The following is a 72,089-nucleotide window of genomic DNA, read 5'->3' on the forward strand; positions in this document are numbered from 1 at the left end:
CTCATTTGGTTCCAGCAGTAGCAGCAACACAGCAATTCTCCGGCATCTTGGACGCAGTTCAGAGAGAGGCCATTCCTTTACTATTCTAAGTGTATTTCTTCACTTGTCCTATGCAAGTCGAGGTGCTATCTTCCTGATCACCTCCTGTACTCTTTCCATTACTTAGTATAATAAAATGGCTTTGCATTTCTTGAGTATCTGCTTGTATTTCGGGTTTATATTATTGTATGTTGCATTATTGTTATTTATATCACTTTGAGTTTCCCGGTTACTATATCACTTACACGTATTTGGTTGGAGTTTACTAGGGTTTTGGGGAATATCCCTGAAACGGGATATTACAAAATGTTGGACAAACGATACATTAGAACGAGTGTATCACCTTGGGGTGCACCAGTGTTTTTCGTAAAGAAGAAATATGGTACTCTTAGATTATGCATTGATTACAGGCAGTTGAACAAGGTAACGATCAAGAACAAGTAATCTTTTCTGAGGATTGATGATTTGTTTGATTAGCTAAAGGGAGTAGCAGTGTTCTCTAAGATCGACTTGAGATCGGGATACCATGAGGTACTCATCAAATAAGAGGATATCTTCAAGACTAAGTTTAAGACTAGGTATGGGAATTATGAGTTTGTTGTTGTTCCATTCGGTTTGACTAATGCTCTAGCTACATTCATGTGTTTGATGAATAGTGTGTTGTGTCCTTATTTTGACAAGTTTTTTATTGTGTTCATTGATTACATACTGGTATATTCTAATAATGAGGAAGAACATGTCGAACATTTAGCAGTATTGTTGATATTGCTAAGACAACATCAGTTGTATGCTAAGCTTAGAAAGTGCAACTTCTTTCAGACTGAGGTACACTACTTGGGACATGTTGTCTCCAAGGAAGGCATAGTATTAGATCCATAAAAGATAAGGGCCATCATGGAATGGGCAGCTCCTAAGAATGTATATGAGGTGAGGTCATTCACGGGATTGGCAAGTTATTATAGGAGGTTCATCAAGAACTTCTCACGCATTGCATATCCTATCACATCATTGCAGAAGAAGGGTAAGAAATTTGAATGGACAACGGAATGTGAAGATAGTTTTGAGCAGTGATTATACATGCATTGAACATGTGGAGACATTATCTTCTGGGAAAGAGTTTTAAATTGATGTGCGATCACAGTGGGTTGAGGCATTTGTTTGACCAACTGAATCTAAATGCCAGGAAAGCTAGATGGTTTCCTACCCTTAGTGATTTTGACTTCAAGATTAGATACATCAAATGGAAGGAGAACCAAGTTCAAGATACTCTTAGCAGGAAGGTACATGTAAATCATATAGCAGCTATAAGCTCCTATGGGACAGAGTTAAAGGACAATATCTCGCAGGCATGATAACAAGATGATAAATACATGGAGATTATGCACATGTTACAACAGAGTACAGTTACAGGTATAAGTGATCAAGATGCAGACTATCATCTCACGGAAGATGGCTTGGTGAGGTTTCGAGACAGGATCTATGTGTCGAATTGTAGTGAGCTCAAGAAGCTTATCTTGAGGGAGTTTCATGTGAAACTGTATTCAGGTCATCCAGGATATCAGAAGACATTGACGGTGGTGAAGAATTTTTACTATTGGTCAAATCTAAAAAAGGAAGGGCCTGAGTTCGTGGCTAGATCTTTAGACTACCAATGAGTAAAGGTGAAATGTGAGCATCCAGGTGGTCTACTACTGCCTAGTGTGATTCTAAAATGGAAATGGGAGGTCATTTCCATGGATTTCAACATAGGTCTTCCAAAGACAGTGAAGCAACATGATTCTATTATGGCCATGGTTGACAGTTTGAGCAAGGTACCTCACTTCATTCCGGTGAAGACTACATATTAAGCCAGTGAGGTAGCACATGTGTTCATCAGAGAGATAATGAGGCTACATGGTGTTCCACATAATATTGTCTCGGACATGGATGCAAATTTCACTTCCAAGTTTTGGAAGGAGCTATTTGTAGGCTTGGGTACAGAGTTGGCCTTCAACACAACTTATCATCCATAGACAAATGGTCAAACAGAGAGGGTCAACAGGATCTTGGAGGATATGTTGAGAATGTACGTAAGGCACCAACATAGGAAATGGGAGGAGTATCTTCCATTGGTTGAGTTCACATATAATAATGGTTATCAAGAGTCCTTGAGTATGAGTCCTTTCAAGGCATTGTATGGAAGGAGTTGTATCACTCCCATCAGCTGGAGTGATCTAGTGAATGATAAAAATTTGGATTAGGGGAAAAAAAATCTCAAAAATCAAAGTGCTCATAATTTCTCAAAACCTGAACGACCGCGTCTGTCTCGGCCATACAATCCCAACACAACTCATTTCACTCAAAATAGAGTTCGTATGAGAAAGATAGAGACTTTTATCCACTTTTCTAAATAGAAGAATTTTGAAAAAAAGTACAGTCACTGCGCAGTCAACAATCCATACTACTGACGTGGCAGGTGACTATGTAGGTGAAAGGTTTGGTCAACGGCCAGTGAGGTCACGCCTAGTGACGCTTTTTGAATGGTCAACAGTTTCATGCGTCGATTGTTTCTTATTGGACAGGGGAGGACCAATGAGAAGGAGACATGTGGCAAGCCCAGAGGCCACCACATTTCCCTCCCCAAGGGCCTACTAGCATTATCGCGTAGTGACAAAAGTTGTTGGTAGGTCGGCGGAGTCGAACTCATGACCTCGCCCGCACAAGCCCCATGCATTACCGTTATGTCACGCCATTGTTACATAACATACAATGGTTACAATATGTATTTCATGTGATATGCGTGGTGGGTTGGGGGAGGAGAGGGCTAGCCCCCTCCACATATGACCGACAATGCAAAACCAGGAGCCAGCGCTAACGCTAATAGCACGTTTAATCCGCTAAGTGGAGATTAACATTAATTAAACCTTGCATATCCATTAATTAAAGCATGGTTTAAGTTGGCGGAAGTTTGGCAGGTCTGATAAATTGGAAATTTGCTCCAAATTTGGCGGGGTTAACTCGAGTTTCTCTAGATTTGGTGGAGTTTTCCTACGGAAAACTAAAGAGACCATAACTTCTTCTAAATTAGACCAATTTTGGCTCAAAAAGGGTCATTCCTAGATGATTTAGATGCTTTGAACACGATGGAATAAGTTGTAGAGGCAAAAAGGCACTTCTCTATGTGATTTTACTACGTTGAAGTTTAAGGAAGCCTAGGGCCACCAGAGAGGACGTCAAGCCTAGATCAGTTGAAGTCCAATTGCAGAGCTTGGATAGTCATTTTTTGGGTTTTTGGGTCTTCTGAATCCAATGGAGTAGGTTTCAAATCCATTGGAGCACTGCAAGTGCATGTAATCATAGAATTAACCATTAATCCAAAGAGGGACTGTCTAGTCTATTTAACATCTTAAATTTCTCTACATAAATTATCAATCCGGGTATCGTAAACTGATGAAGTGTGGTGCACCATATGTACTTAGTTAACCTTTCTCTTACTTCGTTGTTTTATAGTTTATGTTGTTTTTGGGGTTTTGTTCTTGTTGGTTTCCTAAAGTGTCTAATGCAAATGGAAATCCTATTCTAAGGTCTTAAGAATACTTTTAAAGGACAAGTATGGATAAAGATTTCAAGACAAGGCCTATGTCCCTAATGGTAACTTCCAAAACTTAGCACTTCAAAAGAACTTAAAACATGTTATTGATAGAGTTAGTATTTAAACAAAAGTGTAAATATACAACTAGTTCAATCAAAATAAAATGCAATAACCAAATAATGAGCTAATGACTATGAGACCCAGTATCCTTGCTGCTTCAGCAAAAGGACAAGATGATTCTATCACGTCATTAGTTCATTAAAAGGCTATGTGCATCACTAATCAACTTGAAAGCAATTTATGTACAGATAATATACATGAGAAAAATGTAAAACAACAGTAATCAAAACAACTTGTTATGTACAGCTAATATACATGAGAAAAATGTAAAACAACAGTAATCAAAAAGCTTTGTTATGTACAGCTAATATACATGGTGAAATAAAATGCAAAATTAAATGACAACTATACAAGGTAGGGGCCCTCTACCACCTATGAAATCAAAGCAAAATTAAACACACTTGCATGAATTAAAATTGCATGAATGAAAAATCTAAGCTACCTTACATTCTACAAAGCAATATTTACAAAATGAAATCTACTCTACCTTACATCCTAATATGCTCCATGACATCTACTTCACATCTCCTTCCATGTTGAGAACATCAAAGCTTTATTCAATTTCTTCAAAAGTACAAAGTACAAAAAAGTTCTCCAAAGCTTTCAAAAGCCATCAAGGAAGAACTACAAATTTAAGAACTAGGGACTAAAAGACTAACAAATGAAGGAGAGAGATCTCCTATTTATACAAAAAGATGAGAGCCATCTCATTAATGATAGTCCATGAATCTCTCCCTCTACCTCTAGAGTCCTAATCAAAATAGGAACTGATAAGACACATGTCTTTTTAGAGTTACAATACAATTAAGAGATGTGACATATATCCTCATGATCCCATGATTCTTTCCAACCAAATTCGAATTTGGCCTTAGAGTGCCACATAATGGTCTTCTAGAAGTCTCCTTTCAACCTACACATGTCAACAACCTCAACCCATTTGTTAGGTATAAGCATATGCACATTATTTTCTAATGTTTAACCACAAATTCACTTAAAAGGCTTAGAAATAATAAAGATTGGAAAAACATAAAGGTGGCCCAATGATAATGAAAGTGGGATGAATGTGGTGACATAGTAGTGAAATGGAGGTGATATAATGGACATAATAGTGAAAGTGTAATGGAAATGAATGACATTTTCAAGACTCAACATATCCCCCAACTGAAGCTATTGCATGTCCTCATGCAATATATATTACATTAACTCTTTTGATCCTTGAGCTTTAGCTTAACTTTGCATGATATCATTTGATAACTTCATATTTCTGCAAAGTGTTTCACTTAAATTGCAACATGGTTGGTTCTTGTGTTACAACCATTTTTTTTCTTCTATTTTGATCTTTGAACTTTGCATAATAATATTTTGATTATTGTTGCAAAGTATATCTTTATTGGATTGCATGATGGTTGGTTCTTGTGTGACAACCATGATTTTGTTTGTATCCAATTTATCCTTTAAGCACTTTTTCAAAAGCCATTGTATGCTCATAATAGCAATGTAATAATTAATATATGTTGGAAGTATGTGAGCTCCTGAATATGATATGGACATGGCAAGATATGAATATGAATGTATTCCCCCCCCCCAACTGATGGTATTGGCAATTTTATGAAATGAGGAAGAGAAATGTTTTTCCAACAATTATCATTCTAGCTTTTTATGGAATTCTATGGTCAAAAGTTAGAAAATGACGTACCTTCACTTACCCTTTGGAATGGATGAGTTGTATGTGTGGTGGCTGAAAACTTCTGATCATATTCTTCTTCAAGTGGCTGAACAAGAGGAGTCATGGATAGAGAGATAAGATGACTTTTTGTTGCTTCTACTAAAACTTGCTGAATCTGCTCCAAAATGATGAAAATAATAGTCTTCATGTCTTCAAAATTCATTGGCACAATTCCTACTATGTGAAAAGATGTTCTGATGTCGAACATAGTAGGAAATTGTTGGCTTAGTGGCCATTAATGGATGCCACTAGTCAACACGAGAACTCTCACTATTGATGACAATGAGAGTCAAGATGCCCAAACACATCTTGCTAGGTACGAATGAATTTGCTGATGTCGAGTCACCTAGAAGATCTAACAAACAAGGTACATTAATGTATTCCCATTGTTTGTCAGCATGAGGACTTGCCATTAAGGCATGCAAGCCTCAAGGTGTTTTTACAAAGAACTTAGACTCAAAGGACTATGGACTCAATAATTTGCATTGTAGCAGGGCTTATTTGCTGAATGAAAATGACAGGAAATGGAAGATGAAAATGGAAAATGGCAATGGAGAACAGAAATGGCAATGGAAATAAGCATGTGAATGAGCCTCTTGCTTTTATTTGTGGGTTATGAATGGACAAAAAGAGATGGAAAGTGTATGTGAATGTAAGTGGAAAGTATGGAGTGGAATGAGGTGAATGGTTTATTATGAAGTATGGATGTGATGGATGAATGTGATGGAGATAATAGTATCTGAAAGTTTTTCAAGTGTTTGGATCTGATTTTGCATCAGCATATTTCCTCTTTGTTGTTGATCATCCTCTTATGAAACAAATTGGTCTCTTAGAGAGACACCATTCTCTTGTAGTCATTTGTCCTTCCTCCTAGAACTTGCAAAAAAAACTAATACTTCTTCTACAATGGAATGTAAGATTACCAAAGGAAAGAGGTGATCAATCTCTCTAGTATGATATTTACACACAAAACTAAGAATTTGTATTAATGAAACAAGTTCTCAAAGGAAAAATCAAAAGAATTTATACCTGCTTTGAAATTGGTGCCCAAGTTGAATGTTGCTTCTTTTCAGCAATTTATTTCATTGTTTGCCATTTCAAACTCTAACGATGGATTTCTCATTGTGTAGATCTTGTTTAGATCTTTCCAACGATACTTAAATCATCAAAATCTGATTTTGTATAAGAAAGATAAGCTGATTTGAACAATGAGGTTTTTCTGGCTGCGGAATCAGAGAACAGCTGCGGAATGTGCATGGTGCTGTAGCTAAAAATCTTGGATACAAAGTTAGCCATTCATCTTTCATTATCAGTCCAAAATTAATCAATACCTTCAGAAAAGTGAGCAAATAACTTATTCATTTCATTGATTCAAAATTATTATTTTTTCTTGACATGCAGTGACTCAGTGTGGCGACTTAGTGATAACACACAATTTGACTTCCCTTTGACCGGGGTCTTTTTCATCAAATTTGATCGAATGAATAGGACACCATCCATGTACCAACATTCCCCCAGCTACCCATGTGACTTGTTTTGCTTGATGACACCTGCAACCTAGAGTTTAACAAAATAGCTGCGGAAAGTTGGGCTAGTTGCGAAAAGTTGGGCTGGCTGCGGAAAGTGGCTAAAACAGTCGATCATCAATTTTGAATTTTTTTTTTTTCATTGTCTGCATGTAGGAACTCTGTGAATGGAGCAAAACAATTTTATTGATGAATTTATAGTTGATGAATAGCCTATAACCATGATCATAATTATTTGGCCCTTTCATAGACTTAAGCCCTTCCGGTTCTGCCTTTAGTAATCGACCCATCATTTACTCTGTTTAAAATTTGTCTGCCTGTGAGGGTTTAACAGAGGTAAGACAGCTGGGTTATGTTGTAAGGTTTATGGAAGAATAGTGGCTGAAAATGGTAGATGGATACGGGGGTGTTCAAGAACTGTAAGTGGAAACAGAGGATGAGCAGCCAAGATGAATTCACAAGAAGATACAAATGCATGCGAATATGGTATGAGTAGAGTAACGGCTGAGTCTTGTTGGATCGGATGACTTGCGCACATCTCAGCAGATGGATGGTGAAGGAGAGCCGTATTTGATTGGGTTACTGTTAAATGGGCAGACGGGTGGCGGAAAACGTATGACTTCAAACACCCAAAACGTGCCGTGTTTGAATTGTCCTCTGTTCAATTAATAAAAATCTTTTTTTTCCCTCATATTCAGTGACACGGTGGATGATCTGGCCGCCAAGGAGATAGGACCTGAGCGGATTTCTCTTCCTCAGGCACGCGGAATTGAATCACGCATTCAAACTACCAGTTAATTAACTCAATTTATGTTTTTCTTCACGCGGCGACAAAAAAGAGGCTCCAAAGAACCGAAGATTTCTCCCTGACCGCCACAAATTTCTTCAAACGGTTTCTGGGTTATCTAATTAACCCACCTGGAAAAAAACCCCATGTTTTAGTTTTTTTAAATTCATCTCCATTTCGGCAAATAGAACGTTTGAAGTCAGACGTTTTTTAGCTGTTTACGCATTTTTCCTAAGTTAATTTTTCTTTCTATACTGTTCTGCGTTCGGCCTATGAAATTTTGGAATTATCATGGTGATGCAGGATACTTTGATGTAAGAGATAGTAATGACAGATCGATTCGAGTTTGGTTAAAGAAAGGGGACTTGATTGTTTCTATCATCGTTTCACCCTGGATACATCCAACTACATCAAGGTCTACTGTGCAGATTCACCCTAGTGTCATATATGTTGCATATTTTTAGGACAGTGGTTTTTAACTGCAGAAAATGAAGTGCTTATCTATTCCATTGTTGCAATGGTTATGAGCACATTTTAGTGAAACCTCTTCTCTTATTTGCTGAAGGTGAATTATTTGATTAATCTGACGCTAAATATCATCTTCCTCACTGTCGGCTTCCTACAATAATCTCATGACCAGGACTACAAGGGATGTGTTAAACACTATATCAATACCATAAGTAAGACAGTACGCCATTGTTTGATGGTGGTAGTTTCACACTGTTGATCCTTATCAGAGATCTATGTGGGAGACAAGAAATTCCAATCCAACCACAGGAAAGACACACCAATAAAGAGCACACTATTTGAAGAGTCACGAAGCCACAGCGAAAACTAGGAATGGAGATAGCCATAGATTGTTTTTCTTCTCTTTTTTTCTCTGAATTTTTGAATTTTTATATTGCTTAGTCATACCTGCATTTTCATTTTATTGCACTAACATCTTTGACTGTAAATTTGAAAAACAGAGTGGTGGCTGCGGAAACTGATTACAGCTGCGGAAACTTGGCACAGCAACCACTTAGCTAAATAGAGATAGTTAGGCAATCCTAATGGAAATGATCATGGGGAAATAACTTTTATTGATGAAATGAAATGGATGGCATGGTGTGAAAATGGAAATGAAGTTTATTTTTTCTCTTCTTCTTTTTTTTTTTTCTTGAATCAATTGAAGTGATGAAGTTTATTTTGTCTCCTATTTTTTCTTAACAATTCTTTTTTTGATCCTCCAGATCACACAGAGTGCAGGAGGAGAGCATACTCAAGAATTTTTTTGTTTTTTTTTTTAGATGTAAGAAATAAGGTTTCCTAATTACACTTCCCCGACAACGGCGCCAAAATGTCTAGTCAATTTAACGTCTTAAATTGCTCTACATAAATTATCAATCCGGGTATCGTAAACTGATGAAGTGTGGTGCACTATATGTGCTTAGTTAACCTTTCTCTTACTTCGTTGTTTTATAGTTTATGTTGTTTTTGGGGTTTTGTTCTTGTTGGTTTCCTAAAGTGTCTAATGCAAATGGAAATCCTATTCTAAGGTCTTAAGAATACTTTTAAAGGACAAGTATGGATAAAGATTTCAAGATAAGGCGTATGTCCCTAATGGTAACTTCCAAAACTTAGCACTTCAAAAGAACTTAAAACATGTTATTGATAGAGTTAGTATTTAAACAAGTGTAAATATACAACTAGTTCAATCAAAATAAAATACAATAACCAAATAATGAGCTAATGACTATGAGACCCAGTATCCTTGCTACTTCAGCAAAAGGACAAGATGATTCTATCACGTCATTAGTTCATTAAAAGGCTATGTGCATCACTAATCAACTTGAAAGCAATTTATGTACAGCTAATATACATGAGAAAAATGTAAAACAACAGTAATCAAAACAACTTGTTATGTACAGCTAATATACATGAGAAAAATGTAAAACAACAGTAATCAAAAAGCTTTGTTATGTACAGCTAATATACATGGTGAAATAAAATGCAAAATTAAATGACAACTATACAAGGCAGGGGCCCTCTACCACCTATGAAATCAAAGCAAAATTAAACACACTTGCATGAATTAAAATTGCATGAATTAAAATTGCATGAATGAAAAATCCAATCTACCTTACATTCTACAAAGCAATATTTACAAAATGAAATCTACTATACCTTACATCCTAATATGCTCCATGACATCTACTTCACATCTCCTTCCATGTTGAGAACATCAAAGCTTTATTCAATTTCTTCAAAAGTACAAAGTACAAAAAAGTTCTCCAAAGCTTTCAAAAGCCATCAAGGAAGAACTACAAACTTAAGAACTATGGACTAAAAGACTAACAAATGAAGGAGAGAGATCTCCTATCTATACAAAAAGATGAGAGCCATCTCATTAATGATAGTCCATGAATCTCTCCCTCTACCTCTAGAGTCCTAATCAAAATAGGAACTGATAAGACACATGTCTTTTTAGAGTTACAATACAATTAGGAGATGTGACACATATCCTCCCATGATTCTTTCCAACCAAATTCGAATTTGGCCTTAGAGTGCCACATAAGGGTCTTCTAGAAGTCTCCTTTCAACCTACACATGTCAACAACCTCAACCCATTTGTTAGGTATAAGCATATGCACATTATTTTCTAATGTTTAACCACAAATTCACTTAAAAGGCTTAGAAATAATAAAGATTGGAAAAACATAAAGGTGGCCCAATGATAATGAAAGTGGGATGAATGTGGTGACATAGTAGTGAAATGGAGGTGATATAATGGACATAATAGTGAAACTGTAATGGAAATGAATGACATTTTCAAGACTCAACAGGGCCTAGCCATTGAAGCAAGTCAAAGGAGATGTAGCCCAGGAGGGGTGAACTCGTTTATCATCTTTGTGTTATGATTTTGTTGTGTTTTAATTCTCTGCATTTTACTTGTTGTATATGTGTTTTAAACAACTAATTAACCTCATAAATTTCTCATAAAAGACACTCAACACTTGACATATAATTTCTCACAATTTGGTTAATATGAGATGATCATAAACACATTTGCTTTTAATACTGATGAGGGAGATTGCATAGCATTAACAAGTTTTCCCAACATTCAGATCAAGTTGGTATCATAGCACTGTTAGCTCATTTTAACCCTGAGATGGTTTTCCAAGGTTAGCTAGAAAATTAGCTATTGGTTTTGTATTTGTGAAAGGAGAATTTAGTTGTGTGAAATTTTATGTGTGTAAGTTGAAGAAGGGAGATGCTTCTTTGTTGAGAAGCTTTTTAAGGCTTTGTGAAGCTTTTTTATGCATTACAAGTGTGATGGAAGCTTCAACAAGTGATGTTTCTAATCCATATTCCTTAGCAAGACTCTTTGATTTAGAGATGTTGCAAGAGCTTATCATCATGAGAGATATGGTGCAAGAGATGAATGAAGATAGGAAGGAGAACACTATACTTCAAGACGAGTTTATGGCCATGGAGGAGAAGGAAGAGCTTCTTGAAAAGATGCATGAGATGGAGATTCAACTCGATGATGTCAAGGAAACCCTAGCCAAGTATGTGCATTAAAATGAGGTATGCAATTCAATTTTTTCTTCAATTTCCTCTCAAAATGGATGTTTTGGTTCTTTTGAAAGACACACTAGAGGAATAGGATCCAAATTATTGATGGAGATGGGTTATGAAGGTAAAGGGTTAGGCAAACATGCACAAGGAATAGTTGATCCAATTGTTGTTGAGGAAAGGCCTAGGTATTTGGGTCTTGGTTATGGACAACATGATGGAGAATGCTCCAAAGCCAAGGAGGCACATGAAGGTGTTCCAAGAAGGACTTTCATTACATGTTCATTACCTCAAGCTTTTGAATTTTGTGTTCATGAGGAATGCAAAAGTTTTATACCCACTTTGTGAGAAGATGCTCATAAGCATGCAACAAGTGGAAATGGCAAACAAGAGGATGTTGAAATCTCTAAGGTCATTGAAACCATTGTTGGTATTCCGAAGAGAGCCAGCACCTCATCAAATTCACCTCCTCAAGAAGGTGACAAAGGTGAATGTGCAAGGTATAAATATGCCTTTAATCAAGTTTCTTTTGATTATGATAAACATGGTAAATCTTCACATAAGATTTGGAGAAAATTTACATGTTCCTTTTGTGGTTTGAATAACCATACTATTTCGAGGTGTTGCAGGAGGATATCCATACATAAGAAACTTTCAAAACAAAAGAGATAGAAATCCAAAGGTCCATTGGATAATGGAAACCATGTTGAAAATAAGATGCAATTATTTTGCACTCATTGCCATAAGCAGGGTCATCTTATAGACAAGTGTTGGACTTTACATCCAACAAGTCATCCACAACATTTGAATAAGGTGGAGAGATATTTTGGAAATGAGTATTCCATAATTGATGTGGGTCAGGATGATACACATGATGAAGTGCATTGAAATGGTTTGGAAAGAGATGGTTAGATTTCTTAACCAATTAAGGCCTTGCATTTCTTTTGATAATTGATGCAAATCTTGCCTTATTGATGTACTTCCTTGTTATTTGGATGCATTTCTTTCTCCTTAAATTATGTTGCATATTGCATGAAGCAAGATGTTGGAAAAGTAGAGTTATGATGAAAACTCGGCCAACCTCTGTTTTGGATTCGCGCGCCCCAGTGGCCAGTTTTCTAATCTTTACTTCTAGTTGTGCATCCTCCGGGATGTGAAGTTCAGGAACTGACTTGCATGCCGTCACTACTACTAACTCCAATCATTAATTGTATGCCTATAGCATCTCCTCCTCCTTCAGAACCTGTGTATTTTCAGCGAATAGTTGTTGATTATTGACTTTGATTTCACTGACAGCACTGAGTGCTCATTGTTCAGTGATTCAAAGCTCTTCCATGATTCCTTATAGTAATGCATGAAGTGACTCAAGTGATATCGCAGCAAGGTTCACTCCCATTTTTGTTACCTTGTCAAGGAGGGCGCATTTTTCCTCAGTTTCGGCGAGGACTAAACCTTCAGGCAAGGGGAAGACTCTCACATCCTACAGCTAGGCCATCTCCGTGATTGTACTTTTACCCTGTGCCAAACTGCCTTGTGCACTGCTTGTTTTCCTGACATCTTCTTGGATCTTGGTTGCTTGGAGTTGCAACTCTCGGAGATCCTTCTCAACTCCTCCCAAATTCTCCATCTATTGTTATTAAAACTGCTGCAACACTTCTGTTGTGATGTCCGTGACTTTATCATCGATCTCATCTAGATCATTTTCTGTTAACACCATAGGATCAACCTGTGTTTTCTGGGCTTTCTTCTTTTTCCGCGATCCACCTTACTACTCCAGGTCATGCCTTTTCAAGATGAAGGGGGTGTGATTCCCTTCCTCACCTCCGCCACCTTGCCTTGTAAGCTCTTTTGTCTCTGTTTCCAGTGAAGGTGACTTGTAACTATTCTGGGACTCACATCGGTCTTTGTCTGCCTACTCCTTATTAGCATGTTCCTTCTCAACATGAGGCTTATCTGCAGCGTCCTTTTTCTGTGTGTCCAGGTTATGTGCATCTTGTTGGGTTGTGTTATATTGTTTCCACGTAGTTAATAGGGGGTTTGAAGGGCACCCATAACCCCACTTTATGGGGTCTGGGGCAGCGCCCCGGAAAATTTTGGTTTTGGACCATACGTTAGGTTGGGCGGACCCACCTATGGTTTTGTGCATGTTTTTCACACACGTTTTTTGGACGCGATGGTTTTCGGTCCATGGTACTGGATGCTTCAGCATGTATAAATATGTATTGTAACATTGAAAGGAACATAATGAAAAATCAAGTTGGTAGTCCCGGTTTTGGGATCCAGGGAAAAATCTCTATGCATATGTGTTTTATGGGTTATGCTCTCGCATTGATTATTTTCTTTGCTTAAGAATTCGTATGCAGGTAATTTCTGTACAGGGTTAAAACCTACATTTGGTATCAGAGATGTTTTGGCTTCAAGGGGACGCCTTTGTTGCTGAGGGGTTTCGCTCGGACCTGTGGTAGACCCTGTTGAGTGGGAGATCTGCGAGATTGATTCTGGTGGTGAAAGAAGGTGGCGAGCAGTGGAAAGATAGAGATTGAGAAGTTCAATGGTTAGAGTTTTGAGTTGTGGAAACTCAAGATGGAGGATCTGTTGGTGGATAAAGATCAGTGGATCGCGGTAGATCCGGGTAGTAAACCATCAGGAGTGACCGATGAAGAATGGAAGAAGTTGGATCGGAAGGCAAAGAGCAAAATACGATTGTGTGTCTCATATTCAGTATTGTTGAATGTATCAGGGGAAGCTACGGAAAAGACTTTGTGGGTCAAGTTAGGGACTTTGTAGCAATCTAAGTTTCTAGTGAATAAATTGTTCCTGCGGAAAAAGCTATATAACCTAAGGATGAAAGATGGATACTCGGTGACAGAGCATCTGAATGCGTTTAATATTGTGGTAAGTCAGTTATTATCTATTGATATTAAAATTTCAGATGAAGATAAGTGCATCAGTCTATTGTGTTCTCTACCAGATTCGTGGGATAGTCTGGTTATTGTAATAGGTAGCAATGCAACTGCTTTGCAGTTTGATGAAATAGTCTCAGCCTTGCTGACGGAGGAGATGAGACGGAAAAATATGGACAACCAGAATGGTGATGCCTTGCCTGTAAAAGGACGGTCCCAGAACAGAAACAAAAATAAGTCATCGAGTGGGAGATCTAAATCTAGAGGGAGATCTAAATCTCCAGGAAAACCTACAAAGGTGGTGTGCTAGAAATGCGGAAAGGAAGGGCACTTCAGAAGGGATTGTAAATCTAAAGCTCCTGATAAAGGAAAGGGATCTGATGATGCTCCTTTTGCAGAGGTGAAAACTACCTCAGATGAAGGTGGGGATGTGTACTTGGCTTCTTCAAGTACACATGTAGATCATGAGGCATGGTTGATTGACTCAGGTGCATCCTTTCACTTCACTCCCCATAGAGAGTGGTTCTGCGAGTATGAGAAATACGATGGTGGTGATGTCTTCTTAGGAGATGATAGGAAGGCTAGAATCATTGGTCGGGGAAAAGTAAAGTTGAAGTTGCAAGGTGGAAGGGTTAGAACACTTCCAGGTGTTTTACATATTCCTGCATTGGCCAGAAATCTGATTTCTGTAAGCAAGTTGGATGATGCAGGTGTAAAGACGGTGTTTGAGAAAGATACCTGCAAGATGGTTCGAGGAGCACTGATATTAATGCGGGGAGTTCGGATTGGAACTCTGTACAAGCTGCAAGGTAGCACTGTTGTTGATGGGTGCAATAGTTCTATGGTTCCTGAAAATGGAGTAGAGAATCTAGTGGCCTCTGGAGAGAAGACCATGTTGTGGCATCAAAGTCTTGGACATATTGGAGAGAAGGGCCTTCGAATACTTCATGGTAAAGGTATGGTAGAAGGTATGAATAATAGCTCTCTGGATTTTGATTTCTGTGAAAATTGTGTATATGGGAAGCAGAATCGGGTGAGTTTCCCCTCTGGTGGTAAGAGGACGAAACATATATTAGAGCTTGTGCACAGTGATGTGTTTGGACATGTGAAGGTTCCATCACTGGGTAAGTCTGTGTACTATGTATCATTCATAGATGACTTCTCAAGGAATACATGGATATATTTTCTTAAGAAGAAATCTGAAGTCTTTGACAGGTTTAAAGAATTTAAGGCTCTGGTGGAAAATCAGACAGAGAAGAAGATAAAGGTGTTGTGGACAGATAATGGTGGAGAATTTTGCAGCAAGGAATTTGAAGAATTTTGTAAGAAGTGTGGTATAGCACGACAGAAGACTACTCCATATACACCTCAGCAAAATGGAGTCACAGAAAGAATGAACAAGACGTTGATGGAAAGGAAAAGAAGCATGCTCAGTGGTGCCGGGTTAGGACAGGAATTCTGGGCAGAGGCGGTGGATATTGCATGTTACCTGATCAACAGATAACCTTCATCAGCGTTGGAGGATAAGACTCCACAAGAAGTATGGACTGGTAAGAAACCCTCTCTTTCACATCTAAGGGTATTTGGATGTGATGCATATGTACATGTTCCAAAGGAGAAACGAACCAAGTTGGATAGTAAATCTGAAAAGTGCATCTTTATTGGGTATAAGGATGGTTTAAAGGGTTATAAGCTTTGTAACCCAGTCACACGGAAGGTTGTGTACAGCCAAGATGTGTTGTTCAGAGAGGTAAAAGATGTTATTCAACATGAAGTCCAACCAAAGGAACCTGAGAAGATAGAGTTTGAGCCAAAGGAGGAAGAATCAGACTCTGCAGCAGAGGAGGAATCAGAAGATGAAGAGCCACAAACTCCGGCTGTGAGAAGATCAGTTCGAGAAAGAAGGCAGCCAGAAAGGTATAGTCCATCTACTTTCAGTTCAAATTTCGCTTTGTCTGTTACTGATAATGATCCCAGAACTGTGAAGGAAGCAGTTGATTCAGAGGATGGAAAACTCTGGAAAGAGGCCATGGTCGATGAAATGGCATCTTTGCACAAAAATGAGGCTTGGGATCTGGTGGAGTTGCCGGCTAGAAGGAAACCCATTGGCAGCAAATGGGTGTTCAAGAAGAAGACAAATGCAGAAGGAAAGGTGGAGAAATACAAAGCTCGGTTGGTAGCAAAAGGTTATTCCCAGGTGCCGGGAATTGATTTTGGTGATATTTTTTCTCCTGTTGCCAAGGTAAATTCTATTAGATTACTTTTATCTGTTGCTGCTGCTTTTGATTTTGAGGTAGAATAGATGGATGTGAAGACAACATTTCTTCATGGGGATTTGGAAGAGGAAATCTACATGAAGCAACCTGAAGGCTTTGCGGTGAAGGGTAAGAAAGAACTAGTATGCAAGTTAAAGAATTCTCTGTATGGGTTAAAACAGTCACCAAGGATGTGGTATCAGAAATTTGATACATTTATACGGGGACTTGGCTTCACCAGAAGCAAAGCAGATCATTGTGTGTATTTTAAATTAATTGGTGACCGTATTATTTATCTGGTCTTGTATGTGGATGATATGTTTCTGGTTGGAAATGACAAAGAAATTATCTAGGATTTGAAGACCCAATTGTCCTCCAAATTCGACATGAAAGATCTTGGTGCTGCAAACTATATTTTGCGCATGGAAATTAAAAGAGATCGGTCAAAGAGGAAGCTCTGGTTAAACCAAAGGAATTATGTCGAGACAATACTCCTGAGGTTTAATATGCAGGATAGTAAACCGGTGAAGGTTCCTATTCCTGTAGGTGTGAGGTTATCTGCTGAACAGTGTCCCAAGACACAAGAAGAGGAAGAGGACATGTCCCGTGTTCCATATGCAAGTGCAGTGGGTAGCCTGATGTATGCAATGGTCTGTACTAGACCAGACATTGCACATGCAGTGGGAGTATTGAGCCGGTTTATGTCAAAACCTGGGAAGGAGCACTGGACAGCAGTGAAACGGGTTTTTAGGTATTTGCGTGGCACTAGTGATTATGGTTTGTGCTACCAAGGAAGACCAGGATTGGACAGAGTGTTGGATATTCATGGCTTTGTTGATGCAGACTAGGCTGGAGATCTGGATCAGAGAAGATCTACAAGTGGGTATGTGTTTAACCTATTTGGAGGTGCAGTCAGTTGGATGAGTAAGAAACACTCTGTAGTGGCACTATCAACTACAGAGGCAGAATACATGGCAGCCACTCATGCAAGAAAGGAAGCAGTTTGGTTGCAGAGATTGTGTTCAAGTATGGGGTTAGTACAGGGAGCTATAAGAATAGACTGTGACAGCCAAAGTGCAATTTTCTTGGCAAAGAACCCTGCTTATCGTTCAAATACAAAGCACATTGATGTTCAGTATCACTTTGTGAGGGATATGATAGAGGATAGAAAGGTGTTGCTGGTAAAGGTGGACACTTTGAAGAATACTGCAGATGCATTGACAAAATCTGTGAGCTCTAAGAAGTTCTCTTGGTGTAGAGAAGCAATGGGAATCTCAGGGCTGAAAAAATGACTAAGCTCTCCTGTGGCCCCCTGTGGAAAGAAAACAACAAGTGGGAGATTGTTGGGTTGTGTTATATTCTTTCCGCGTAGTTAATAGGGGGTTTGAAGGGCACCCGTAACCCCACTTTATGGGGTCCGGGGCAGCGCCCCGGAAAATTTTGGTTTTGGACCATATGTTAGGTTGGGCGGACCCACCTATGGTTTTGTGCATGTTTTTCGCACATGTTTTTTGGACGCGATGGTTTTCGGTCCATGGTATTGGATGCTTCGGCATGTATAAATATGTATTGTAACATTGAAAGGAACATAATGAAAAATCAAGCTGGTAGTCCCGGTTTTGGGATCCAGGGAAAAATCTCTGTGCATATGTGTTTTATGGGTTATGCTCTCGCATTGTTTATTTTCTTTGCTTAAGAATTTGTATGCAGGTAATTTCTGTACAGGGTTAAAACCTACACATCTTGCTTAGCTGCCTCCTTCCTTTCCTTTGCAGCAGAAATCTCCGCACCCATGCTTGGTCCCTACAGCTAAGTCTGATGGGGCGTGCCACTCTATAGGCCATCTCACTACCACCTCCTACACATCTGTCTCCGTTACCAAATATGGAAAGTCATGCCACTTCTGTTGTGGATCTTTCCGCGCTTGGATATACACCCTGTGGAAGTGAGCCTTGAATGTCGCATAGGCTGACAACTACATGAACAAGGTTGGGGACAACCTCAGACGCTAGTTAATGGCCATGTGGAGACTCGATTCCATAAGGACCAAAAATATCTTTGTTTCTGTAACTCGCACGGGATCCTTTGTAGCCCATAAGGGGGAGAATTTTGCTGCCTCCGGCAATCCTTCCTCAAGCGGAGGAAATTGGTTGTCGTCCGGAAATTCCCACACAACAAGCATAATCGACAACAATAGCCAAGCGTAGTGAAATGACTTGGTTTCATCGTGGGCCTCTTCGCAGTTCGCTAGGAAATCTTGAAAGAGGTATCAAGACCAATTACACTATATGCCCTTCGTGCACTGTGCAGTCTGGGAAATGATTGGCATCGAAACTTCATCCATGCGACATTTATTCATCACCTTCCCTGCTAAAATTTGGGTGGCTAATTGGATTGTTGGTTCGATGATAGATAGGATAGAATACCTTCGCAACTTCTTCACAAGGCCGCAATCTCTCTTCATTCTTTCAGCAAGGTCATTTCCCCCATCTTTCTGCCAAACTCCTTAGCCAGGTTCAGGCCTTCATATGGTAGGTGTGTGATTCTGTGAATCAGCATGTCAGTGATGGGGATAGGCCCTCCTAGCCATAAACACACATCGTGCAGCAAAATGAGCTGCTAGTGCACACATATTGTGTTAATGGGGGTGCAGTGATAATGTGGCACCCATAGCAAGTTAGAAACATCGTTGCTCGACACCACTGACCCATTCCTTTGTTTCCAACTCTATAACAACTGTCTCTTCATAATAAAATCTCCTCATATATTTGTGATGAGGCCCAAAAATGGATAATTATTTGGGCTCATTCAACCTCCTAATTTGACTTAATCCACCATTCTCATTAGTTTATTGCATGTTTTTGATTATATTTATGCTAATAGAGTGAATTTGGTTATTCATTATGCCAACAAGTCTAATGGGTGCTTTGTGTAGCCTTTTTGGTCAACTTGGAGACAAAATCGAAGGTCTTAATGAGCACTTGGCAGCCAAATTTGTGGAGAGTATTTTTAGGAAGGTGTTCCCCTCATTTATGGGCCCTTACCTCGAATTCTCCACCATCAGCTCGGAGTTCAAGGGCCACCAAATCAATCAGCACAAGGGCAGCCAAGCAAGTCAAGTAGGACTGCTGTTAACTACAAGTCTTGGGCAGCCGAGTCCCTAAAGTTTAGGAGGACTGTTGGGGTCCTCAATTTGTATAAATAAGAAGGCTTAGGGCCTCATTTGGGTTAGTTGGTAGTTAGTCATTTCATAGTCTTGTTGTAGTCATTTTGTAGTTCGATTTCTAGGCAATAGATTAGTTTTGCTATCAGCTCATTTTCAAGTTCTCCTTTTGGACAGTTTTGATGTAACTCTTCATTTCTTGATCAATAAAGATGAATCCAGCTTTGCACCAGCTCTAAATCTCTCTTAGGAGGCTGTAGCTCTTGGGGTTGGGCCCATCTCAAGCGCCCAATACCTCCTTTGATTATCTTTATGTGTTTTTGCTGCATTCTTAGAGTAAACTCTGCTATTTAGATTTAAAACTTGTTGTGTTATTTAGCTTGCTTTTGATGATTAAAGTAGATTTTCATGTTCAGATTGATTTGGATAGATTAATAACATAAAGGATCCTTGGAAAAATGGGCTCAAGCACCTCTGATTTTACCTCTCCCTCAGTGGGATCGTGAGTTGGGACAAAGGTGACCTTGCTGCCCACAAAAACGTTGTTTTGCTTCACCATGCAAGTATTAGTGTTGGATTCTTAGTTGTCAAACTTGATATCAGTTTTGACTGCATGCTTAGGGTTATGATTGCTTAGTTTCATAGTTAGTTCATCTGATTTTGTGCAAATAAACTTCTGTTCCATTTCTTTTGCTATTATCTAGGTCAGATTAGGTCAAGGTAATTAGGTTCTTGATTTTCCAAGTCTTCATTTGTTAAATTCGAAAAATAACTTGCAGAGCACCTGTTATCCTTCTCTATCTACCCATAATCCATCAGATAATCTGCTCCAACCCTTAGTCCATGATTCGTACCCTTCATTTGCCATACTTTCCCCACCTTGCCCTAATTCCTACATTCTTGTGCATCATCACTTCCTCCATCCTTGAACAAATCCAATCGCTCCTTAGCCTCATCCACCAAATCCTAGACCTCTTCACACCCCTATTTCACCTCCATACTCATTCCTCCATCTTTTTCCCTCCATCCACGCTCCAAAATCCCATTTCGAAACATCCTGTAGAAGAATTACAGAACATCCTGTAGAAATCCTGAACATCCCATAGAACCCCTGTAGACTTCCTGTAGAAGCTCATAAACACGGTTTCTTGGCAGCCAAACTTTGTGAGACTCTCTGGAAGGGTGTTAGGGACCCCTTAGACCATCTCTGAACCTTCCTGACCTCTTCCAAGCATTTCTCCTCCTTGATCCACCTCTGCACAGTCAAAAATAGTTAAAAGCACATGCATGATAATTCCAACAACTTAATCAAAAATACAAAAAGATGTTTTCTTCAGATAGAGGTAGTCTAGGCACATGTATTTTACCTTCATAGAAGTAATGGCATCTCTTTCAGTAGTTTGCATTCTCTCCTTTGCGTCAGTAGGACTAGCTGGTAGAATTAGGGTTTGCGTTTCTTTTTGGCTTTCAGTTTATTTTTGCAATTAGATTAGCTTCCTTTGAGTTAGCTTTCATCCATCAATTAAAAAGCTTCTTCTAAGAGCTCATAGAAGTTGGATTAAGCTCCTAGCGGACTTGTGCCAGTTGACCAAGTGACAGCTGCGGCAAGAGCTAGTACTTGTGCATACAACATCGTCGCTTCCAAGTTTGTTACGAACTACCGGGTTGATAAAATTAAAGAAGGGAGTTCCAGGAGTTGTATCATTATTGCTACAATACTGGAGCCCACCATATTTTTGGCGCCGTTGCCGGGGAAGTGTCAGAGTATTGGCGATTGCTGATTTTCTTCTATTTTCCACTACAATCTTCTGCTAAGTAGTTTATTTCATTTCCATTATGCAATTTCGTTTATGCAAAAGTAGATTAGCATTTCCCGCTTTCATAGATTAGCATTTCTCGCTTTCATAGATTAGCATTTCAATTCTGCAATTTCATTTCTGCAAGCGTAGATTAGCATTTCAATTCTGCAAGCGTAGCCTAGCATTTCATTCCTGCAATTTCATTTGAGCAAAATAGATTAGTCATTTCCTGATTCCATTTCAATTCCGCATTTTCATTTCAGCAAGATAGTTAGTTGCAGTTCAATCTATTTTAGTTTTGCAGGTACAAGAAGAAAAATACAAAAATCAATCAAAAAGATTTCCTTTCATGCCTTGTAGGAGTAGAGATAAGTTAGAAAAATGATTTCACAACACCCCCCATTGCTTCACACGGCCAACCTTCTCTCTTCTTCGATGGTTGTGACTAAGAAGAACCCTTGGATGGACATCAAGGCATATTTAAAGAACCTCTAGGGGAGAAGAAGAAGAAAACATTCCTCTGGAGCAAATGGCTACAAGTAGAAATGTTGGGAGCAATACCTTGTCCAAGAATGAGTTTGCAACTCAAATGGAAGATTTCAAGAATGATATGAGGCAGTTTCTTGCCATGCAACTGGATACCTTACAGATCCAAAGGAAGCAAGAGGGAGCCAAGAGCGCTTTGGTCATCTTTTGTCCTAGGTGCACTAGAAAGCATCCTAGGAACGAATGTCCAATGCACTCCCTAGAAGTGTGTTTCATCTGTGAAGAATAACATCCTACAAATCAGTGCCCTTCCTTGCCCGGAATTAAAGCTGCATATCAGAGAGCCAAAGGAGCCACTGAACCACTCTATTATATGAACCAAAGGAGGCCGCATGGACCTAGAACTTACCAGCAATAACTACAAGGGACATCCGAGACCTATTATGACCCCTATCAAGCCACTTTCATGCCTTCTTGGGGCCCCCCTGCTCATCCTTCCTGGTTCACACCTCCTCCTTGTTCCTTCACAGATCCATATTATGCCCAACCAGCTGCTCTTTCGTTTCACTCTTATGCTCAGCCACAACCTCAGTGGAATGCACCTCATCAGGGGTGGAGGCCCCAATACAACACTCCTCCCGCTTCTTTTCCTCCACCACCTGCTCATCCACAACCATTGCCTCCTGCTCCACCAAGGCAACCCCACATGCATACCCAACCACAACCCCATGCACATCCATCTCAAAATTACACCCCCACTCAACTACCCGTACCACCATTTCCAAAACCATACCATGGAGTAGCTCAACCTAATTGCAAATCTGAGGCACAACATATCCAAATGACTCCTCTTGAGCTCAATGATCTTCACCATAGCTCAGGAAGAGTATTGCAAAAAAGAGACTATATTGAAAGCATTGAAGGACCACATCAGGCAAAAGAAGATTCAGAAGAGGAAATCAAAGAGCCACGGGCTTTACTTGATGAAGAGAAGACATCAGAAGCAGAGATAAAGAAAGATCCCTCATGGTTACCATCAAATCTTCCATGTATTCAAGAGAAAGATCAGCAAAAGGAGGAAGATGAGAAAGTCATGATAGAAAGTGACATGAAGAATGATCCAGATCAGCAAAAGGAGGAAGATGAGAAAGTCATGATAGAAGGTGACATGAAGAATGATCCAGATCAGCAAAAGGACCAAGGATATCAAAGCTATATTGAGACATGGTTCCAGACAGTCACTAAGTTGTAGCAGTACTCTCTTCCTCAGCTATGTTTGATCCCTTCAAGGTCAGATCATTTGGTCTCTGAGATCTGGATACCTATCAAAGCATGCATTTCGAACCTTCACATCATCTTGTCTCTAATCTCGATGTGCACATGGATCCATTGGAAGTATTCTTATACTTGAGAACAATTTTGTTTTTCAAGTAGGGTAGGGTAGAAAAAAAAGAAAAAAGAGAAAAAAAAAAAAAGAAAAAAAAAATGAAAAAAGAGGAAAATAGAAATCTAAGGTGAAAACCTCCTCGGAGGCACCTTAGATTGGCTCATTGATTGAAAACCTCCATGAGGCGGTCAATGGGTTGGGAAAAAAGAGAAAATAGAATAAGATCTCTGGGTGAAAACCTCCCTTGGAGGCGCCCAAGGCAGGCAATTAGGGTGAAAACCTCCATGAGGCGCCCTAGTTGTTTTCCAAAAAAAAAGAGAAAAAGAAAAATAAATCTAATTTCCATTGAATAATTTCAGGTTGCAGCAATGGCATTGCAGGTCAGGAGGATCACTCAAAACAAAGACAAAGGAATTTTTGTGCCTTCTACAGGAAGTTCTGTATTTCTACAAGAAACATCCTGTAGAACCTTCAAGCGAGCCAGATTCGATTTTGGAAGGGGATATAAAGCTTGGAATCCATTGGTTATGCCTGCAAGCATCCATGTTCCCATTCCTCACCCTTTTCCATCATCTTTTCCACCTCATTGTGCTTCTTCATTGTGCTCCTACAGGAAGTTCCTGTAGAAATTGTAGGAAGCTAGAAATGGATTTCAAAAAGGTGGTTTGGCAAACATGGTAGCTTCCTCAAGGGTTCAGAAGTCCTCTTACAATCTTCAAACTCCTCCTCCATCATCTCCATACCTGCATCACAACCCAAGCTCAGTTTTTCTTTCCATGCAAAAACTTGCAAAATGCTTTGAAGAGAAAATACATAGAACAAAATTTGTTTTTGCCATAACTTGAAAACCATGCATCCATTTGAAAAATCGTTTTACAGAGAATTGTATAGGGATGATGGCAACATGCTCGAGCAGTTTCAGGCCATTCCGATGCACGGTTTCCAAGAAATCAGCCTCCATCACCATCAGCCATTTTTGCATTTTCTCCATATCCATGCATCCGTTTCAAAACCTGTTTCATGGGGAGATGCACATGGGTGATAGTAGCCTACCCAAGTAGTTTCAGCTGATTCTGATGCACGGTTTCCGAGAAATTGATCTCTGAAATCTTCATCCATTTTCCATTTTTCTCGAAATCCGTGCATCCATTGATCATGATTTTTCTATGGGAGGTGCATCATGATGATAGGAACGTGATCAGCAAGTTTCAGATCGATCTGGTTTACCGTTTGGGAGCAATGGCGAAAATAAGTTCTGGCCCGGTGAAAATTCAGCAACAGCAGCTTGAACATGCAGATTTGAACGTGGAAACAAATGCCTGGAGCTTAGATCTGGCCAGAGGACACCTGCACAAGGAAAACAACCAAAAATTAGCAGCCAAGCCACATACAATCAGAAAAACCAATGCATGCAGCAAATGATAGGCCATAGCAGCCATTTTACTTCAGGTACGTGACTAAAACTTGTTCCTCTATTGCATGAATCTAATTGAAGAAATGATTAAGCAAATGGAAGGGTGGAATTAAGGCACGAATATGGCAACATTGAGCTGATAGTTCCTTTTCCAATTCTCTAGCAATCAGCCAAGAATCATGCAGTGTACGTGTTAGTCAACTTACGTGAAGATTAAAAATAAAAATAAAAACAGACAGTGGTAGAGGCTTTAACTCCAGTGCAACTGATTAGCAAGAAGAGGACATGCAGCTCATCACAGCACTGCGTCTGCATGTGTCCACGTACACTTGGCCACTTCACTCTCTCACGCAAATCACGCAGCAATTAAAGGCAGCTCAGCTAAAACTTATGAATTGTTGTTCATCTGCACTTTCCACATCCTCAACTAAAGTGTGCACAATCGGTTAATTGGTTCTCTATCATCAACTCATTGATGGTTGTTTTATTTCTCTCCGAAATGGTTGCAATGATCATGATGCGAACATTGAACCATGGAAGTTTAATGACAGCTATGCTGCTATTATGGGTGTTTATGGGTTTCTTTGCAGGGTATGCATTGTCACGTCTATATCAAATGTTCAAGGGCACAGAACAGAGGAGGAACACGCTGAAGACAACATTCTTATTTCCAGGCATTTCCTTTTGCATTTTCTTTATTCTCAATGCACTGCTATGGGGAAAAAAATCAGCTGGTGTAGTTCCTTTCGAGACTATGTTTACCTCAGTCCTTTTATGGTTTGGAATTTCTGTGCCATTGGTCTTTGTGGGCAGTTACTTTGGCTACAAGGAACCTACAATTGAAGATCCAGTGAAGACCAATCAAATCCCTAGGCAGATTCCAGAGCAAGCTTGGTATATGCAGCCCATTTTCTCAATACCAATTGGAGGCATTTTGCCTTTTGGAGCTATATCCATTGGACTGTTCTTCAGATTAACTTCAATATGGCTGCATCAGTTCTACTGTATATTTGGGTTCCTGTTCATTGTCTTTGTGATCCTCATTGTTACATGTGCATAGATCACCATTGTCTTGTGCCACTTTGAATTGTGCAGTGAAGATTACAACTAGTGGTGGAGATCTTATTTGACTGTTTCTATGCATGCCTTTGGTTTGTGCGGACAATATACTTATCAGTGAAGATTGACTGAGGCTCTGCACTCTGTCTGTGGGAGCTTAATTCCCTTTTGACAGTCGAGTTTGGGAAGAAAAAGCATTATAACTAGGGAATTGGTATAGCAATATATATGTCTTTGATAGAAATCTGTCCCTTTTTTTGATGTGCCCACCTAATACATTTTATCCTCTGCATCGGTGATAAAAGCACCATTCTAATTTAAACTATGGATGTATTCCTACCATTTTGTTCCCAAACTACTTGTTAGCCCCAAATCCTTTGCAGTTTTCCATACTCATGTACCCAGATTGATGTTTAGACTGACACACCTGAGAAATCCTATCCTGAGGATCAAAAGAGGAAGACATAAAACAACAGTCCCTTTCTGCTCGAAGCATTGAAACAGGGCACTCTCACCAAACCAGACCAACCAGCTTACATCCTTTTTGGAGAAAGTTGAGTGTGGCACAAAATTGAAGAAAGGAAACACGTGGAGGCAAGAGAGAAAGGCAGTGGTCAGAAGACCCAGGATAGGCCATCACAGGAAAAGCCACAAGAACAACAAAAGGAAAAGCAAGAAAAGGGCCAAATTGTTGAGGCCAAAACTGTGGGAGGAATGATGGCACAAACACCAAGGGAGAAATGGTTTCAAACACGGGCATAGAGGACTAAAAATGTCAAAACAAGTAGGGACACACCCAAGGCAACCACAGCACAGGTCAAGGAGAAGGCATCTTCAGTCCAGCAGGCAAAAACATTGAAGATTGTTTCTACAGGAAGCCAGAACTCAGCTACAGGACTTTCTACAGGAAGTTTGGAAAAAGGGCAGCAAAAGGAGAAATCGGCCGAGATTTTAGCTAAGGAGGCAGCACCTGTGTTGGTCACCCTAAGCACATCCATCCCCTTCATGAACACTCATTCTTTTTAGGGTTCGGACACAATTTAGTCATGGTTCAACTTTCTACAGGAAGTTCTGTATTTTTACCAGAAACATCCTGTAGAAGCCTTTGGGTAGGCTAGAATCAATTATGGAGAGGGATTTGAAGCTTGAAGACTGTTGAGGAGACATGCAACCACTCTTTTCTTCCATCCTCCACTGGTTTCATCTCCTTTCGCCACCATTGTTTCCATCATATTGAATATACTTGCACACTCATACCAAGGCTGAGAATTCACTAAGAAAAGGAACAGGCAGTGGGAAGAAGCAAAGAAGCATGGTTTCATGACAGAAAAGAGGACATCACTTCAGAAGCTTGGCATGACAAGGAGGCCACCAGGGCCATCAAAGATGAGGAGAGAGATTGGTTGCTCAGAGGATGAACAACACTTTCAGTAGGGGGGTGATGATGAGCCCCAAAAATGGATAATTATTTGGGCTCATTCAACCTCCTAATTTGACTTAATCCACCATTCTCATTAGTTTATTGCATGTTTTTTATTATATTTATGCTAATAGAGTGAATTTGGTTAGTAATTATGCCAACAAGTCTAATGGGTGCTTTGTGTAGCCTTTTTGGTCAACTTGGAGACAAAATTGAAGGTCTAAATGAGCACTTGGCAGCCAAATTCGTGGAGAGTATTTTTAGGAAGGTGTTCCCCTCATTTATGGGCCCTTACCTCGAATTCTCCACCATCAGCTCGGAGTTCAAGGGCCACCAAATCAATCAGCACAAGGGCAGCCAAGCAAGTCAAGTAGGACTGCTGTTAGCTACAAGTCTTGGGCAGCCGAGTCCCTAAAGTTTAGGAGGACTGTTGGGGTCCTCAATTTGTATAAATAAGAAGGCTTAGGGCCTCATTTGGGTTAGTTGGTAGTTAGTCATTTCATAGTCTTGTTGCAGTTATTTTGTAGTTCGATTTCTAGGCAATAGATTAGTTTTGCTATCAACTCATTTTCAAGTTCTCCTTTTGGACAGTTTTGATGTAACTCTTCATTTCTTGATCAATAAAGATGAATCCAGCTTTGCACCAGCTCTAAATCTCTCTTAGGAGGCTGTAGCTCTTGGGGTTGGGCCCATCTCAAGTGCCCAATACCTCCTTTGATTATCTTTATGTGTTTTTGCTGCATTCTTAGAGTAAACTCTCCTATTTAGATTTAAAACTTGTTGTTTTATTTAGGTTGCTTTTGATGATTAAAGTAGATTTTCATGTTCAGATTGATTTGGATAGATTAATAACATAAAGGATCCTTGGAAAAATGGGCTCAAGCACCTCTGATCTTACCTCTCCCTCAGTGGGATCGTGAGTTGGGACAAAGGTGACCTTGCTGCCCACAAAAACGTTGTTTTGCTTCACCATGCAAGTATTAGTGTTGGATTCTTAGTTGTCAAACTTGATATCAGTTTTGACTGCATGCTTAGGGTTATGATTGCTTAGTTGCATAGTTAGTTCATATGATTTTGTGCAAATAAACTTCTGTTCCATTTCTTTTGCTATTATCTAGGTCAGATTAGGTCAAGGTAATTAGGTTCTTGATTTTCCAAGTCTTCATTTGTTAAATTTGAAAAATAACTTGCAGAGCACCTGTTATCCTTCTCTATCTACCCATAATCCATCAGATAATCTGCTCCAACCCTTAGTCCATGATTCGTACCCTTCATTTGCCATACTTTCCCCACCTTGCCCTAATTCCTACATTCTTGTGCATCATCACTTCCTCCATCCTTGAACAAATCCAATTGCTCCTTAGCCTCATCCACCAAATCCTAGACCTATTCACACCCCTATTTCACCTCCATACTCATTCCTCCATCTTTTTCCCTCCATCCATGCTCCAAAATCCCATTTCGAAACATCCTGTAGAAGAATTACAGAACATCCTGTAGAAATCCTGAACATCCCGTAGAACCCCTGCAGACTTCCTGTAGAAGCTCATAAACACGGTTTCTTGGCAGCCAAACTTTGTGAGACTCTCTGGAAGGGTTTTAGGGACCCCTTAGACCCTCTCTGAACCTTCCCGACCTCTTCCAAGCATTTCTCCTCCTTGATCCACCTCTGCACAGTCAAAAATAGTTAAAAGCACATGCATGATAATTCCAACAACTTAATCAAAAATACAAAAAGATGTTTTCTTCAGATAGAGGTAGTCTAGACACATGTATTTTACCTTCATAGAAGTAATGGAATCTCTTTCAGTAGTTTGCATGCTCTCCTTTACGTCAGTAGGACTAGCTGGTAGAATTAGGGTTTGCTAGGGTTTGCGTTTCTTTTTGGCTTTCAGTTTCTTTTTGCAATTAGATTAGCTTCCTTTGAGTTAGCTTTCATCCATCAATTAAAAAGCTTCTTCTAAGAGCTCATAGAAGTTGGCTTAAGCTCCTAGTGGACTTGTGCCAGCTGACCAAGTGACAGCTGCGGCAAGAGCTAGTACTTGTGCATACAGCACCGTCGCTTCCAAGTTTGTTATGAACTACCGGGTTGATAAAATTAAAGAAGGGAGTTCCAGGAGTTGTAGCATTATTGCTACAATACTGGAGCCCACCAATTTGTATGTCGCCAAGTGTGGGAACTTAGCATGAATCGCGAGGTCCCAATCCTCCATTTTACATAATGGGATCCGCGCGAGCCGAGGACCTTCAAACAGGACCGTCTCAGGTAGCAGGGGTGTGGAGATGGTAAACTTTTCAGAATATGAGTCCTTCATGACCTTTATTTTTCTCTTCCGCGAAGTGATATACTCAGGGAGCCTTGTTATGGGCTCCCCTCCTTCAATGTCAATGTCTTATATTCCCTAGACTTCTTCCCCCTCCATGTCCACTACCTTTTGCTTATCTTTCGTTTGTATTTTATCTTTCTTCTATGTTTTTATTGCGGTATGCTTCCTTGGGGAAGCGCATACTTGCACCATATTTTTCTGCTTTTCCTTTGTTGCAAGTTACTTCTCCTTCATGGCAGGTCGTTTGTCTTTTTCCATGGTCTGTTTCATCCTAGTGACCTCGGCGCCATGGGTACCCTAGGCGTAGCTTCTACACTAGATACTTCTGGTCCTGGAGCATCGGATACAACTACTTCCGAACGCAGGGCTTTGGCAGGCTTGGTGGCAGTCATCCTCTCCATAAACAACTCATGGAATTCAAGAGAAATGTTAGTGTGTGCCAGGAATTCTTCCCAAAATTCTCGACTCATAGGTGACAGACATTGTCGATCTGGATTGCCCATCTTCATCACCCAGTGACTCTTGCACAATTTTCATCAGCAGTGCCCGGAACCTCCATCCCTCCTCGCAACCTTGTTGCCTCTCCCGATCACCTGCATCTGAAATGATCATGTATCATGGTAAACTAGGAGGTTTTGGATTTGATGTCATCCCATCATGAGTGATTGCGGGAATAGGTACACAAGAAAACATGGTGTGACGACAAATGGGATGAACGAATGGAGCACATGTAGAAAGACAAGTTCACCAACGGACGAAAAAACGATGCATGTGAAGGGATGTGCTCGCAAATAGATGATCACGCAAATATGTGTTCACAAATGGATGGACAAGCAAACATGCAAGATGTGCTCATAGACGGACCAATGGATGAACATGCACCTTTCGTGAATAGATGACCCTATCAAGCCTTCAAACATACAAGGAGAAATGTGCAAAATCAACATCAAGCGAACCAACAACCATCGAAGAATCCACGCACCTTTCCATGTGGAGGGGAAGGTATGACACACCATGAGGACATCCATCACCCAGCAACAATGCAGCTCGACATGCACACCAGCAGTAGCATGAATGTACCAACACTGTCATGTCGAGTCATGTCATGAGTCATGTCATCCACATCTCTACTGTGGGCCATACTGTCAATCAATGTAATGTAACATGGAAGTCCAAGAGACCCATTTGTTTTACAAAGAATCATGTAAATTTGAAAAGTCATGGAAGTCAAATAGTCATGAGGGTAGTCGAACAACCATAAGGGCCAGTTTCACCCTTGGTTATAAATACCCCCTCATTTGTACATGGAAAGGATATTTCACCTCAGCTCCTCCCACATAGCCTTGAGAGTCTATAATATTTTCTTTGAGGAGTAAGTAGTGACTCCAACTCCCCGCCCACAAGGTTAGTGATGTATGGTATAATGATGTGTCTTGGAACTTTCACTTAATTAAAAAGCCTACTAACACGCCAACACATTTTCACACATGTATTGTAACTATTATAAGACTGATCTTGAACATTTGTAATTCATGTTGCTTTAACTTGTGTTCAACACTTGAACTCGTTCAATTGTTTTGATACATATATATTAATGAAAATTTGTTGTATATGTTTTTAACGTTGTCTCTCCCGTGGTGGCTACCACCCCGGACATCAGACAAACCTTTCACATAAAACTTGCTATAGCAACCATTGCACTCATGTGGACTCATACGCTAAGTGTTTTGTGTTCCTAGCAGAGTTGGGGCTTCCTCCCAACTGACTTGGGACTCACTCCCATCCCCTCCCTCTACAGTGAAAGAACCATTGACACAAGTAATACTAGCAATCACTAGGCACAGAAACCTCACTTCTCGAAGATAAAGCAGACCACTCTCCTGTGTTTACAAGCAGGAGTTGAGGCAAATCCTTAAAATAATGGCAACCAGACCATCATATCGGATGGGACTCCCACACCAAACGGTGTGAGGTCTAGTTGGGACTTCATACCAGGGTGATCCCCTGAAAGTTGGAGAGTTTGGCACCATCAACATGTTCCTTCTGTACTTGCTGATAAAATCCTACCAAAAATCAATCCTCTTCAAGCTCCATCAGTTTTTCGAGCCATTCTTCCAAGGCCTCGCGATCCGCCATACCTATGGAAGATGCTATGCGCAAACTAGGCACAATATACTCCATTGGCATTCAACACCATATACCAATATGAACAGTGTTTTCCCTATCAGCTTCTTGCAAGTAGTCCTGTAAGCCCATAGTATTGTAGGTACACGCACATCCTAGTCATTTCGCTACGTGTTGCAGATCTTTGTCAGCACGTTCTCCAAAATCTTGTTGAAGGCTTCAACAGTTCCATTGGCATGTGGGTGATATGGTGTACTTTTCTAATGGTAGACTTGGAATTCTTCTGTCAACGCACTAATCATTTCGTTCATAAAGTGCATACCCCTACCACTCATCAACACTTTCAGGCAGCCAAATCTGGTTAAGACATATTCAAACAAAAACTTTGTTGTTGTAGCCCCTGTACAATCCTTAATCGGCTGTGCTTCTGCCCATCTGGTGAGATATTCCGTCGCGGTGATGATATAGCATGCACCAGTTTTCTTCCCTGGGGGCTGAATTGGCCCAACGAAATCAATCACCCATTTCTTAAAGGGCTGCAAAGATTCTTGAGGTTGTAATGGAAATTCATCTCTTCATGATGGTCTGCCAGTTCTTTGACATGCATCGTCTGCCTTATAATACACCTTAGAATCCTTATGCAGCGTTGGCCACCATAGACCTGTGTGCAAAATCTTCTATGCAGTTGCCTTTCCTACATAATGACCTCCCATGGCCCCTCCATGAGCTTCAGCGAGAATTCTATCCCTCTCAAAATATGGAACATATCTTCGCAATATTTCATCCGCACCCATCTTATACAGATGTCCCATAATAACTGAAAAATCTATCGCGCGCACTACTAATTCCTTCCTTTGTTGACTCATATACCCTCTCAATGCCATCTTCGTAGTCAAGAAGTGAATAATATCTGCAAAATGATTATCCTCTATGCACACTACAAAGAGTTGTGCATATAGTAACCCTTCGTCCAGATTATTGGGCTCCTCTCCTATTTCAATCCACGACAGATGGTCAAGCCCTGCATTTAACCTCCCTGGGTTTACAATTACTTCAAAGTCATACTCCTGGAATAGTAGCAACCATCTGCATATCTTCCACCCTGACACAGGCTTATTGACCAGGTATTTCAAGGTAGAATGATCTGTGTACATTTTGAAATGTCTGCCTAACAGATAGTGCCTGAATTTCTATAGCGTGTATCCTTCATGCTCAGTTGTTGAATAATTCTTCTCAGCCTTCGATAATTTCCTACTCGTGAAGGCTATAGGATGGTCCATTTATCCTTCACTGGCCTGCGTTAACACTGCACCCAACACAATGCAAAAGACATCCACATGTACATGAAATTCCTTTTTCCAATCAGGGAATACCAAGATCAGCGCAATGACCATCTTTTATTTCAATACATCTAAGTTGCATTGACATTCTTTGTCCCAATAGAATGTTGCATCCTTCTTTAGTAGTTTCTCCATAGGCGAGGTAATTTGAGCATATGCTTTGATAAACTTTATGTAATATCTCGTATGTCCCAGCATCACGTGCAACTTCTTAATGTTCTATGGAGCCTCCAAATTCACAATTACTACAATCTTTGCAGGGTCCACCATCAGCCCTTTCTTGCACACCACGTGACCTAGGAAGATTCCAAAGGGAACACTAAATATACATTTTTTTAAGTTCAGTGCGATCAAGTATATGTGACATGTATCCAACATCTGGCGTAGACTTGCTACATGGCACTTTACTAATCCTAATATTGTCTAGTCATCAAAGTATACTTTTAGGAACTTATGAATTAACTCTTCGAACGTTGCGATGACTACACGAGAAAATATCGCATGCGCATTCTTGAATCCAAACGAAATCATAGTATACTAAAAAAAAACCCCACTCCATTGTGAAGGTCGTTTTGCTCCTATCCTCGGGTGTGATCTTAATCTGATGATACCCTGAAAACCCATCAGTGAACGAGTAGGCCTCCTGCCCTCCAACGTTGTCTAATACTTCATCGGTAAATGATGTCGGGAATGGATCATGGACACACGCATCATTAAGCTTCTGCAGATCTATAAAAATCCTTATCTCGCCCCTCTTCTTCTTCTCCTAAACCACCATCGGGCTCACCCAATCAGATTCCTCAATTGGTTCTATGATGCTTGCTTCCAACATATTATCCAGCTCTAGGCGAACATTTTCCTTGTATTTAGGATTAAGACGATATGGCCTTTGTTTAATAGGATTCACATCTAGCTTCAGAGTGATATTCATAACGCCCAAATCTCTAAATATGCCCTCCAAATCCGAAAACTTGGTAGGGAAGAGATCTTGATATTCACGGAGTAACTCGGCAACTTTATCCACAGGAGCGTCATCCCAATAATCTCCAATCTTTGCAAACTTTAGTTCTGCTTCAATGCCAATATTTACTTGCTTTGTCTTCAATGGCACGATGATATCTGGGTTGTCTATTTGTGGGCCTTCAACCTCGCGCTGCCCTTCTACCTCAGGAATATTAATGTTTCTTGTATTTCCATCCTCCTCTTCAACGGTCACATTATAGCATTCGAAGGCATGGTGCAATTGGGTGCTCTAGACTGGTTGGATCCATTCCATAGGTTCTTGCAGCATTCTAAAGATAACTGCCTTAATCTCCTATACAGCTTCATCGATGTGGTTGAAGTCGTCCTTGAAGTTGAAGGTCAATAAGAATCCCTCCCTCAATATATCCCACTTCGCGGTGCCATGGCGGAGCTCCGTTTCCAAATACCAATTATTGGGAATTATATCCAAAGTATGGAAAATATGTGTGCCCACTTTGGCTGCGGCTATGTTCCCCATGATTTAGTCCATTTTTCTAAGTGATCACGTGGATCATCCTTCCTGCTATATTTCTCAATCAATCTAGTGTTAGGACGCCCAAACCATAACCTCATCATTCTTTTGTAATCCCGCCATCCATCAAAGCTATCCTTGTGCATACCCCACCATCGTGCGGCTGTAGCGCGTAGTGCCAAATCTAATTCTTGGAAGCGGTGATCCTTAGGGACTTCACACTCAAATGCATCCAAAAACTTATCCACGTCAATTAAACCATCATAATAGGGTAATTTCCTTACCTCCGACAAAATACAGCACAGCGACTTCATCATCATATTACATCACATCGTGGATACTTCATGCAAACAATTCTGCCAATTCTCCAACTCTTCATCTAAATTAGAGGTGCAGGAACTCTCTCAATCCCATTCAATCTGTCCATCTGTCGTCAGATTGATCCAGTCCTAGTCTCACACTGTTCTTTTATAGATTTGATCCAGTTCATCATCGTTTTCTTCATAATCACGAACTGGCTTAGTATAGCGTGCCCCTTCTATAGGGTCCAACGGTACTATAACCCGAAGCAATTTCTTTTCAAATGACATTGTCATCCTTTTCATATTGATGACCCCACTCATGTCAATGGCCCAGTCGATTCCCAGGAGTACGGGGTATAGATTATTGTCATGAACGATCTCTATGACTTCAAAGTCATCCATCGTTCTCGCATCTTCTATATCAATTACTACTCCATATAATCGTCCCATAGGGATGATTTTCTAATGGTTTGCCCTTTTGAGCTGAATTGGAGACCACTACAGTGTAGGTCACCCAATTCTTTCCCATTTTTGTTTTGGTAGTACGTTCGCATCGGACCCCAGATCCAAGATGACCTGGTCCATATCATAATCTCCTATCTACGCGGTGAGCCTCATCTCGCGCCTTATTCTTACCTTATGTTTGCCAATTTTTCTGACCACCCGGTGTCCATCAGGGACCTTCTCTTTGCTAGTGCATTTGTTTATCAAATCCTGCAGGCCTCCCACAACTTTTCTATCACGTAGCATTTTTATGCAGGTCTCTAAAAACGTAGTAAGCACAAAGGGGTCAACCTCTACAGGCACGCTGGTTTATTGCACCTTATCCTAACTTCTTGAGGTGGATGCCTCAGTGAAGCCTTTCTTGCCTCCATAAATGTTTCCTTCACGCCATTCAGATCAAAACCCATTTCCTTCTCTAGTGCCTTGTAGACCCTTCCATCCTCTTCGGGCTATTTACCCTTATCATGGCCAGTTGTTATTCCACTTCTCAACACTATATATCTTCCTCGTGGGCTCAACTATCATCATTTGTAATTTTTGCGTAGGCTACAGTTTCTTCTCCTACATCTTAGCTATCAGCATCGGGAATTCTTCTATAGTATGGTCAAACTGGCTGCATTATTGACATGATGGTCGTGTCTGAGTCTGACAATAACACGCGTAGTGCCCTGGCTGCCTGCAGTTGTAGTAGATGACCTGACCACGACCTCTACTAGGCCCTCCTCCTCCACGGGGCCATCCTCAACTCTGCGCATTCCTCTGGCACTCTGCTCTGGAGGCTGAGTTTCTACTTGCATCTGGTATGTAGGTGTCCTTTCCATCATCAACTCATAGCTGCGGCAGTGGCGCTCATCATGGCCCACTGATTTGTAGAAGTTACAGAACAACTAATGGGGTGTCTAGACGAAATTTTGAATTAAATGACAATTATATGTCGCGTGTTGTCCAATAACTTGTTAGATAGTGCACCATAGCGCAGCCCCCATGCTAAACCCTGTTGGGACTTCTGGATTCAGGGGAATTGGTCCCCCTCCTGTAATATAATTCACATATACGGGACAGTAGTCTTTATCGTGCCCCTAACTATTTAACTTCAGACACCATATTTCCACACACACCTCGGGTTTAGTCTCCTTGTCTTTCTTCAAACTATGAAATTCTAAGCAGAGGCTTTGTGACTGAGAATGGATCTGCTATACCCCCAAGGTTGCATCCTGAATAGGCGTTGCATGCAACCTCATCATGATTTCCAAGGCTTTCGCCTGTGTTCCTATCTTCTCTTGCGATAGAGAAATTCCCAAGTGGGGCAGAAGTGAAGCTATAAACCACTCGCAATGCTAACCATCTGTGAGTTGCATGTTAGCTTTTGAATTTGACACTTCAACCTTTGATCTAATTCCCAAGGTGTCTCATTGACCCTCATCATGATTTCCTTAAATCCAACTACTAACTACGAGTCAGACTTAGGCTTACTAAACTCCTTGTTTAAATAAACCTTAGTCTCATCTAGAAATGCCAGAGGATTATCATAAAAGCACTTAATATACCAAGTCAGCACGCAATTTTGTAGAGTAGTAACAAATTGTGCCTTCTTTATATTATCATCAGTAATCTGCTACGCGGTCCACATAGCATTCGCAACAAACCAAAATTTCTCTGTATCTTCACTCCCTATGCCTTTGAAAATTGGAAACTTCATCATGTTCAACATGTTGGATGGTGGTGGTGGCGGTGGAGGTGTGGGCGAAGGTGTATGCGGTGGAGGTAGAGGTGGAGGTGGAGTGGATGGATGATTTACTCAAGGAATCCCTTGAGTGATTAGCTAAACAACGCTTCGTGGTGGAGTTCGTTCCGCCCCTTTGTCGTCACTTAAAGGAGGTCCAAGCAAGGGACTATACTCTGGTCTTGATCCTTCACAATTTCTAAAGAATCGTCCACTTCACATAGTTCCAAACATCAAGGTAATGACATCACCTATTTTTCACACAACAACATTTTAATCCAAGTATTTAATGACCTTAAATAGTTACCTCGCAGTCCCTTGAAAAATAGCTGCTCTGCTTCACTATAGCTGATTGAGGTATCAACTGCGAATTCTGTAACAAATTCTTCCAGAATCCGATTGAGCCAATGATCAAAAACCCACGCGATCTTGTTTTCAAAAGATTCTGATCATCGCACTAATTCAAGAGTCCACACTATAGGACTATCAAGCTTCCACCTTCCTTGGATGTCTGTCAATTTAGCCAACCATTCATACAACTCAATGGGGAAGGTGCAGAACAAGATCTCATGTATTTCTGTATACAAATACCTATTCAGCCACTCTTCTTTTGATAGGTGCAGATTCCTGTTTTCTTGCACTGCGAACTCGTGAATCTTCCGATCCAACCAATTTTCAATTTCTTTCTTGGTTAGATTCCAATGATGTGACATCACACATCTCTTTCAAGCAGATGCTGATCTCGGTAATGTAACCATTTGTTAGCTTAGGGGGTCCTGACCCAAGTTCAGAGTTAGTTGCACAAACCAACAAATCCCTACACTACTGGCCCTTTCGGCAACAACCCACGTAGCGCAGGCTGCAGTCTCACCCGAAGCAGTATGGGGGGATGCTAGAACCAATTTTCTGCATCCAAAGACTAGTGTGATGTCTTTTAGTGCCTCATATCTGCCTTCACACAGATCTATACACTCTTAGGTCCCATTGTTGCAACTTTGTCCAGATGGTCTTTAGACCTTTGTGAAGGTCTACGATCAGTCTTTGTAGACCTTTAACAGTCAATCTATCTACTTACGTGCATCAGAAAATAGTCTTAAATTAGGGTTCATGTAGATTTACTTAAGTTATTAGTAAACATCAGAGAATTCATCAGAGTCTTTGTGAAATTACATAAACGTGCTTGCGTATATCATTTAACATTTATTCAACAGATTCACGCAACATTCAATAAATATTCCATAAATCACGTTATTCATAGACAGCACATATCATTAACAGAAATAGAGATAACATAGATATACACGGGTATTCTTCGGTAACTATCTTTATTGATCTTCAATTCAGATTTACAAACTCAAAACTACACTGTGCACTCAGCTGTGAACTCTACCTAGGCCTCTGCGCACTCAGCTGTAGAGCCTTTCTTCTCCTATCTGACCCATTTCTCTTCACTATCACTTCTCTTCTATTGACCCATTACTTCTCAATTCTCCCAAAACATGCCTTAGACTCTCTAAGACACAACTATTTATAGCCTTTTTTTGTATAATATCATGGTCCGTGGACCATGGGTGGATCTCAAAATCAACTCAAACTTTACATAAGACAATGGGCTAAACCCTTTTGACTCCTAATCATCTACGCACTCCGCATCCACAAATTATGGAGACTTTACATTAATTACAAAAATGTATCAAAAATTGGGTTATTTTAACTCCAAAATTGACCCAAGGGACCCCATCCCAATGGGCCCCCAACACAAAGATCATGACTCACCCTCGAGTAACGCTGCCGATGCTATGATCTTACTACAAAGATCTCCCAACTCCACCTGGATCACTACAACTTCGGCAGTGCTCTGAGTTGTTGTCTTCTTGACTTCCTCAACTAATTTTTCTGTAGCTGGTCCTTCTACGGTCGGCCTCATGATATGTTGTGTCTTATGCAACCCTTTAAGCTTATCTTAGATGGTTTTCGTGACTTGATGAGCCTCTTCCAACCATGGTTTCAACCTAGCCTTCAGCAAGGTCTCCTTTTTTCTACGCTTCCTCCACTTGTACTAGGATTTACTTTCCTTCCTGCAATTTAGCAAGGTGCTACACTGGTGCTATGGAGCACGCAGTTTCCCTGACTTCATCATATTTTTGCTACAGCTCCCTGACCTCAGTGTTCGATGTCTACAAGTTCGGATCCTCCTAAAGTTTGTTCACTAACTCCATTGCTTTCTCGAACAATGTCATGTAGTCAGCGACTGTGGCATCCACGGTGGCCATTCCTTCCTTTATCACGGCTTTGTGCTTCTCCCGGACCTGAGGCGGAGTCGTGGGCTACAACTTTAATTACAACTTTGTGATCTTCATGTTGAGTTCAAACTGAACTCGACCAACCTCTGCTTTGGCTTCGCGCACCTGAGTAGCCATTTTTCTGAAATTTTCTTCTAGTTGTGCATCCTCTAGGATGTGAAGTTCAAGCACTAACTTGCATGCCACTGCTACTGCTGAATCCAATCGTGAAATATGCGCGTATAGCATCTCCTTCTCCTTTAGAACCTATGTCTTTTCAGCAAACAACTTCTTATTATTGACTTATATTTCACTGACAGCACTGAGTGCTCGTTGTTCCCTGATTTGAAGCTCTTTTACAACTCCCTATAGTAATTCCTACAGTGAATCAAGTGATATCACAGCAAGGTTCAGGCCCATTATTGTGACCTTTTCAAGGAGGGCATGTTGTTCCTCAGTTTCAACACAGACTGAACCTTTAAGCAAGGGGAAGACTCTCACATCCTATGGTCAGGCCATCTCTGCGACCGTACTTTTACCCCGTGCCAAACTTCCTTGTGTGTCGCTCACTTTCCCGACATCTTCTTGGATCTTGGTTGCTTGGAGAAGCAACTCTCAAAGATCCTTTTGAACTCCTCCCAATCTCTGCATGTACTATTGTTCAAATTCTTGCACCACTTCTATTGCAATGTCCCTGACTTTATCAATGATCTCATGAAGATTTCTTTTTCTTAACACCATGGGATCAACCTATGTTTTTTGGGATTTTTGCTTTTTCCGCGATCCACCTTACTACTCCAGGTCACGCCTTTTCAAGATGAATGGGGTGCGCTACCCTTCCTTGCCTCCGCCGCCTTGCCCTGTAACTTCTTCTATCTTCATTTCCAGCAAAGGTGACTTGTCACCTTTCTAGGACTCACGTCGGTCTTTGTCCGCCTACTCCTTATTAGTGTGTTCCTTCTCAACATGAGCCTTCTCTATTGTGTCCTTATTTTTCGCGGCCAAGTTATGCACAACCTACTTAGCTGCCTCCTTCCTTTTCTTCGCGGCAGAATTCTCTGCACCTGTGTTTGGTCCTATAGCTAAGTCTGATGGGGTGCACCACTCTGCATACCATCTCACTACTACCTCCTGCACATCTATGTTTGTTACCAAATATGGCAAGTCATGCCACTTCTACTGTGGAACTTTCCGCGCTTGGATATACACCCTGTGCAAGTCAGCCTTGAATGTCACGTAGGCTGACAGCTACATGAACAAGGTTGGGGACAACCTCGGACATTGGTTAATGGCCATGCGGAGACTCAATTCTATAAGGACCTAAAATATATTCGTTTCTGTAACTCACGCGGGATGCGAATTGCACTGCCTCCAGCAATCCTTCCTCAAGTGGAGGAAATTGGTTGTCCTTCGGCAATTCCGACCTAACAAGCACAATCGACAACAAATGCCAAGCATATTGAAACAACTTGGTTTCATCCTGGGCCTCTCGGTAGTTTGCTAGGAACTCCTGACACAGGTATCTAGACCAATTAAACTATATGCCCTTTGCGCATTGTGCATCCAGGGAAATGCTGACACCGAAACTTCATCAACGCAGCATTTCTCCATCACCTTCCCTACTAAAATTTGGGTGGCTAATTAGACAATTGGGTCTGTGATAGACATGACAGAATACCCTCACGACTTCTTCATGAGGCCGTAATCTCTCTTCATTCTTTCGGTGAGGTGCTTTTCCCCCGTCTTTCCGCCAAACTCCTTAGTCGCGTTCAAGCCTTCATATGGCAGGAGCGTGATCCTATGAATCAACATGTCGGTGATGGGGATAGGCCCTCCTAGCCATAAACATCCATCGTGCACCAAAGTGAGCAGCTGATGCACACAGATTGTGTTAATGGGGTGTGGTGGTAATGTGGCACCCACAAGTTGAGAAACCCTGATTTCTCGACACCACAGACCCATTCCTCCATTTCTAGTGTTGTAACACCTGTCTCTTCATAATAAACTCTCCTCATATATTTGTCTGTCACCAAGTGTGGGAACTTAGCGTGATCCGTGAGGTCCCAATCCTCCATTTTCAATAGTGGGATCTGCATGAGCCGAGGACCTTCAAACAGGACCTACTCAAGTAGCAGGGGCGTGGAGATGGTAAAATTTTTAGAATTTGGGTCCTTCATGACCTTTGTTTTTCCCTTCCACTAAGGGATATAATCAGGTAGCCTTGTTATGGGATCCTTCCCTTCAACGTCAATGTCTTATGTTCCTTGGCCTTCTTCCGCCTCCAGGTCCACTACCCTCTACTTATGTTTCATTGATTGCTTATCTATCTTTTGTGTTTGTGTCACGGTATGCTTCCTTGGGGAAGGGTGTACTTGCACTGGATTTTTCTGCTTTTCCTTTGTTTTTGGTTGCTTCTCCTTCATGGCAGGTTGTTTGTCTTTTTCCATGATCTGTTTTAGCCTAGGTGACCTCGGCATCATGGGCACCACAAGTGTAGCTTATACATTGGATACTTCTGGTCCTGAAGCTCAAATATAGCTGCTTCCAAACTCAGGGCTTCGATGAGGTTGGTGGTAGTCATCCTCTCCATAAACAACTCACAGGCTTCAAGAGAAATGGTGGTGTGTGCCAGGAATTATTCCCAAAACTCTTGGCTCATAGGCGATAGACAGTGAATTTCAACAACAATTCTAAGAATGCAAAGTGTTCTATGTTGGACCGACATGCGTAATTTATGAGTTTTGAATTCAAATCTGACCATTCCCCCAAATTTTGACAATAAATGTTGTTTTGGCGGCAGATCTTCAATTTTTTTTGCCTTAAATGCTGCCACCACGCTCCTCTTAACCATCTTCTGGCCATCAAGTCATAAATAGTGACTACAATGGTAACTTTTCTATTGTGCTTCACGACACCTCCCTCCATGGCACAACTTCCTATGCACAGCTTCCTGGTTTGCAACTTCATTATTTTTAGCACAGCCCGCCTGCTGCATAGTCCTCCAACCTTGGCAGTGTAGTTTATAGTATCGTGCTCCCTTGCAACTACCTGGAGCACTAAGACTATCCTGTCGCCATATAATTATTGTGTAGGATCTCTTGTATACAACAACAATCAGCTCCCATTCACTCTTCCCAAAAAAGGTTCCCCATTCATCTTCGTGAGCTGAACTATGCCTCCATCTGTAATTTCTTTGATAATATATGGCCCTAGCCAATGCATCTGGAATTTTCCTGGAAACTTAACGAATTTACTATAATATAACAGGACAATATCATTTACCTTGAATTTTTGAAGCTTGATGTGGCGATCGTGTCGTGCCTTCTCGTGTTCCTTTTGTAGTTGTTGATGAAATCATGTCAAAAATCAATCCTCTTCGAGCTCCACAAGCTATGCAAGACATTCTTCCAAGGCATCACGATCTTCCATACCTGTGAGAGTTGTTATGTGCAGACTAGGCACAATATACTCCATCAGCATTACAGCTTCGACACTATATACCAATCTGAATGGAATTTTCCCTGTCACCTTCTTGCAAGTAGTCCTATAAGCTCATAGTATTGCAGGTATGAGCATATCCCGGTCATTTTGTTGCACGTTGCAGATCTTCGTCAGCGCATTCTCCAAAATCTTGTTGAAGGCTTCAATAGTTCCATTAGCCTGTGGATGATACGATGTACTCTTATGATGGTAAACCTGGAATTCTTCTATCAAAACACTGATCATTTCAATCAGAAAGTGCATCCCCCTGTCAATCATCAGCAATTTCAGGCATCTAAATCTGGTAAGACATATTCAAACAAAAACTTTGTTGTTGTAGCCCCTGTACAATCCTTAACCAATTGTTCTTCCGCCCATCTGGTGAGATATTTTGTCGCGGTGATGATACAGCGTGCATCAGTTTTCTTCCCTGGGGGTTGAATTGGCCCAACATAATAAATTGCCCATTTCTCAAAGGGCTACAAAGATACTTGAGGTGTAATGGAAATTCATCCCTCCGTGATGGTTTTCCAATTCTTTGACATGCATTGCATGCCTTATAATACACCTTGGAATCCTTGTGCAGCGTTGGCCACCATAGACCTGCACGCAAAATCTTCTACGCAGTTGCTTTTCCTACATGATGACCTCCCGCAGCCCCTCCATGAGCTTCAGCAAGAATGCTATCCCTCTCAAAATCTGGCACATATCTTCACAATATTTCATCTACACCCATCTTATACAGATGTCCTACAATAATTGAAAAATCTGCCATGCGCAATACAAATTCCTTCTTTTGCTAACTTATATACCCTCCTAGTTCCATCCTCGCAGTCAAGAATTGAATAATATCTGCAAAATTATTATTCGCTACGCACACCGCAAAGAGCTGCGCATCTGGCAACCCTTCCTCCAGATTATTGGGCTCCTCTCCTGTTTCGATACACGACAGATGGTCAAGCCCTGCATTTAACCTCCTTGGCTCTACAATTACTTCAAAGTCATACTCCTGGAATAGTTGCAACCATCTGCAGATCTTCCCCCCCCAACACAAGCTTATTGACCAGGTCTTTCAAGGCAGAATGATCTGTGTACATTTTGAAATGCCTGCCTAACAAATAGTGCCTGAATTTCTGCAGCGCGTACACCATGGCCAATCCTTCGTGCTAAGTCGTTGAATAATTCTTGTCAACCTTCCATAATTTCCTACTCGCGAATGCTATAATATGGTCTATTTCTCCTTCATTGGCCTGCGTTAACACTGCACCCAACGTAATGCAAGAGGTATCCACATGTACATGAAATTCCTTTTCTCAATCAGGGAATACCAAGATCGGTGTGATGACAATCTTTTCTTTCAATACATCTAAGTTTCACTAACATTCTTCGTCCCAAGAGAATGTTGCATCCTTCTTCAGCAATTTATCCGTAGGCGCGTTTAATCGAGCATGTGCTTTGATAAATTTTTTGTAATATCCCATATGTCCTAGCATTGTGCGCAACTACTTAACATTCCTTGGGGCCTCCAAATTCACAATTACTGCAATATTTGCAGGGTCCACCATCAGCCCTTGCTTGCACACTAGGTGACCTGAGCAAGATTCCAAAGGGAACACAGAATATACATTTCTTTAAGTTCAGCACGATCTGGTATCTACGACACGTATCCAATGTCAAGCACAAACTTGCTTCATGGCACTTTACTAATCCGAACATTGTCCAATCATCAAAGTATACTTCCAGGAACTTATGAATGAATTCTTTGAACATTGCAATGACGACGCGAGAAAATATTGCAGGCGCATTCTTGAGTCCAAACGGCATCATAGTATACTGAAAACAGCCCCACTCTGTCACGAAGGTTGTTTTGCTCCTATCCTTAGGCGCAATCTTAATCTGATGATACCCTGAAAACCCATCAGTGAACGAGTAGGCCTCCCACCCTCCAACGTTGTCTAACACTTCATTGGTAAACAGCATCGGGAATGGATCATGTACACACGCATCATTAAGCTTTCGCATATCTACGCAAATCCTTATCTTGCCCTTCTGCTTCTCCTCCTGAACCACCATCAGGCTCACCCAATAAGATTCCTCAACTGGTTCTATGATGCCTGCTTCCAGCATCTTATCCAACTCTAGGTGAACCTTTTCCTTGTATTTAGGATTAATGCAATATGACCTTTGTTTAATAGGCTTTGCGTTCGACTTCAGAGTGATCTTCATAACCCCAAATCGCCAATTATGCCCTGCAAATCCAAAAACTTGGTAGGAAAGAGATCTTAATATTCGAGGAGTAACTCAGCAACTTTATCCACAGTAGTGTCATCCCAATAATCTCCAATATTTGCAAACTTTGGTTCTCCTTCAGTGCCAATATTTACTTGCTTTGTCTTCAACGACGCAGTGATATCCGAGTTGTCTATTTGTGGGCCTTTGACCTCGCGATGCACTTCTGCCATAGGAATATCAATGTTTCTTGGATCTTCGTCCTCCTTTTCAGCAGTCACATTATCGCATTCCAGCGCATGGCGCAACTGGGTGCTCTAGTCTGGTTGGATCCATTCCTTAGGTCCTTGCAACATTTTGAAGATAATTCCTTACTCTCCTTTAGGGATTCATCGATGCTAGCGAAGCTGTCCTCGATGCTAAAGGTCAATAAGAATCCTTCCCTCAATATATCCCACTCTGTGGTGCCATGGCGGAGCTCCAAGTATGGCAAAATATGTGTACCCACTCTGGTTGTGGCTCTATTCCCTGTGTTTAGTCCAAATTCTAAGTGATCGCGCGGATCATTCTTCCCTCTATATTTCTCAGTCAATCTGGTGTTAGGATGTCCAAACCATAACCTCATCATTCTTCTGTAATCCCGCCATCCATAAAATCTATCCTTGTGTGTACCCCACCATCATGCAGGCATGGCGCGCAGTGCCAAATATAATGCTTGGAAGCGATGATCGTTAGGGACTTCACGCTCAAATGCATCCAAAAAATTATCCATGTCAGTTAAACCATCATAATAGGGTAATTTCCTTACCTCCGACGAAACATAGTGCAATAACTTCGTCATCATATTACATCGCAGCGTGGATACTTCATGCAAACGATTCTGCCAATGCTCCAACTCTTCATCTGAATCAGAGGTGTAGGAACTCTCTCGATCCCATGCAATCTATCCATCTGTCATCAGATTGATCCAGTCCTAGTCTCGCATTGTTATTTTATGGATTTGATCCAGTTCATCATCGCTTTCTTCATAATCGTGGACTGGCTCAGTATAGTGCGGCCCTTTTGGAGGGTCCAACAGTACTACAACCCGAAGCGATTTCTTTTCAAACGACATTGTCCTCTTTTTCAAATTGATGACCTCATTCATGTCAATGGCCCAGTCAATTCCCAGGAGCACAGGGTATGGATTATTGTCATCAACGATCTCTATGACTTCAAAGTCAGCCATCGCGCTCGCACCTTTTATATCAACTGTTACTCCATATAATCATCCCATAGGGGTGATTTTCTGTTGGTTCGCCATTCTGAGTTGAATTGGAGACCACTATAGTGTAGGTCTCCCCATTCTTTCCCATGTTTGTTTTGGTAGTACGTTTGCATCGGACCCTAGATCCAAGATGACCTAATCCATCTCATAATCTCCTATCTCCGCGGTGAGCCTCATCTTGCGCCATGTTCTTGCGTAATGTTTGCCAATTTTTTTGACAACCCAGTGTCCATCAGGGACCTTCTCTTTGTTGGCACATTTGTTTATCAACTCCTGCAGGCCTTCCACATCTTTGCTATCGCGTAATAGTTTTATGCAGGTATCAAAAACATAGTAAGCACATAGGGTTCAACCTCTGTAGGCACATTGGTTTCATGCACCTTGTCCTGACTTCCTGAGGTGGATAACTCAATTTCTCTTTTCTTGTTCTCTATAAATGTTTCCTTCATGTGATTTAGATCAAAACCCATTTCCTTCTCTAGGGCCTTGCAGACACATCCATCCTCTTCAGGTTGTTTACCCATATCATCACCAGTTTTTATTCCACTTCTCAACACTATATTCACGTTTTGATCTTCCTCACGGGGCTCATCTCTCATCATTTGTAAGTTCTACATAGCTTCTAAGGTTGCACTTTCTTCTCCTACATCTTAGCTATTAGCACCAGGAATTCTTCTATACTATGGTCAAAACTGGTTGTAGTATTGACATGATGGGCGTGTTTGATTCTGACACTCTCGCGCGTGGTGCTCTGGTTGCCCGCAGTTGTAGGAGATGACTTGACCAAGACCTCTACCCGACCCTCCTCCTCCTCTGCCCCATCCTTGACCCTGATAACCTCCCCATTTTCCTTCGACACTCTGCTCTAGAGTTTGAGTTTTTACTTGCATCTGGTATGTAGGTGTCCTTTCCATCATCAACTCATAGCTGCGATAGTGGTGCTCATCATGGCCCACCGATTTGTAGAAGTTATAAAACAAATGTTGTGACGTTTGGATGAACTTTTGAAGTAAATGACAATTATTCGTCTCTTGTTTTCCAACAAGACAGATAGTGCACCATAGGCAGCCCCCATGCTCGGCCCTACTAGGGTTTCTGGCTTCAGAGGAATTTGTCCCCCTCCTGTAATATAATTCGCTTATACAGGATAGTGGTCTTTATCGTGCCCCTAGCTCTTGTACTTTAGACACCAGAATTTCGCGTGCACCTCAGGTTTAGTCTCCTTGTCTTTCTTTAGAATCTATAATTCTAAGCAGAGGCTCTATAATTGAGAGTGGATCTGTTGTACCCCCAATGTCGCATCCTGAATAGGCATTGCATGCAACCTCATCACGATCTCCAAGGATTTTGCTTGTGTTCCAATCTTCTATTGCGATAGAGAAATTTCCAGGTGGGGTAGAAGCGAAGCTATAAACCACTCACGACGCTGACCATCTGTGAGCTGCATGTTAGTTTCTCGAATTCGACACTTCAACCTTTGATCTAATTCCCAAGGCGTCTCATCGACCCTCATTGTGATTTCCTTAAATCCAACTACTAACTCTAAGTAAGACTCAGGCTTACTAAACTCATTGTTTAAATCAACCTTAGTCTCTGCTAGTGATGCGAGAGGATTATTAGAACAATACTTAATATACCAAGCCAGCATGCGATCCTGTAGAGCGGTAACCAATTGTGCCTTCTTTATATTGTCATCAGTAACCTGCTGGGCAGTCCACACAACATTCACAACAAACCAAAACTGCTCTGTATCTTCACTCCCTACGCCTTTGAAAATCAGCAACTTCATCATGTTCGCCATGTTGGATGGTGGTGGTGGAGGTGGAGGTGTGTGATAAAGTGTATGCAGTGCAGGTGGAGGTGGAGGTGGAGTGAATGGATGATTTACTTGAGGAATCCCTTGAGTGATTAGCTAAACAATGCTTCGCGGCAAAGTTTGTTCCACCCCTTCGTTGTCACTTGAAGGAGGTCCAATCAAGGGACTACACTTTCGTCCTGATCCTTCACGATTTCTAAAGAATCGTCCACTTCGCGTAGCTCCGAACATCAAGGTAATGGCATCACCTGTTTTTCACACAATAGAATTTTAATCCAAGTATTCAATGATCTCAAATACTTACCTCATGGTCCCTTGAAAAATTACCGCTCCGCTTCGTTGTAGCTGACTGAGGTATCAACTGCGAATTCTGTAACAAATCCTCCTAGAATCCGATCGAGGCAATTATCAATAGCGCGTGTGATCTTGTTTTCAGAAGCTTCTAATCTCCGCATTAATTCAGGAGTCCACTCTATAGGACTATCATGCTTCCACCTTCCTTGGTTGTCTGTCAATTTAGCCAACCATTCATACAGCTCAATGGGGAACGTACAGAAGAAGATCTCGTGTATTTCTGTATACAGATACATGTTCAACCAATCTTCTTTTGACAAGCATGTATTCTTGTTTTCTTGCGTTGCGAACTCATGAATCTTTCGATCCAACCGCTTTTCAATTTCTTTATTGGTTGGATTCCATTGATGCGACATCACACATCTCTTTCAAGCATATCCCGGTCCTGGAAACGGAACCATTTGTTGGCTTTGGGGGTCCTGACCCATGTTCATAGTTAGTTGCGTCAACCAACAAATCCCTACACTACTGGCCCTTTCGGCAACAACCCGCGTAGCGCAAGCTGCAGTCTCACCCTAAGCAGTATGGGGGGATGCTAGAACCAAGTTTCTGCATCCATATACTAGTGTGATGTCTTTTAGCGCCTCAAATCTACCTTCGCACAGATCTATACACTCATAGGGCTCACTGCTGCAACTTTGTCCAGATATTCTTTAGACCTTTGCGAAGTTCTATGATCAGTCTTTGCATACCTTTAACAGTCAATTTATCTACTTAAGTGCACTAGAAAGCAATCTTAAATTAGGGTTCGTGCAGATTTACTTAAGTTATTAGTAAACATCAAAGAATTCATTAGAGTCTTCACAAAATTACATAAACGTACTTGCAATATCATTTAACATATATTCAACATATTCTCGCAACATTCAATCAACATTCCATTAATCACATTATTCACAGGCAACATATATCATTAACAGAAACAAAGATAACACAATATACACAGGAATTCTTCCGTAACTGTCTTTATTGATCTTTAATTCAGATTTACATACTCAAAACTACCCTACGCACTTAGCTACAGGGGTTCGCGCACTCAGCTGCAGAATCCACCTAGGCCTTTGTGCACTCAGTTGTAAAGCCTTTCTTCTCCTATCTGACCCACTTCTCATCGCAATCAATTCTCTTCTATTGACCCATTGCTTCTCGACTCTCCCAAAACATGCCTTAGACTCTCTAAGGCACACATATTTATAGCCTTTTTCGTATAATACCATGTTCTGCGAACCATGGGTGGATCTTAAAACCAAATCAAACCTTATATAACACAAGGGGCTAAACCCCTTTGACTCATAATCATATATGCACTCCACCTCCGCAAATTGCGGAGACTTTACATTAATTACAAAATTGTATCAAAACTTGGGTTATTTTAACCCCAAAATTGACCCAAGGGATCCCATCCCAACACATGTTTTGTCGACTTGTGTTTAGTCAATGGTTTATACACCAATATGTAGAGTACATGGTGATGTTCACATGATGTGACATTTTTTGGTTTGAAGAAGCAAAAGGAAGAGGTCATCAAGTTATCTTATTGCATGAGTGTTTTTCAAGGTTATTGGTGTTTCTTGTGACAAGATGTCGCAAGATTTTGGAAGGTCCATGCTTGAGGAAGAGGCTCATGATTAGCCTTCATTATCAAATCATGACATGAGCAGCATGGTAATACTAGAGGATGATGGAATCAAGAAGTGAAAGTGGACAAAAATGCCAAAAAAATTTGCACCCATTGTAGACCATTTGATGTGTTAATGCCAAGAAGCGAAAGAGATGGTGAATGCATTCTTCCAGATGTGGAATTCGAAACCATGGAGGTAAAATAATGGTCATTTCTTTTCCTATTATTACTGATATTGGAACTCATTGTTGTAGTTCACTCAGATGGGCTTAACTTGGAAAAGTGGTTTCCAAGGAGAAGCTTGCATCGAATGCATGTGTTGCAAAGGAGGAACATGATTCTCAGTGGGAAGGCCATCAGTCAGCTTTCCAAGCACCGAGGGATCGCTTTGGTACAACAGGGTGTTTAATCAACAAGCAGCCAACAAGTGTTGGATTGGGTCAACAACAAAAGGAGAACATTGGTTGAATTGTCATGCCATTTGCAAGGCAAGGCATGTTAGTGAACCCAAGTAGTTGTCATGAGATTTTTCCAAGTAGAATCAATTAATAGAACTTTGGAAGGATAAGAGTATTCACCTCTCATCAAATAACCAGCTTTTGTGGGTCCAAAATCCTGTCAGTGGGAAGGAGTGATCAAAATCTAGATTAGTGGAAAAAAATTTCTCAAAAATCAAAGTGCTAAGAATCACTCAAAACCTAAACAACTGCATCCATCTCAGAGATACGATCCCAACGCAACTAGTTTCACTCAAAACAGAGTTCGTATGAGAAAGATAGAGGCTTCTGTCTGCTTTACCAAATATAAGAATTTTGCAAAAACAAAAGTACAATCACTGCCCAGTCAGTAGTCCGTACTGCTAACGTGGCAGGTGACTGTGCAGGTCAAAGGTTTGGTCAATGGCTAGTGAGTTCATTCCAAGTGGCACTTTTTGAATGGTCAACAGTTTGATGCATTGATTTTTCCTTATTAGACAAAGGGGGACCAATGAGAAGAATACATGTGGCAAGTCCAGAGGCCACCACGTGTCCCTCCCCAAGGCCCTAATAGCATCGATGCACTATGACAAAAGTTATTGGTAGGTCGACAAAGTCGAAACCGCGACCTTGCCCGCACGAACCCCACACATTATCATTATGTCACGCCATTGTTAATTAACATACAATGGTTACAATATGTATTTCTTGTGGTGTACATGGCAGTTTGGGGGAGGAAAGGGCTAGCCCCCCCACATATGACCGACATTGTAAAACCAGGAGCCAACGCTAATGCTAATAACGTGTTTAATCCACTAAGTGGAGATTAACATTAATTAAACCCTGCTTATCCTTTAATTAAAGCACGATTTAAGTTGGCGAAAGTTTGGCAAGTCCGATAAATTCAGAATTTGCTCCAAATTTGGCAGGGTTAACTGGAGTTTCTCCAGATTTGGTGGAGTTTTCCTAGGGAAAACTGAAGAGACCATAACTTCTTCTAAATTCGACCAATTTTGGCTCAAAAAGAGTCATACCTAGATTATTTGGATGCTCTGAACACAATGGAATAGGTTGCAGAGGCAGAAATACACTTTTGTATGTGATTTTTCTACGTTGGAGTTTAAGGAAGCCTAGGGGCACCAGGAGTGGAGGTCAAGCCTATATCAACTGAAGTCCAATTGCATAGCTTGGATAGTCATTTTTTGGGGTTTTTGGGTCTTCTGAATCTAATGGAGCAGGTTGCAAAGTCATTGGAGCACTGCAGGTGCATGTAATCAGAGAATTGACCATTAATCCAAAGAGGGCCTATCCATTGAAGCAGGTCTAAGGAGATGTAGCCCAGGAGGGGTGAACTCCTTTATCATCTTTGTGTTATGAGTTTGCTATTTTTTATTTCTCTGCATTTTGCTTGTTATATATGTGTTTTACACGGCTAATTAACCTCATAAATTGTTCATAAAAGGCACTCAACACTTGACACATAATTTCTCACATTTTGGTTAATATGAGACGATCCTAAACACATTTGTTTTTAATATTGATGAGGGAGCTTACATTGCATTAACAAGTTTGCCCAACATTCAGATCAGTGAACAAGGTACTTATTGGACCGATCATGTTGATGGACATGGAGTAGGAAATGCAGGTTATAAAGAAGAATCTCAAGGCAACACCGGATAGAAAAAATAGTTATGCAAATCAAAATAGGGTGTTCAAAGAGTTTTATGTTGGGGAGCATGTGTATTTACGCATCAACCCCAAGAAAATATCTTTGAGGATTGGTTCATGTGCCAAGTAGGAACCACGGTATTGCGGCCCTTTCAAGATCCTTGAGAGGATTGGACTAGTTGCATATCGACTTTCAATGCCTCCAATAGTGAAACTCCATGATGTTTTCCATATTTCATTGCTTAAGAAGTATATAAAGGATGTTGATCATGTTATTGATTTTTCTGTATTGCAGGTGGAGCAAGAAGGAGAGTTCCAACTAGAGCCTCAGTGCATATTGCAGCGGAAACATCTCATGCTTAGGAACAGAGCCATAGAGAAAGTTAAAGTGTAGTGGAAGCACTTTGGGCTTGAAGAAACTACATGGGAGATGGCAGATTAGATGCAAGCCATATATCCTTCATTGTTTGTCGGTTGAGGAAAAGAAATTTTGGCTTGATGTTGGTTATGTTTGGCATATTTTTAGCTGATGTTTTGATATTTGTATATGTATATATATATATATGGATGTAAATACCACCATGAGATAATTTATAAAGCGGTATGGGTGTCATGTCATTATGGTTATTATATTGTCATGTTGTCATGATGTTTTAATTTTGAGCAAGTTCTTCATTGTAAATACTGCGACGAGCTAAGTTATAAAGCTCCATATGCAGTATGTTTTCTTTTCAATGGTTTTGTTGAGGTCTTGGTGTGGTTTAATACTGAGGATGGTGTTCCCCAAGGGGGAGGATTCTGTAACAGCCCTGGTGAAAGTTTCATGTAATAAAAGTTAATAAAGGAAAAATAAGACCACGGTTAAGGGACATTTATTCCAAACTTAATGTTGGGAAAATATATCCTAGCGGGCATCACTAAATGAGTGTTTTGGATAAGGATTTGTCAAAGGCTAAGGCTAAGGCATTAAACAGCGTTAAAAGGCAAAAAAGGAATTTTGGCACATTTATTTATGAAAGTAAAGGAAATTAGGAGAAAATGAAGGTAAAAGGTCACAGGTTGGATGTGAGGAGGAAATTGAAGGAAAATAATGGAAAACGAAGATTAGAGGCCTCATGCATAAAAAAGCTTCTGAGGATCAATTCATGGCTTTTGTCAAGTTCAAGTTTGGAGCTCTCTCATTATTCTCTCTCTCACTCACTCTCTTGGTCACTTAGAGTTTTCTTGGAGCACTCTAGTTTGGAGAAAAGGAAAGGGAAAGCAAGGAAAGGAAAGGAAAAGCAAGCAAGGATCAAGGAAAGGAAAGAAGGACTCAAGCAACTTCAGCAGGAATACTTGCAGGTAACATTTTGCATGTGTGATTTCCTAGCTGGTTTGGACATGCATGACTTTGCATGTTGGTGTATGGTTCTCTTACTATCGGTGGCATGGTTTTGTTGGGTTATGACAGTGGATTTCAGCCTAGTCTAGCCTTTTTCTAGATGCCATGGTATGTTGGGATGTTTATTTTTGTTTTGGAACTTTGGAATTGTCGATGGATTTCGGAATCCAGGGCGGAGGTGGTATCAAGTTTCATTCCCAAAGGCCTAGGAATCCCTTGACCGGTTTGGCAAGATACACAATAAATCCTGAGGGACAAGTCTTGGTTTAGGGCCTAGTGATCTGGGTTTAGATTGCGATAAAGCCTGAGAGACAAGGATATGGAAAATTCCTCAATTACAGTGATGGATTCTGAATGGCATTCCAAGTTTTTTTCAGTTGTGGTCAGGGCACTAGTTTTGGTGTGATCCGGTTGTTTGAGGGTGAAGGTGGTTTAACTTTTGGATTCCCTTGTTTGTTCTTGGATTGGTTGTTCTATGAGATCCCACATTCATGCTTGGAATATGGCACGTAGGTGACTGGTAGAAAGAGAGATTTGGTTCAGCCATGTCTATGGTTGGGTGGTACGTGGAAGTCCTGAACCTGGTCAGATTTGCCTATGATGAATAAAACATAAGCTCTTACTTTTGCACTTATATATATGTCGATTTAATGGTTGTCATATCTCTAATATTTATATGGTTTTATGCTGGTTATAAGCATGGTTGAATGACTCGTTCATGTCATGGTTATTTCATATATTTACTTGTAACTAATAAATGGATGGATGCAAGAACTAATTGATGGTGTAGTAGTTCAATGGAGGAGGACGTGATCCTTTTGATTATGTTACATAAGTTGTTTCAGTCATTTATGCTTTTTCTTGTATCATAGACCTGTAGGTTACATTGATGCCAAGTATTTGACAGAATGTCAGTCCCAGTTGGGGATGCTCAGGCCTAGTCCTGAGGGTGATTTTCTATTGGTCAACATTGTTATTATGTTTTTAATGAATTCTAGAAGTTACAACAAGTTCTGGGAAAAGTCCAGGATTCTTGGCTAGAATAGTGACTTAATTCCCAGGATCGTTGGCACGGAACTGAAAATTATGGTCCACAGTCGTTGGCAGGCAGGCTTGTGAGAGTGACTTTAGGTTACTGGCCTCTCCCTTTCCCATAGCATGAGAGCGACTATGGCCTGAGAGCTGCAAAATAGTAGTAGGACCCAGGGACAGGTTGTTTAAGTGGATAACTTACCTCCTGAGGGTTTTGTTGATGATGTTGGATGACTGTATGTGATGTTCCTTAGATTCCACTTCCTTTATGTGACATAGGAGATTGAATCTGATTGTAGTAACATCTCTCCTCATGTTTACCCCGGTTGGCATGGTTACTTTGGGTAGATCTGGGAGGGGGTGTTATAAGGTCTTCTTGATGTGAGTTGCATGAGTGAATGCTAACCACGAACAAGCTCCAAAGAGGAGAAGGAAAACTTAAATCCTTTTATCCTGAAGCAGAGCATGCACCACGAAGACAGAATATGGCAGATGAGAAAGCTCAAATGGAGGAAGAGCGAAATTATCACAATATCTTCTTCACCATGGAAGAGAAAGTTAACAAGTTGTTTACAAAATATGAGAAGACAATCAAGCCTAAGAAGAAAGAACCAGATGACCATGCCTGAGTAAATCATGAAGGAGGAAGAGGAGAGCCTATATAACCACCCTCTCCATACTCTAATGATAGTTATTCTTCTTCTTCTTCTCATCACTCTAACAGGCATCATAGGAATACATCTAAGAAGCCATTTTTTAATCTAGATGTAAAGTTTGATTTGCCCACATATAATGGAGAATGTAATGTAGAGAAACTAAAAAATTTCATTAGACAGATCAAGGTTCATTGCCAGATTCAACAGATCAAGGAAGACGAGGCCAATATCTAATTATCATCTCTTCAGCTAAGTGGCACCGCTCTCGTCTGGTGGGAGAGAAAGTTGTAGAAAAACAGTAAAAACTTGGGTAATCTCTTTTCTTCTTGGTCCAATTTTGTTTCTACATTAAAAGATCAATTTTATCCTTTGGGTTATCGACAAAAGTCTTTAATGGAATGGAGATATTTGAGACAAGGAAAGGATCACAATGTACAAAGATTTACATAAGAGTTTAGAAAACAAACTTTGAATTTGGGTATTTCACTTGATTCACCAGAAACTATAGCAAAGTATATTCGTTCTTTACATAGCTACATCATGCATTCTTTGTTGTTATTTGAGCCTACTACTATTGATGCGACCAATGTGAAGGCCATTCACCTTGAAATAAGGGGCAAGAATGATAAATAAGAACAACTGAAGAAATCATGTTTCAAGCCTCATAATGGCAAGTTCAAAGGAAAAGGCTAGGGAAAGGACAAGAAGGAAGCTACAATCAAGAAGGAGGAAGGAGAAAATCCATCTTGCACACATTGCAAGAAGGAAGGCCATAATGATGAACATTGTTGGAAGTTTCATTCGGAGTTGAAACCAAAGATATTTGGTGGGAATAACAAGAAAAAGATAGTGGAAACCATATAGCAGGACCTTGGATCCGATTCTGGTGACGAGACACAGATCACAGCAGTGGGCATACAAGGTACTATTTCTCTTCATGCTAATGAAAATTCTAATTTTCATGCAAGTACAAGTTTTTCAAATGAGTCTCTTGTTAATGAATTAAATAGGGCTGAATTGTTCCACATTAGAGTCGTAATGAAACATACTAAAGTGGAAACCTTGCTTGATCTGGGCTCACAAGCAAACTTGATTTCAGAATCCTTGGTTAAGAAGTTAGGGTTAGAAACCAAGCCTCATCTGAAACCCTACACTCTTGGTTGGGTGTGTGTTAAGGCCAAATTACTTGTAACCGAGTAGTGTAGAGCTAGATTTGTGATTGCATCCAAACTAGTAGATGAGGTTGATCTTGATGTTTTACACTTAGACACATGTGGTATTGTATTGGAGAGTCCATATTTGTATGACAAGAAAGGAGTTTTCTTTTGCCATGAAAGCAAGTATCATCTCATGAAATATGAGGTTGAATACATTGTTAGAGCTCATCATGCCAAAATGACTACCAGTCTTGTAAGTGCAAGTTACATGAAGAGATTGATCAATTCCAGCAAAGGGTGCATGCTCATGGTTGTGAGAGAAAAAGATGCAAAGACATCCGAAGATTTCTAAGGTTTTGATCCCACTCACAGAAAGGAATTGTTTGAAATTTTTTCTAACTATAATGGGATTTTTAAGGAACCAAGTGGGCTTCCTACAAAGTGTGAGATCCAACATGAGATTCACTTGCAGCAGCATGCTCCTTTACCAAACATTGGTATGTACAGTTTGTCAACCAATGAGATGGAGGAGATAAAGAAGCAAGTACAAGAATTTCTAAACCAAGGGTTCATAAGGCAAAGTTCTTCTCCATGTGTCCCACCCATCGTGTTGGTGTCAAAGAAGGATGGCACATGGAGGAATAACGGTGAAGAATCAGTACTCTCTCCCTCGCATTAATGATTTATTAGATCAATTGAAAAATGTTGTATATTTCACACAATCGGACTTGCGCAGTGGCTATCATCAGGTCAGGTTTGTAGAACATGATGTATGGAAGACTACATTCAAGACAAAACTGGGGTTGTTTGAATGGTTGGTGATGCCATTCAGACTATCTAATTCTCTAGCCACATTCGTGAGGGTGATGAATGATATTTTCTGACCTTTTCTTCATGATTTTGTACTTGTGTATCTTGATGACATTCTTGTTTTCAATATAACATGGGAAGATCATGTTAAAAAGGTGCTTGATGTTTTGCAAAAAGAAAAATTGTATGCCAGAATGTCAAAGTGTGAATTCGGTAAGACCTCTTTGGTTTACTTGGGTCACATTATCGGAGGTGGACAATTAAAAATAGATCCTTCTAAAATTGATGTGATTGTAAAGTGGCCTAAACCCACCAATGTTACAGAGGTTCGTATTTTTTTGGGTGCAGTACAATATTGAAGAAGTTTCATTGCCAACTTATCTGTCATTGCATCCACCTTACATGCATTGACAAGTGTGAAGCAAACCTTTCAGTGGGGAGGAAAGAAACATAAATCCTTTGATACACTAAAAGAGAATATCAATACCACACCATTTTTGGCCTTACCTAACCTCTAGCAACCTTTCGAGATTGAGACATATGCCAATGGGTATGCCATGGGAGAAATGTTGATGCAACAAAGGAAACCAGTATGTTACCATTCAGACACATTCTCCCAAGCTATTGTGAACTATCCCACATATGACAAGGAGATGTATGCCTCAATTTAAAGCGTGAAGAAGTGGAAGCACTATTTTATTAGAAAGGATACCATCATTCACATAGATCACCAACCCTTGCAGTACCTCCAGTCGCAAACCAAGATCAAACATGCACATCATTTCATATGGATGGGATTCCTCCAGTAGTTTCATTTGGTAATAAAATACAAGAAGGGCACCAATAACAAAGTGGCAAATATTCTTTCTCATCCTCCTATTTTTGCATCTATAGTTTTGAAAAATGCTTCTTTATATTTTGAAATTTATGTTGAAAAATATGTTGATGATGATGATTTTAAGGATATTTATGCAAATTTGACTTATTGATCGCATGTGGATAAATACCATTTGTGGGGAATTTTTTTTTATCACCTTGGAAAACTTTGTATCTCCACCAATGAGAGAATACATGTAATCAGAGAGGCACATACCTCTCCCGTGTCATGTCATTTTAGTGTAGGGAAAACTTTGTGTCATTTGAAGAGGTTGTGTTATTGGCCTCACATGAAAAATATTGTGACTCAGTATGTAAAGGGATGTGTGTTGTGTTTAGTTAGCAAGCCCACTAATATAAAATTGGGGCTCTACACACCACTCCTTATTCTGAGTCGTCCATGGGAAAGTGTGTCAATGGATTTTGTTGGTGGTTTGCCTTTGTCTAGGAGAGGTTGTGACTATTTGTATGTCATTGTGGATTGATTTAGAAAATGTGTCTTAATACCTTGTAAAAAGTAGGTCATTGTAGAGCAGACTGCTCATCTCTTCTTCCAATTTGTATGGTTCCACTTTGGGTTGCCCACATCCATTGTGTCTGATCGAGACTCTCACTTTCTTGGAGAATTTTAGATGATTTTATGGAGAATGATATTAGACACCAAGTTGAAGAGGAGCACGACATTTCATCCATAAACCAACAGAAAAACAGAGGTTGTTAATCACAAAGTGATACATTTACTCTGAGGCTATTGTGGCAAGCATCCTAAGTTGTGGGATGATCGGCTTCCCTATGTACAATATACATACAACCAGACAGTGCATTCATCCACTCATAGCTCACCGTTCGAGACATGCTTTGGATACTTTCCAAAGGATCCCTTAGACATGGTCTTGGGGAGAGATGAAGATTCTAGTGGGTAAGATGACAAGGAGAAAGCATGAAATTTCATTCAGCGGATTGATTCACCAGGCAGTGTAGGAGCAGTTGGAGAAAAGTCAAGCTCAATACAAAGCTCGACATGACAAGCACCGAGTCGATCACCAATTCCAGGTTGGAGACAGAGTGTGGCTCCACATCAACAAAGACATAATGAAAGGGGAAGGAAATAAGTTGAGACCAATCCAATATGGCCCATTCACCATATTAGAGAAGATTGGATACAATGATTTTCGTCTTGATTTGCCAGCATACATGTAGATGTACTCAGTGGTGAATGTTGAAAACTTGAAGCCTTATGAGCATCCTTTAATCATGGACACCGAAGAGGTTGGACAGGTTCCTAAATTAGATGACTTTTCACCCGAATACTTGGACAAGCTACTTGAGTATATCATTCTTGACAAGAAGACTAGGACTTCACGATGACCACGAGACGTGGAGTACCTTCATATTGGTTTCAAGGGAATGCATCCAAGTAAGGCCTGATGGATTGAAAAGGAGAAAGTGAGGGAGTAATTCCCTCACTTTCCAATTGACTGATAAAGATTTTGGTGGCCCAAAATCTCATTAGTGGGTAGAAATTATCTAGATGGCTCCAGAAATAGAAGTGGCCTTGAAACAAACTCAAAAATCAAAGTCATCGGAATGAAGTGAAACTAGGACTAGATCATGGTGTTCGTCGTGCTAATTCCAATGGCATCAACAACACTCGAATCTGCGTTTGTATGCCCAATATATTCACGGTCAAAGTTCTGGTCAAACTAGACCAAGTGGCAATCACTAACGAGGCAACAATTTGGCAAAGGGTCGGCACACGAAATCCGACAATCTGAACAGGCAAATTTGTCGCCTCTTTAATTTTTTCGATGGCCCTCAAAACTCGGCAATTCTTTTTGGCTAATATGGGTTATATAACAAAAAATAATAAATAACAAAAATTGATTAGCGAGCCACCAACCCTGCCAACCAAATGGCATATGTATATATATATTCAAATACAGTGGGCGGACCTTCCCAACCCTTAATACGATGAAGCCACGTGTAGGGAGTCTGATGAGGTTCGAACCCACTTCGCCCAGGTGGGCTGGCCCACCAATGGGCGACCCCGAATTTAACACCACCAACCATACAACAACATAAAAACAAGAGTTGTTGGGTATTAAAAACCACAACATAGAATTAATTTGAAAGTCAGGAGATTTGACCCCGGGCAGGCTATAACCAAATGTGCCTAATTGCCAACAAGACAAATAGCTTATGTTGGAACCTCTACCCACGCTTTAGTACTTAAACCTCACTCACCATTCAACTGGGGAGGAGTGGCGGAACCAGAGCAGCATGAAAGGAATTTGCAGGTGGAACCAGGAGCACCCATGTCAAAACCCTGCTCAGGCGAGCATGAAATTCGATAAATGTTCCTAGGGAATCTTGGGAGAATCTCTTTGTAGGGAATCTAAAGATTCCTTAGAGCTCCGAAGGTCACTTTCTTATAATATGGTCAGGTTTATAGTCGTTTGACACAATTTTGCACCACGAATCAAATGGTGATGTTTGTTTCTGCATCTGAGATTTGCATTTCAGTCCATGCTAGAAAATGGAGGTATAAGGGTCATTTATGTAAATTTGATTGTAATTCATTTTTGCTGTCATTTAATCAAAGAGGCCTCCCCACTTTGAGTAGGGCCTGGAGACGTATCCCATGCTAGGTGAACTCTGTAATCAAATCATTTTGTGCCTTTGATCTCATGGTTGATTTTTATTTCCACTTATTTTCATGTGTTTAAGTTACTTGGTTACATGCTCTTTTATATGCAATTTTGTATGCATCCTTGAAGTAAAGATCTGGATCACGAACTCACTGATCGTGGCCAACCATCTAGCTTGCCTAGCATTCCGATTCAGTTGGTCAATTATATACCACAATCCATTGTGATCACTCATCAATACAAATCGTTTTCCTAGAAGATACTGCCTCGACATCTTCAATGCATGAATGATCGCTGCCAACTCAAGATCATGTGTCATATAGTTATGCTTGTGCTCATTTAGTTTCCATGACTCATAACATACCACTTGTCCTTCCTGCATAAGGACTCCACCCAGTCCTCTCTTGCAAGCATTTGTACATACCAAGAACTCCTTGTCTGGATCTGCAATCTTTAACACTGGATCATGTGTCAACAACTGCTTTAATTGCTCAAAATTGGTTGCACATTCCTCTGCCCATTCAAACTTCTTACCTTTCCCTTGCAATGACGAGATAGGATAAGAAATCTTTGAGAAGTTCCTAATGAGCCTCTTATAATAACCTGCTAACCCCATGAAGGACCTTACTTTGTCCACATTCCTAGGAGTTTCCCGCTCCATGATAGCTCTTACCTTTTCTATATCCATTGATATGCCTTCCTTGTAAACCACATGTCCCAAGATATGTACCTCAATCTAAAAGAAATTGCACTTGTTGAGCTTAGCATACAACTGATGCTCTCTCAACAATCTCAATAGTGCTGCTAAGTGTTTGGCATGCTCTTCTTCAATTTTAGAATATACAAATATATAATCAATGAAGACAATAACAAACTTGTCCAAATAAGGATGCAACACACTATTCATCAAGCACATAAAAGTAGTTGGAGCATTAGTCAAACCGAATAAAACTACATCAAACTCATAATGTCCATGCCTAGTCCAGAAAGTTGTCTTGTGAATGTCATCTTCTTTAATGAGTACCTGATGATATTCAAATCTCATATCAATCTTTGAGAACATTGTTTCTCCCTTCAACTAATCGAATGAATCATCAATCCTCGACAATGGATACCTATTCTTGATGGTCACTTTGTTAAAATGTTTGTAATCAATGCATAACCAGAGAGTATTATCCTTCTTATTCACAAACAATACCGATGCACCCCATGGTGACACACTTGGCCTAATGTATCCCTTGTGGCACATTGTAATATTGGAGTAAATGAAGACTTATTTAATGCTTCACTTTCTTCTTGGAAAAATGATTGGTTGCTTGATTTAGGAGTAACTTTCCACATGACTTTTAGAAGATATTTTTTTGAAGAATTTACTGACAATGTTGATGGAGTAGTGTACTTTGTAGACAAATCAAAACTCAAGCCATCAGGGCTTGGCACAATCAGGCTTAAATTGTCGGGTCTTCCAGACTTTCTTCTGCATCATGTTTTATATCTCCCACAACTGAGGAGAAACTTGTTGTCCATGGTCCACATTCGCCAACAAGGACACTCTATTCATATGTTTGATGGAAATATTGAGGTGAGAAAAGAATCATACCACTCACTTGTCATGACGGGGATAGAAGAAGAAAGGCTTCTCAAGTTGTAGGGTACCTCTGCTCGTGCACAAAATTTCTCATACAATTCTCATTATGAAGAAGGTACATTTCCATCAAGTTTATTATGGCATGCTAGATTTGGACACAAATTATGACAACCTCTGCTTGTTGAAGAAAAATGGTGTTATTGGTTTGCCTACAATTCTTGGGAAACTTAAGCAATGTGATGCTTGCATTCTAGGAAAGCATAGAAAACAGTCTTTTCATGATTCACATTCTAGAGCACATAAAAAACTTGAACTCATTCATTCAGATTTATGTGGTCCAATGCATGTTCCTTATGCAAATGGAAATAAATATATGATGACATTTATTGATGACTACACCAAAATGTGTTGGGTTTATTTATTGAAGAAAAAATATGATGCTTTTCAAACATTCAAGAACTTTCATACATGGATTGAAAATGATGCACAATCTCATATTGGCTCTATTCGCACTTATAATGGAAAATAATACACTTCAAATGAATTTGAAAACTATCTTTGCCAACATGGGACCAAAATTCAAACAACTGTGCCTTATAATCCCCAACAGAACAAAGTAGCTGAAAGAATGAATATGACAATCTTAAATATGGTGCGCTCCATTATGTTTTTCAAGAATGTAAAATTGATGTTTTGGGTTGATGCAGTTTTATGTGTTGTATATGTAAAGAATAGATTTCCATCTAATGTTATTAGAAACAATACTCCTTATGAAATGTGGTATGGGCACATTCCTTCGGTAAAGCATCTCAGGGTCTTTAGTTCCACATGTTATGCCTTGATACCAAAGGTACATAGAAACAAACTTGGTGCAAGAAGTCGTAAGTGTATCTTCATAGGGTATTCAAACACCTCCAAAGAATACCATCTCTATGATGAAATCAATAAAAAGTTTGTTGTATCTAGAGATGTAATATTTCTTTAATCATCCAAAACTGATAATGTTGTTGAGTGGAAACTTGATCGCTTGGATAGATTCACAAATGCAAAATCATTTCAAGAATTTGATAATCAAATTCCACATCTTGAAGGGGGGATTCCTATACTAGATCAACCTATGGAATCTTCTTCTGAAGCACTCTCTCCCCCGCATGAAACTCCAAGAACGAATGATACTTTGAGTGACGTGATTGACAGAATTGGGAGACTCAATCATGATTCAGTCCCAACTCAATCAACGGAGCAACCTGGACCATCTCCGAAAGGCCCCCCAAAGTGGCTGGCAAAGACACTTGAAAGTGTTCATCCTTATGAGGTTGGAAAGACAAGAACTAAAAATTGAACCCGACAAAATGGATGTGATGTAGATGACTCTGATTCACCTATTGATATGGATGTTTCTTATGATTGTGGGTTGAATTTTTCTATAGATTTTGAACCAACTTCCTTCAAAGAAGATACTTCTCATGATGAATGGAAAGAAGCAATGCAAAAGGAGTATGATGCCTTGATAAATAATGGCACTTGGAAGTTGGTTGATCCTCCATTGGGAACCAAACCAATTAGTTGCAAATGGGTCTACAATAAAATGTATAAATCTGATGGCTCACTTGCCAAGAAGAAAGACAGGCTTGTGGCAAAAGGTTTTGCACAGAAGGAAGGGGTCGATTATGAGGAGAATTTTGCCCCCATAGAAAAATGGGCTACCATATGGACACTCTTTTCCCTAGCAGCTTAGAATGGTTGGAAAGTCCATCAAATGGATGTAAAAACCACTTTCTTGAATGGAGATCTAAAAGAGAATGTTTTTATGTCCCAGCCTGAAGGATTTGCTGTGAAAGGACATGAGCATAAAGTATGCAAACTTGTGAAATCCTTGTATGGCCTCAAACAAGCACTGCAAGCCTGGTATGAAAAACTAACTGAGCATCTTCTGAAACTCAGTTTCAAACATTATGATCTTGATGATGCAACTTTGTTTGTCAAGAAGGTTGGCAAAACAATTGTATATCTTGTGGTATATGTAGATGATCTTTTGATGACAAGGAACAATGAGAGCTACCTTGCATCCATAAAGAAGGAATTGAGGAAAGGTTTTGAAATGACTGATTTGGGCTATGTTCATTACTATCTTGGTATTGAAGTAACTCAACATCCAAATTCCATATTCCTTTCTCAAAATAAGTACATTGGAGATCTGTTGAACAGGTTTGGTATGACTGAATGTAATCATCTGACTACTCCAATGAAACAAAAATTAAAGCTCACATCCATTGAAGGAAAATAATTTGAGGATGAAACAAAGTATAGATAGCTTGTAGGAAGTCTCAACTACCTGACTACTACCAGACCAAAAATTTCATTTTTTGTTGGAATCCTCTCCAGGTTTATGCAAAAGCCTTGTGAGGGACATTGGTCTGCTGCAAAATGAGTTCTAAAGTACTTGAAGGGAACTCAAGACTTTGGACTCAAGTATACACAGGTGGGTGACTTCAGCTTGATTGGATACTATGATTTAGACTTCGACGGAGACAAAGAAACTGGGGTATCTACTTCATGTTATGATATGAGTCTTGGATCAGGAGCTATCTCCTGGAGATCACACAAACAATCAGTTCCAGCAGATTCCACAATAGAGGCAAAATATGTGGCAGTAGTTGAGGCAACAAAAGAAATTGTGTGGCTTGGGAAAATTCTGGAAGATTTGCAGGTAAAACAAGTACAATCGACTCCGCTCATGATTGACAATACCTCGGTAATAAAGTTGGCCAAGAACCCAAAGTTCCATGATCAAACGAAGCACATCAATACAAAATATCATTTGATTCAACATCATGTTGAGGCCAAAACAATCTATCTTCACCATTGTTCCACTAATGAGCAGATTGCAGACATCTTCACCAAAGCGCTTGGAAGAGAAAAGTTTGAAATATTCAAAACGATGCTTGGACTCAGCAACGTCCCTTCAGATTAAGATGGGGAATGTTGACACCTAATCATAGGGATTGGGTGAACAACTGTAAATAGTGTAAATAAATAATAAAGGAAATGGAGAGGCATCGGGAGATGAAACTGAAAAGTCACCCCCTCTTGTATATAATAATGAACAACCTAAATGAATATTACAAGCTCATTTTGAGTTACCTCCTGGCCTGACAAACTTCAACTCTACCAACTCTAGGGTGCTCATACTGTAAGGTGCCTTAGATCCTAGTGTTGCCCCTGGTACCAACTCAATAGAAAATTCTACTTCCTTGTGAGGTGGCAACCCTGAAATATCTACGGGAAATACATCCTGAAATTGTTGCAGAACTGGGTACTTGCACAAAGCATCTGCATCCTCAAATTCCTTACCTTTTTCACTAGAAATATTCATGCAAATAACACACACCCTTTCCTATGACTATGCTTGGCCTGCATAGTTATCACCATTCTCACTGATGTTGCTTTCTTCTTACCCTACAAGACTCTTTGTTCCCCATTGTCATTCATGCACTCAATATCCTTGTCATTACAATCCACCTTGGTCCTATGAAGAAACAACCAATCCACACCCAACAACATATTGTATGATTCCAATGGTAATACATTCCAATGTGTTGAGGTAGGCATACCATTCAAATCAAATGCACAAGCTCTTACCCAATGATGAGCTTGCTTATTTGTCCATGTATCCAATTGCGCTAACCAAGACTCTACATGTACTTCTTCATTCAAACCAAACTTATCCACCAGGTCAAAATTAACATAACTATAATTAGGTCTAGGGTCAATCAAAATAGAAACAACTTGATTACAAATTTTACCATCCATCTCGATAATAGACGCCTAGTGATTTGCCTGCCCTTTATCCAGCATTGCATAGATCCTAGGAATACTTTTTCCAACATCTCCCACTGTATGTGCCTCCTGAGCAATGTAGATTTGTGGTCTACCACCCTGATGTTGTGGATAATATCTCCTATGATGGTCTCCTCCAAAAGTCCAACACCGCACGGGCTCCCTATTTTCACTCTTATTATGCTTCTCAGACTGAAGTCCCTATCCTCTGCTAGATGTATTGAACTTCTTAGGTGATGCGACATTCTCTTTGTTACCTGTATCCTGAGGTCTTTCTCTCTTCTTATCCCATTTTCCTTTATTCTTATCATTTCCCTCCCAATCCTTCTTAGTCTCAGACCTGTGTTTCGATTGCTCATAACAATACTTTAGCTTTATGATGGCTTCCTCCAATGATTTAGGCTCCTTGAACTCAATCCTATCTTTGAATGCTATCGGAAACCCAAAATGAATCTTTGAATATTGTCCTTCTCCTCCTTGAGGTAATGCACAAACCTCAGTAGCTCCAATAATCGGTTAGTGTACTCCTCATCGATCATGGATCTCATCTTCAACTCATAGAATTATTTTGCCCTGTCATCATAGTACCTCTCTAATAAATACTTCTTCCAAAATAGCCTCTCGAACTCACTCCAAAACCAACTCATCCTCACAAATATTTCTGACATTCTTTACATATTCCCACAAGACATCTGCTTTATCTTTAAGACTAAATGTAGCTATTTTGGCCTTCATGTTCTCTGAATAATTGTGAAATTTGAAGAACTTATTCATTTCAAGCAACCATGCTTCTGCATCCTATGATTTCTTCATTTCCCCGTCAAATGTAGGTGGTTTTTCTTTCTTAAACTCATTCGGAAAATATCCCTTGTCACTCCTCTTGTAAGGATGATAACGATTACGATCATAGTGCTTGTCAGAACAAGGACTAGAATAGTACCTGTGTCTATCATGTATCCAATCTGAAGTTTCCAATAACCTTCCATCTCTAATCATGTCATCTCTATCTGACTTGTACCCACCAGTAGACCTACTACCATATGCCCCATTAGTTCTTTCCTCTTGTCCATGACTGATCTAAAGTGGCCCTTGTCGTTGCAACTCTGACAAACTCTAAAGGAATACTGCATTAACCTTTGCTCGTTTCTCTTGTGCCCGTATGATTCTATCATTATCTTCTTTGCAATTCCTTATTTCTACCTTCAAGCTTCTCAATGTTTATGCTAAGTGAGAAGAATTCCCAACACCACGTTGTTCATCTGATCCATAAGGAAAATCTCGTGAATTGTAGTCTACCATCTTGCTAGTCATCTTTATCTCATTCCTGCAAGTTATCTTATGTCAATGAAACCAAATCATAAACAAACCAACGTACCTTAGCATCATTCGAGGAGGATATCTCCTGCAAGATCAACCATTCAATGTAATATACATGTATAAACATAATCATAACAACATGTAAATATGTATCATATAGATAGAACAACATACAAACATCATTCCAACCATAGTCCAATCATCAATGCACGACCATATCAATCACATACCATGACCTCATGCATGACAACAACAACCATACCAATGTACACTTGACAACACGTAAGCACTTGACATGCATAAACAACGCATAACCAATCATACACTCATGACGATACATCCCACAACAACACCAGCAACCTTCACATGGTGACATCACTATAACCATAACCAACACCATGCATATGCAACAAGCACATAGACCACAAGCATAAGGAACACATATGCAACCGACATGAATGCATGACCAACACACCACCCATCCAGTTTGAGGTGTGAACCATACTCTGATACTACTCTATAATGACCCTCCTCCCACATCTACCCAAGTAATCAACCAACTGGGGTAAACATGTGACGAAGGGTTACTATGATATGATTCAACTCCCCATGTGTCATTTATGGAAGTGAAACTGACTGAGCATACTACATAGACCTTCTAGACATAATGCAGAACCCCCAGGAGCCATCCAAACCTTCCAGGTGACTAGCATCTCAGTCAAACTAAATTTTTACTGCATTAATCCCCCAGTCTCTCTCATGATATGGGCATGAGTGTGACTGGGACCCTCTAGTCGCTCCCACAACATGGGTATGCCTACGACTGGGGACTTTCCCAGTTATGTGCCTGCAATTCCAAATTCTGTGCCACTTTTTCAAGGCCAAGGCTTAGGTCACTGCCCCAAAAATCCATGACACTTCCATAAATGAAAGATAACATCAGAATAATGATACAAACGTAATTACTTTAATAAGTACTTGATTGGACTCCTATTAGCCATGACAGACATTTCGTCAAACATGTCACAAATATGCATTTTACAAGTTTAAACAACAGATATGAGCATAGGGGTCTCATACTGATATGAGAATCACTGAGAAGCATTGATGCCTCATCAAAATAACTACATTGCCATCTTTTAAGTCACATATTCATTGTACATTCAATTATTAACCAAAACATGATGAGAGCCATACATTTTCACTATCATAAAACTCATTCATAACCAACATATAACCAACAGAAATATCAAGGATATAACAACCATATAAGCCACATATAAACAAGTATATTTACTCGTAAAATACCAAGGATAAAGGGAGATCTTATTGATGATTGCATAAATAGACAAGGTATGGGACTTCCGTGAACCACCCAACTGTAAACTAATTTGAACCAAATCTTTCTTTCAACTAGTAACCCCCATGCCATATTCCAAGCATGAATGTGGGATCTCATAAAACAAGTCAATCAAAACCATCCAAGGCTTCTGGAGGCCAAACCACCTCAACCCTCAACTAGTGATTCCACCTCACGGTCAGACATCACTAACCATCACCAAATTGGTCTCTACCCATGTTGTCCAGGGCTCCAAAGCGTTTGTTCCAACCAAGGCTCTAGGACTAGGAACTCAATCCACAACTGTTGTTGGGCTCTAGAGCATTTGTCCAACCAAGTCTCTAAGACTATTAACTCAACCCACCAAGGGCTCCACAACATTTTTCCAACCAAGGCCTATGACTAGTAACTCAACCCAAGTTGTTACAAGGCTCCAAAGTGTTTGTCCAAACAAGGATCCAAGAACTAGTAACTCAACCCACAGTTAAAGGAACACAAGAACCAACTAGGAAAGAAAAGGAAATGAACCCACAAAACCATGGCTATCCAAGAAATGACAAGGCTAGGCAAATCCATTGTCAATCTAGGAAATCCTTCATGCCAATGACAGATCATAACCAAGAAACAACATGCATATGCCATGAATGCCAAAACCAGTGAGGAAAACATACATGCAGCTCGGTACCTATAAGCAAAACTCGTTGTAGTTGTTGTTCCTGACATCCTCTTGCGCTTTCATGATCTTCCTTTTCCTTCTTGATCCAAAACTCCAAGTATGCCACACTCCTCTAAGAGTTCTCCAAGAAAACTCTAAGTATCCAAGAGTATGAGAGAGAGAGAGAGAATAGACTGAGCTCCAAAACTAAACTGACAAAAGGTTACAAAATGATCCTCATAAGCCTTTTTATCTCTGAGGTCTCCATTTTATTCATTTTCCTCCTCACATGCAACATGTGACCTTTCACCTTCTTTTTCTCCTAATTTCCATTATTTTCATAAATAAATTGTCAATAAATGCCTCATGCATTTCCAAAGCCTTTGCCATTGCCTTTGTCAATTTCCTTAGCCCTTAACTAATCACAAGTGATCCCCATCACTATGTTTTTTCCCAACATTCAGCTTGGAATGCGTGTCCCATGACCAAGGTCTTATTTTACCTTTATGATCTGGAATGGAGAAAATTAGTAATGTTGTGTTAATTCCCCATTCAAAATATATTCCAAGATGCTTATAATTTTCTTATAAAGTGCTTAAGGATTCACCATGTTTTCTTAATTAACTGATTCCCATGAGAGTTTCTTATGTAAATGTTACAAACAATTTACAACAAAATAACAATAAGGAACATCAAAATATAACACAAAACATAGAGATTTGATGAGGAGTTCACCCCTCCTTGGCTACGTCTCCTTGGTCCAGCTTCCAATGCTTGGGCCTCTCTATTATGCTCAAAATTACAACAAAAGTGTGTTTACAATGCTCGAATGCCTCTGAAACCTATCTCAATGAGTTCAGAATACTAAAAAAAGGCTATCTAGCCTCTTTTGCATCCAATTTTGATAAGAACTGAAGAAGTTATGGCTTCTCCCAATTCTCCCACTATGTTTTCCACAAATTGCTCCAAAACCAACATAATCCCACAAATCCGCTCCAAAATCCGCTAACTGAGCGAGAATTTGGTTGCATCGCAGGCCATGACCTATCAGCCATATCGCAAATCACATTCGGCAAGGAACAATGGATTAAAGTCTGTGAACATGGTGCAAACATGTGATTGTGTGATGCGATATCAATGGACCCAACGAGAACTTAAACTGTGACTCATAAATGTATCATGTGTGGGAACTATCGCATTTCGCGATCGGCAATCGACGCAGGAACATTAATCGGTCGTATCAGCGGACCCGATGACATATAAACTATAACACATAGCATATCGCGTCTGGGGTCTTATCTCCCATCACAATCGGCGAAGAACCAGCAACAGTCTTAAGCGGAACTTGTGTTTCCTGCGACATGCAATTGTGATATCACATCGCAACCCAACCTCCCGGGGGACGATTTCCGTAATAATCGTCCATTTGCGATATACAATTACGATTAGATCACATCACAACCTGTCTACGCCGGGATATGCGATATGTGAGGTCCAACGGTAGCCTACCACTTGGTGCCTCCTCACTCGCTGGGATCTTTGCCATGTCATCCAATCCTACCATGTACACAAGTCAAACTTGAACTTTGACTTGCTCTAACTTTTTCATACGAGCTCGGATTTGAGTTCCATTTGCACTGTTGGATTCAGAATGATGATATCTTCAATTGGAAGCTAAATTTGACAAAATTTTGACACTTTGATTTTTGAGCATAAACTTGAGCACCTGATCACTTCTCCCCACTCGAAGCCTTTTGGACCCCAAAAGATTATATTCAGTTATTGAACAGATGAGGGTACTATTCCCTCACCTTCCCTTCTTCAATCCATTTGGAATTTGATGGATTTGTACCTTTCAGATCCACTTGAAGATAATAAAAATTTCCCCTCTTTGATGACCTCGTTCTTCTATCAAGTATGGTGTCTTTTTGAAGCTCATCAAGAAATTCTGGAGAAAAATCTTCAATTGATGGAATCTGTACAGTTTCTCCTTGATCTTCAATCAAAGGAGACTCATAATATCTCAAATTTTCAACATTTACAATGGAATACATTTGCATATATGAAGTCAAATCAAGCTTGAAAGCATTATTACCAATCTTTTCCAAAATTTTAAATGGACCATAACGAATTGGTTTCAGATTTTTACCTTCACCTTGAAGCCTTTCCTTGCTAATTTATAGCCAAACTTCATCACCTACTTGAAACTAATGATCCACATGATGATTTTCATGCCTTGTCTTATACTTGCCTTGACTCTTTTCTAGTTGTTCTTGAATTGTTTGGTGAATCAACTGAATTTTCTCAATGAATTTCTTTGCTCTTTCTATGTCGCTATGTCTATCTATAGTACATCTTTCTCAAAGATGAAATCCAAAGGATATTTAGGCAACTAACCAAGACATGCCTCAAAAGGAAAATTTAGAGTAGAAGAGTGTTTTGCTCAGTTGTAAGCATATTTAATATAATGCAATTGTTCATCCCACAACTTAGGATGTTTGCTACAATATCCTCTTCGCAAGTGAATAATTGTCTTGTTAACCACTTCAATTTGACCATATGTTTGCGG

This window comes from Pinus tabuliformis, chromosome 5_2 (genome assembly GCF_031772625.1).
Source record: "Pinus tabuliformis cultivar Carrire ecotype Pingquan chromosome 5_2, CPIR1, whole genome shotgun sequence".
Lineage (NCBI taxonomy): Eukaryota > Viridiplantae > Streptophyta > Pinopsida > Pinales > Pinaceae > Pinus > Pinus tabuliformis.